Source organism: Asterias rubens, chromosome 3, assembly GCF_902459465.1.
Source record: "Asterias rubens chromosome 3, eAstRub1.3, whole genome shotgun sequence".
Taxonomy (NCBI): domain Eukaryota; kingdom Metazoa; phylum Echinodermata; class Asteroidea; order Forcipulatida; family Asteriidae; genus Asterias; species Asterias rubens.
Genome location: NC_047064.1, coordinates 20087953 through 20141543, shown reverse-complemented (window position 1 = coordinate 20141543; position 53591 = coordinate 20087953). Strand labels below are relative to the sequence as shown.

Genomic DNA, 53591 nt, shown 5'->3' with positions numbered 1-53591 from the left:
GTTAACAAAACAGTAAAAATGCATCTGCAGCATTTACTTATAGTTAATGCATAAGATAAAACAAGAAATGAAGGCCAGATTATACGATAGAATAACTCCGCCTTGAGAAGCGGCTAAATAGATGCTGAGATTAGTATTTGCCGATGGGTAATGCGATAGATTTCAAGGATGTGTTTTCCTTGAAATGTTAACTATAAGAAGCGGATTCGATGGTGGGAGGACAAGATCTGGAAAAGTCTAGTAGAAAGAATGACACACTTGTCTCTACACTGTGCAAAACGACGATTTGTTTCAAGTCATAAATAATGGAAGCTTTTCAAGTACTGTTGACAATCGTTTCGTTTGCTCTGACAACGTCTCGTAGTGCAGCAGCCACCGATGTGAATGTGGTTGTATTTCTGTTTCGACGTGAATCCATTTATGGTGACACTCGTTTACTACCAGCCCTTGAGATCGCCCGTGATACCATCTCACACCGCGTGGAGAGAGGCGAGTACGCCAACTTCACTTTACACTGGGAATACTCGGCAGAGGGTTGTGGACACGGTGTCCAGTATGCCGTTAAAGACGCTGCACAGCTGGTCTTCGAGAAAGACGTCGTGGCTTTCTTCGGACCTTCTTGCAGTTCCAGTATGGAGAGTGTTGCCGACTTTGCGGCTCCTATGAATATTCCAATTTTTTCGGGAAGTGCTGGGGCAGCAAGTCTTGGCAACAAAAAAAGATACCATACACTTACTCAGACTAACAACAATCCAGGAGCTATGGTGTCCCTCGTCCAAGACATTTTTCTGCACAATGGTTGGGATTCTTGCGTCTTATTGCGAAAGGGTCATCTCTTCTTACGCGCAGGATCCGCCTTGGAAGACGGTCTCCGTGAAGCTAATATAAGACCCTACTCAATTTACCCGGCAGAGTCGAGTGAAGAAGAATTTAAATCTGCCCTGAAGGAAGCATCTGTGAATAGCCGAAGTGAGTACCAAAAAAACGGTTAACCCACACTTGTTTGCAGTTTTATACCTGATATGTGATTGTTCATTATAATGTGTTTGAATTGTATTGTGTGATCGTCGGTTTGGAGTAAACACAATCATTTTTTGGGCATTTTGCAGTCAGAGCTTGTTGTTTGGTGTATTGCTCTCCTTCAAAAGATGTAGATTCAGCGTTGTAAATCTTCTTTGCCAGAAAGTGAGGGATGGATGGGTTTGAAATGTGTGAACTAACGGAAGCCTCTTAGAATGTGTTTTTCTAAGGCGGATTCAGGGTATGAAAAAAGGGTAGCGGATGCCCATGGGAGGGGGGGGGGCGAGATTGTGCAGCAATGCATGCAAAAAAACCTTTAAAGCGTTGGAACCGCTCCCTAAAACACAAAGATTATTACAAGTAATAACTTATATGCTCTCGATCCTGACGATGACAAGAACAAGCTGGAGTGCATTTTGGAGACCCCAACCAAAAACTGTTTCTGACGTCATAACCAAAACGGTTACCGAGCTCACAAATCGGTTATCGTTCAGTCTGAACAGCAGAACCAACGACCAACAACCGAACCAGTTTTTGGTTGGGGTCGCCAAAACGCACTCCGAGTCGAAATGTTGAGAGAACTCAATCCGCGGCATAGCAGTTAATATCGATTCTATAAGCTATAAGTAGTAGTATCGCCAATATTCTACACCTTCCACCCAGGTATAGTAGTTAAAAAGCAGGACTGTATACAGTTCTTTTTAGAACTTGGAGATCTCCCGAACAATCCGATATATCTACTCCGCGGTGGTAGACTATATAGCAAGACAGTTCTCTAAAGAACAAACTCTAATAATAATAATAATAATAAGACTTGTAATGCGCACATATCCACCCTGCTGGGTGTTCAAGGCGCAGTAAAAACCAAAAACAAAACAAAAACAAAACACAACACAAAGAAAAACAGACACAACAAAATTAGTCATTGAAAACCTGTGACATAAGATAAGTTTTGAGAAGAGACTTTAATTTTGCAGTACAAAGACAAGATCGAAGATTAAGTGGTAGAGAGTTCCAGATGCGTGGCGCGGCTGAAGAAAAAGACCTGTCACCCCATGAGTGTCGAGACTTGGGTTCAATGAGGAGAAGCATAGAACTTGATCGAAGATTCCTTGATGGAGTGTAAACTTGAAGCAGTTCAGAAATATAGTGGGGAGCCTTGCCATTAAGAGCGTTGTGGACAATGAGCATCAGCTTGAAGATGATTCGTTGAGAGATAGGGAGCCAGTGTAGTTGTTTCAGAATGGGGGTGATAGAACAGGATTTTCTAGACAGTGTCACAATGCGGGCAGCAGTATTTTGGAGCCGTTGAAGTCTGGAAATCTGGTTGTTAGGAAGACTGTAGAGAAGAGCATTGCCGTTGGCAAGTAGATACACACATGGTGTTACCGCAAACCAAATATATATTGATACCTCGCCATGCAATGCGAGTCAATTCCTATAAACTTACATTATATTGCAATAATAATAACAATTTATGTTGCGCTCTTTCTCCAGGACCAGCCTGTTCGAGGGCGCAAAACAGTAAAAAAAAAAAACATAAGAAAATTACACAGAAACAGTTTAATAAAAGTACATTGTAAAAATATAACCAAAACGGTTACCGAGCTCACAAATCGGTTATCGTTCAGTCTGAACAGCAGAACCAACGACCAACAACCGAACCAGTTTTTGGTTGGGGTCGCCAAAACGCACTCCGAGTCGAAATGTTGAGAGAACTCAATCCGCGGCATAGCAGTTAATATCGATTCTATAAGCTAAAGTAGTGGTATCGCCAATATTCTACACCTTCCACCCAGGTATAGTAGTTAAAAAGCAGGACTGTATACAGTTCTTTTTAGAACTTGGAGATCTCCCGAACAATCCGATATATCTACTCCGCGGTGGTAGACTATATAGCAAGACAGTTCTCTAAAGAACAAACTCTAATAATAATAATAATAATAATAATAAGACTTGTAATGCGCACATATCCACCCTGCTGGGTGTTCAAGGCGCAGTAAAAACCAAAAACAAAACAAAAACAAAACACAACACAAAGAAAAACAGACACAACAAAATTAGTCATTGAAAACCTGTGACATAAGATAAGTTTTGAGAAGAGACTTTAATTTTGCAGTACAAAGACAAGATCGAAGATTAAGTGGTAGAGAGTTCCAGATGCGTGGCGCGGCTGAAGAAAAAGACCTGTCACCCCATGAGTGTCGAGACTTGGGTTCAATGAGGAGAAGCATAGAACTTGATCGAAGATTCCTTGATGGAGTGTAAACTTGAAGCAGTTCAGAAATATAGTGGGGAGCCTTGCCATTAAGAGCGTTGTGGACAATGAGCATCAGCTTGAAGATGATTCGTTGAGAGATAGGGAGCCAGTGTAGTTGTTTCAGAATGGGGGTGATAGAACAGGATTTTCTAGACAGTGTCACAATGCGGGCAGCAGTATTTTGGAGCCGTTGAAGTCTGGAAATCTGGTTGTTAGAAAGACTGTAGAGAAGAGCATTGCCGTTGGCAAGTAGATACACACATGGTGTTACCGCAAACCAAATATATATTGATACCTCGCCATGCAATGCGAGTCAATTCCTATAAACTTACATTATATTGCAATAATAATAACAATTTATGTTGCGCTCTTTCTCCAGGACCAGCCTGTTCGAGGGCGCAAAACAGTAAAAAAAAAAAAACATAAGAAAATTACACAGAAACAGTTTAATAAAAGTACATTGTAAAAATATAAGCAAAATAGAATTCGAAGCCTTATAGTGTTGTCATACAGACCAGAAGTTGCATGAACACCATCAAACTGAAACTATTAAAACAATGCAACTTACTTACGATTAAGCCAGCCTTTCTGTGTTATCTTTTGAGCAACAGTAGTTTGAAAGTTTTGCAATTTTGATATTTGTCCTAGGATTTGGAACTTGCATTTCAAAAATCATCATTCAAGGGAAATAGGGGAAGCATGAGAATCAGTTTTCGAGAAAGAACTAATTTTCCACGAATTTGATTTCGAGACCTCAGAATTAGATTTTGAGGTCTCGAAATCAAGCATCTAAAAGCACACAACTTTAGTGTGACAAGGGTGTTTTTTCTTTCATAGTTATCTCGCAACTTCGTCGACCAATTGAGCTCAAATTTTCACAGGTTTGTTATTTTGTGCATATGTTGACATACACCAAGTGAGAAGACTGGTCTTTGACAATTACCAATAGTGTCCAGGGTCTTTAATCTAGCCTTCGAGAAAGATTCTGCTAGGCTCGAAACTTCAGGCCATCAACCATTTTGTGCATTTTATTCAGTCTTTTTTTGGTTGGTAAGTTGCCTGCAACAGCTAATTCTATTTTATAATAGTAACATAGAACGAAGTATGAGAATAGGGCATAAATATCGCGAGCGCAGAAAAAAAGGTCTTATTAAATATCGGCATTCGAGAAAATACAATCTGCACCTCTAAGGATTTTTATATGAAAACGCGTCCCTGGAGATACTTGAGAGCTTTTAACAGCCCAAACATAACTTTAACACAATGGCTTAGTTCACTTTCTAGGGAGAGGAGCGTATAGAACGCCCGATTGATTTAATTCTGCAAAGAAAACAATCTACTTGGGATGGTCGGAACTCAACGTCGGCTTAAGTCGAATTAATGCTGTTTTTGTTTCTTGGGGTATTATTTTGTTTGTTCGTTTCTTCGTTTCTTGGTTTCCTTGGTTTTTTTTGTTTCTTTGTCTCTTTGTTTTTTTTCCCCCTTTTCTTTCTTTCTTTTATTCTTTCGTTCTTTCTTTGTAAAGATGGAGTTAGGGTCTTTGTTTACTTCTTTAATGGATCCAATTGATTTGAGGATGAATAAAATGAAGCTGCAGTTTAAATCGAAGTCTTAAAAGATGCGAAGAACTTGGAAGTCACTGTGTCTCAAATTTATAATGGATGATATATAAAGACTGAAATCCACTTCGTCGAAACTTAATTCTCCCCACTTAACAACTTCGCTATAGGTAAACTAAATTGTTTTTTTTTTGTTTTTTCTTCATAGTTGTACGTTTAATTTGATTTCAATTTTCGTTAGCTGTCCAGCGAGTATTTTCAACTTTAACAATAAATAACAAGTTATTAAAAAAATCAATAACAAATAGGTCTTATATAAGTAAATATTTTGATACCGGTATTCAAATTTAGAAACTTCGTTTGTTATCAAACTCTTCCCTGGATTTGATGAAGTATTATTTTGATCCAAGATAAAACAGTTGTGTCATTGTTTATGAATCTATTGATACCTGTCAAGGAATGAGTCTATTCCTCGGAGAATAGTCAGTGCCGCGGGTTGGAAGCTGTTAATTGTCACAACAGGAAAGGACAGACACAAGGGAGATTTGAGTATCTAGCAAAACTCCTATAATCCACTGAAATAGGATGCTGTGTAATGCCACTCTGCCATAGTTGATGTGAACTCAAATAGACAAGTTGGATGCGTACGTCATCTTCTGTAAAGGCCATTTTCTGATTGTTTTTCTTCTCCAAAGAACATCTTCAATATCTAAATATATATTCAGTAAGAATTAGCCCTTTTTTAATTGGACTCTTCCTCTGATGTGCTGAACACAGATAATGTGTAGTATAACATGAAAGTGTAAGGCCGCCAGGGCTAAGTTAGAATGAACTATTAACAAAAACAAAAATAGTAAACTTACGGGTACAACTATGTTATACATTTCTTGGAGGGGGTGTTGGCTCTGAAAAAGTTGGTTCTCCCCTGAAGACGACATACAGAGTTGACCCTTCGAAACGTCGCGACAAATTCAGACCCAACACTCCCTTAAAATGGTTGCATTACATGATGCTATGTTGAATGAGTAGGGATAATAACTTCGAGCAAAATACTAAATGTTGAAACGCCTTGAGCGTCACTGAGTGACGGATATGAGCGCCATGGAAGAAGCCACCGTATTTAAAGTCAGTGGACACTATTGATGTATAATAATGAAAGAAAAAAACGGAGTTGTGTGCTTTCAGATGCTTGATTTCGTGACCTCAAATTCTAAATCTGAGGTCTCGAAATCAAATTCATGGCAAATTACTTCTATCTCGAGAACTACCCCACTTCAGAGGGAACCGTTTCTCACAATGTTTTATACTACCAACCTCTCCCCATTACTCGGTACCAAGTAAGGTTTTATGCTAATAACTATTTTGAGTAATTACCAATAGTGTCCACTGCCTTTTAATGATATTGACGACTAAATTTGTTTTAAAGTCAACTTGTCCGTTAATGTTTAGTGCGTTTAAACACCAATGACACGTGAATGTATGTCCTGTTCTATCTTTGTTTTGTGGGAGCAATGATCTCAAACATTGTCGATTCTGCTTTTGTCAAAATGATCGTATCTTGACGTTCTTGAAGGGGAGTAACAAACTTTCATTGACAGTTCCTTCGATCAAATCTAAGGTTTTTCTGTGTTCTAGGCTTAATCTTCACCTTGACAGATGCTTATCAAGCGTCGAGAAGTATCCTTCAAACGGATTCTTGAACTAATTCTCCCACACACAAAGCCTACAACCAATAGTAAACACAAGATCTGAAATGGTTTTATTGGAAATCCCTCCTGTTGATTTTGTTGCAGGTGAAGTCGCAGTAGCACTTGCAAAATAGACATCAGGCCTGTGTACTTCGTTTTGATAAAGGGCAAGGGGACCAGTGCATTTTCTCTTTGATAAAGGGCAACTAAGAGGAAATTGCAAATTACTACTGGAGCACTTCAAGGGCACCAAGGCAATGTCAAGGGGGCACGGAGGCAGGCATTACTTTGTCAGGAAAGGTTCGCCAATTGGCGTACCAAACACAACTCATTGACAAAAACAAACACTTTGGGGAGGAACTAATGTTTCTTATTGTTATTACGGACGGGGATAAAACCCGTATGAACTGATATATCCATTTTGAAATATTAAAACATTTTGGACCCAAATTAGAACTGTAATTAACGCAAAAAACGGAAATACAAGTTATTGGAACCATAATATTTGCCAACGTGAAAGAAAGGTATTGTTTGCTTCAAATGTCAGGTTTTTCAATGAAAGGTATATTTGCATGTTAAACATGCTTACTTACCCACCGAGTGGTGTCCTCGAAACACGATGGTTTCTCTATGCCTTTTTTGGTCCCCTTGGTCGACTTGAAATTATACCATTTTAGATCTTTTATTGCTTGTATAATAACAAGTACAAAGACTTTCAAACTTTTTTTCTCTTCCAGTTATTGTGATTAGTGCAGATGGTGATGATGTTCGTCAGATCATGTTAAGTGCTTACGAACTTGGTATGACAAATGGTGACTACGTCTTCATCAGCTACCATCCCTTCAACAACACCAAGACATTTGGAGATGACTCGTGGAACCAGGTAAGATGACGTCACAGAGGAATCAAGTACTGCGTTGTCCTAAAAGCTCTGGGTTTTTGCACAAAAGTTTCCCAATTCCTAAAGCAAAAAGTGAAGTGGCGATGTTGAGTGCATTATATTACACCTAGTCATTAAAGGGAAGAAATACTTTGGCCATCACTCTTAAAATTAAAATCAATACAAAACCATTACAGATGATTGAACCTGGTAAGATGACGTCACCGAGGACTCAAGTAAAATACCTTTACTGCGTTATCGTTCCCTAAAACTCTAGGTTGTTGCGCAAAAACGTTCACAATTCCCAAAGTAACATAAAAATGGGGAAAGTGGCCACGTTGAGTGCTTTATATATACACTTAAGTCATTAAAGGGAAGAAATACTTTTGGTTATCGCTCTTACAATATAAAGCAATACAAAACCATTGTAGATAACTCATGGAACCAGGTAAGATGACGTCACAGAGGAGTTAAGTAAAACACCTGCACTGAGTTATCCTTTCCTAAAGTTCTAGGTGTTTTTTAACAACATCAGTTTCCAAAATCAACATGTAAAGTGGCCATGTTGAGTGCGTTGTATAAAACCTTAAAGGCACTGGACACTATTGGTAATTGCTCACAATAATTGTAAGAATAAAAACCCACTTGGTAACGAGTAACGGAGAGCTGTTGAAAACACTGTGAGCAACGGCTTCCTCTGAAGTGAAATAGTTTTTGAGAAAGAAGTACTTTCTCAATAAATATTTGTATTGATTTCGATACCTCACGCGAGAGGTCTCAAAATCATGCATCTGAAAGCATACATCTTCATGTAACAACGGTGTTTTTTCTTCCATCATTGTCTTGTAACTTCGACGACCAATTGAGTTTTAATTTTCACCGGTTTGTTATTTTGTGCCTTATGTCGATTTACACCACGTCTTTGACAATTACCAATACTGTCCAGTGCACTGCAGTGTCTTTAAGGCAATATAGAAAAAAAGTAATGACAATTATCAATCACAGCGGCCTTACATTCATGTGTCTTAGACGTCCATTAACTTCCCGCATTGAAATCAATTGGCAATCAGTGGAAGAAATGCTCAATATATGAAAATATTGATTGACACGAAATGAATAAAAGTGTGGATATTTTATTAATTCATTTAACTCTAAAAATCTGGTGATTTTGTTCTTCATACAGGGTGACGAGAATGACGCCAAGCTTAAAATCGCTTACAAAGCGCTGATGACGATCCGACTCTTTGAGCCAACAACTGATGAATACATCAATTTCCAAAAGGAGATGAACCGTCGGATGTTGGAGTCGTATAACTTTACTCCTACAGCTGGGGATGAGGTTTGAAAAATTCTTGAAAATTCATTAAGATTTCACTAAAAATAGCACTTTTAGCTTAGACTGAATTTATATATTTGGTTTGCGGTAACACCATGTGTGTATCTATACTTGCCAGGTAGAGTTCGTTCTTTAGAGAACTGTCTTGCTTTATTGTACCACATGAAACCAGGTAAGATGATGTCACAGAGTAAGTAAAACAGATTGACTTTGTTTTACACTACAAAAATAGACAATTAGATATTACATCCAGAAGTTTTGTAAGCTAATCGCCAGAAGCGGGGGGGGGGGGGGGGGGTGAAATTAGAACAATTAATGAAATTCAGATGACTGTCTCTAGCTACCGGGCAACCTCGGTAGTCTAGTTGGTAAGACACTGCTCTAGAATTGCAAGGGTCGTGGGTTCGAATCCCACCCGAGTAACATGCCTGTTATATTTTTTTCACGGGACTGGGGAAAGTACTGAGTATACACTGCTAATTCGTATCGGTGTATGGGTAAAACAAAACAAGTTAATATTTGAAAATGTTGTGGTCAAATTGGATTTCACGAAGAAAACACTTAGCTTATAGAACGAGCTTTCTTACTTTTTAATTGATGCACTCATTAATATGAATAAATTTATTATCTTGAACATGCGTACACTTCTAGCAGAAAATCCTGTTTTACGAAAGTGATTAAAATGATGTGTTGACTTGAAGACATTGGACACTATTGGTAATTGCCGAAGACCAGTCTTCTCACTTGCTGTATCTCAACATATGCCTGTGAAAATTTGAGCTCAACTGGTCGTCGAAGTTGCGAGAGTAAGGTTTTATGATAATAATATTTTGAGTTATTGACAATAGTGTCCACTGCCTTTAACCTTCAGTTGTCCGAGTTAATCTTTTTTTCTCGGGTTTACCATGAACCATTTGAATTGACTTTTCACTTGTTGTCTTTTATATCTAGGCCAATTTCTTTGCTACATCTTTCCATGATGCTTTAATCTTATATTCTCTGGCCATTAATGAGACACTTCATGAGGGAGGAGACATCCGGGATGGTCTAGCTTTAAGAGACAAGATGTGGAATCGTACATTTCAAGGTAAACCACACGTATGGATGCACTACCTAGGATTTGGTTTTCTTGTTGGCAACTTACATTACGTTGCAATGTGTTGACTCGTACATCATGACAACAACAAGGATTTCGGGTTAAGTGCCTGACAGTGACTGTTTTCAGCGACTCAGTGACCTTGCCCGCGACCTTTTACGGATTCAAATCCATCTAAACTATTATTTCAACCTTTGGGATTACCTTTTAGGTATTGCCGGTGAAGTGTCTATCACAGAAAAGGGCGACCGAGTTGCAGTGTATTCTCTATGGGATATGACAGACACTGAGAACGGTGTGTTCGAGGTTGGTTAATGCTCAATGGTGTATTATGATAATTCAATAATTAATGACAAAGTCAAGTTACCCTCAGCTAGCAATATGATAAGAATGTGATTTTGTTATTTTCAATTTCATAAAGTTTGACTGACTTTGCCTTTCTATAAAGGTGGTTGCTGACTATTATGGAGTTTCCAATACAATCCAATGGTATAAAGAGATTGTATGGCATGGGAGACATGACGGCAGTGTACCGCCTGACACTCCACCCTGCGGATTCTACAACGAGAATCCAGAATGCCAAGACGAAGGTACATTTTAGTTAATTGATTGTCAAACATTTGGTTGTTAATTGTTCACGAACATAGAGCCCTCTTGTTTCGTCAAATGGTTCCAACTTCCATGTCTACACTTTCCATGACCAGACTATATTATTCACGTTGGCAACATACTGCATGACGTCACCGACCATTTCGCTGTTTGACGTCATCGCCCATTACGCTGTAACGCCTGTTTGTAGAATGTGCATTAATTCAATGTATGGATATTACTACTGGAACGTGCTACATCAAAAGAAAAGTTACCTTTCAAAATGGCGGACATACAATGCGTGCCATGATTGGACATCTGGAAACTCAAAACTCATTTCCTGTTAATTTTCAGGTTGATATAACTTATTGAGTTATGTTTAGTGACAAAATCAGGTTGCTTTATTTAATCAATATCGTCATCACCCCGCATAGAACGCCCTCTTTTGAAACCTCTTCTTCAATCTGTTTATAGCATTGTGGTTTCAAGAAGCAACAACAAGCCATTATTTGAGATATGGTTGGCATATAACACTATTGTTGTTTGGGTAAATTTGTCCATAAACACCAAAACCAAAAAGTGCACTCCTACAGTGACCAAAATAAACCAAAAGGGTTAATTGGCTCAACTCCGTGATCAGTTCACAATGGACCCTTCCCATGAAATATGCTAATAAGATTCACGCGTGCGTACAGACCCTGTTGGTTGGCAAACGCCATAGAGTTGTGCACTAAGCAGACGCGCAGTCGCGTCTGCGTCACGCACCCATTAGCCGTGTACAAAACAGCGCGATGTTCCCTCATTTTGCCAACCAAAACGTTAGTGCGCACGCGCTACGTGCAATTTACATATTTCATGGGAAGGGTTCATTGCCTCTTGATTTCAGCCAAAAACAAGCAGCTCAGGAGAGTTCTGTTTCTGTGTAAATTATAATCTAAAACGCAAAACAACTTCTTATGTTTTTTTGTTTGTTTTGCCATTATTTCTAACAGCTGATAACACCTTGGTGATGGTATCGTCTATCCTAGCTGCATGTGTAGTGATCGCCTCGGCATGTGCTATGCTTTTTGTCTACAGGTAAATCCTACTGTAAAAGAATCATGTAGAATTAGTGTACATGACGCGTGAGTCTCACTCATCCCTACTAATTAGACTAACGGCCAATATACATAAGTCTATGGAACTAAAATGCATAGCTTGTTACCTGGGAAAAAAAGCAATAAATTAATGAATAAAACACGGAAGATACAAACAATATTGTCATTACTCAAAATGTTAGGAAGTTTTTAAATGTCCATCCTCGGGCGATGTTCTCGGTGTAACATCGCGTTAAAGTAAGGTTTAAACTTACGCGTATGTCCATTGGGCAATAGGCAGTAAGGTTTAACTTACGCGTATGTTCATTGGGCAATAGGCAGTAAGGTTTAAACTTACGCGTATGTTCATTGGGCAATAGGCAGTAAGGTTTAACTTACGCGTATGTCCATTGGGCAATAGGCAGTAAGGTTTAACTTACGCGTATGTTCATTGGGCAATAGGCAGTAAGGTTTAAACTTACGCGTATGTTCATTGGGCAATAGGCAGTAAGGTTTAACTTACGCGTATGTTCATTGGGCAATAGGCAGTAAGGTTTAACTTACGCGTATGTCCATTGGGAAATAAACAGATGATATCTTGTCTTTTATAATTGCGTTGCTAATATGACATAGTTAGTTTGATATTATATATAACTGTTAGATATTGTACACTGTCCAATATTGAAAAAGCAACATTGATATTCGCTGTACAAACCTATGCGAATGTCCAATATCCAATATCAAACTATTTTTACTGCCATGTTGCTTGTGCTTCATTGCTTGGGCTTCTTCATTGACATTTTGGACTGTGGCAAATTGACTGTAAGTTATATCATGGCCACTGTCAATTACCATGGAAGAAAGACTTGCCAGCTGGACACTAAACATTCATTTTGCTTTCTCTGTAGGAAGATGAAATTGAATTCGGAGTTGATGAACATGTCTTGGAAAATCCGTTATGAGGATTTGATTTTCAATCATATTTCCAAATCGGTATCATCGTCGATTCGATCCCTGTCAATGGTATGTATTGGTTACCATGGAGTGATCGATAAATCCAAATATTCAGACTGAGTTGAGTATGGTTCTATAGGGTTTGATGAGAGACATTCTACAACAAAGTGTTGCCATAACGTCTCTCCGAGAAAGAAGACAAAATCTGTTGCACATCTTTGGGAAGAAAAATCTCAACTCAACCAATTTCTGTTATCAGTGCTCCCCCAACTAGGATCATTACAATAGCTCTTTTGCACAATCTTCCTTAATCGTTCCCTTTTGTAATACAGACCGATACAAACAACATTCAACAATACATTCTCTAATGAAACCCATGAATTTTAAAGTAGGGCCTGGTTGTGGTTGAAAACAGAAACCATATTGCTGGCTTCTCGTTTGTATTTTTCTAGTCTCAAGTTGAATTTACTTTCATTTTGCTGTAAATTGCTAAAGCCCACTTAACTTGTATACTTGTTGCATTTTTGTTATTTTAACTTTGAAGCGATCTTGGCCTTTGGTTTATCTGTTTCAACGTTATGTGTCGAATATACCAGAATACAAAACATGTCATGTTCTACCAAAGAAATATGAATTATTTAAATATTTAAGTTAAAATGGGTTTGCTTTGATTACGAAATCGTCTTTATTAATGTGTTTTTTTCAGACCGGCTCTATGTCAGATGTAAACAACCAACGACAGATATTTACCAAAGTCGCCCAGTATGAGGTAAGCGAAAACTAGACCTGCTCGACACTTTTGCGACAAGGGTGTTTTTTCTTTTGTAATTATCTCGCAACTTCGACGACCAATTGAGTTCGAATGTTAACAGGTTTGTTATAATGCATCTATGTTTAGATACACCAAGTGAGAAGACTGGTCTTTGACAATTACCAATAGGGTCCAGTTCTTTTACGATAGTCTGTTGGTTATGGTAGTGTTTGTTTGTTTATTGCGTCTGCTAATAATAACCATAATAGAAGAAAATTTATATAGCGCCTTATGCCAGGCCTCATGGGGCTTAACACGAAGAAAAAAACCCACAATAATTTAAATATAGAAACGGCAATTTAAAAACCACAAGAAAGAGAACAAGTTAAAAATCTACACATATTAATTTAAAAAAATTAGTTTCTTAAACTAAAACTAAATAAAAAGACAAAAAAATTAAATGTCTAGAAGTAATACTTTTGGTGTCGTGGATCCATGTTGTATTATGTTGTGTTGTTGAGTTTCTTGTCCCTTCCTCACAAAGGGTTTTGGACGCATTTTGGTCTTTTTGTTTCAGGTTTTGGTTCTCCTTCGTTGAGTTTTCACCTTGTCTATATTACATTATTTTTTACTCCCAATAGGGTCGAATGGTTGCTCTTAAACAGATGAACTCAACCAAGATAGATCTGAATAGAAAAGTACTTCTGGAGTTCCGTAATGTAAGTATTGTTGTATTGCTCGATATGCAGTAGCCTCTTGTCAAGGCGTGCATGGTCTTCCTGTTTCCAGTCGTTGATCGCGGCTCCCCAAGCCACAAATGGCTTGACAAAAGGCTAGGTATGCAGTTCCTATGAACATTAAATTATTCTTTGAGTATTATCTTTTAAATATACTGATAAGCATCGATCGATTCACTGGGAAGGAGAATCGGGAAAACTTTCTTTCAAGATTTCCTCTCAGACATATTGTGCTCATTCTTGTTGAGATTGCCATTTTAAGATACATTATTTCTACTCGATTTTCATCGACAGTTACGTCGTCTGGAGCATAGCAATCTCGTCCGATTCATTGGTGCATGTATTGATGGAACTGATGCAAACAAACAAGTGATCATCACAGAGTATTGCCCCAAAGGAAGTCTTCAGGTTAGAGAAATAAGATTCAAATATTAAATATTCATTTGCCTCTGAAGAAGGGTCCGGTTTGGATCAAAAGTTAAGGTAATCCACCCTACTCAAATATTAAATACAGTATACACCACCCTACTCATTAAATATTAATTACAGTATACATCAAGAACGACCCTCATCAGAAAGTCTACAGGTTAGAGAAATAAGTTTCAAATGGTATTTATTTATTTATAGAGTATACAAACACTAGACGAATGTTGCCTGGATGTAAGGTCAACAAACTGAAGAACTCATTATCGTGGGCCATTCAAGGGTTGCATTTCCCAATAACTATAAACCACCTTTCTTACAATGGGGCAGTATGAACATGTGTCTTGATAGCGTCAAATCAAATGCGTTAAAGCCATTGGACACTTTCTGAACAGAACAAAAATTAAAAGTTCACAGATTTACAAATTAACTTACAGGGTTTACAGAAGGTAATGGTGAAAGACTTCCCTTGAAGTATTATTCATTGAAATGCTTTACTTTTTGAGAAAACATGAAAACAATTATCACTTCTCGATATCGAGAATAACGGATTTATTTTAAACACATGTCATGACACGGCGAAATGTGCGGACACAAGGGTGGGTTTCCCGTTATTTTCTCCCTACTCCGGTGACCGAATGAGCCTAAATTTTCACAGAGTTATTTTATATATAAGTCGTGATACACGAAGTGTGGGCCTTTAGACAATACTGTTTACCGATGTAAGATTGCTTTAAACATTGTTGGATGAAAGGATAAACATTACCAACACATGATAAATTTATAAGTTTGGTACTTTGGAGACTTTCGTTGCCCAATCACTGCAAAAATCCTTCTATAATTTAGGGCAGTGTGTACATTCTTATTTTTAATAGATGACGTTTTAACTTTTCAGGATATTCTGGAAAATGACGCCTTGAAGTTGGATTGGGATTTCAAGAGCTCCCTCCTGATTGACGTCATCAAGGTAAAAACGATGGTTTAAATTGCCGAGTGTAATCTTAAGACGAGTTGGTAGTAATGGGGTTTGGAGTATGTAAGATAAAGTTGAGTTGGTCGAGTTGGTAGTAACGGGTTAGGGTGAGTTAATGTAAAGTCGAATCGGTCGAGTTTGTAGTCATGGTGTGTGTAATTCAATTGATAATTAATAAATGCCCAACTCGACACTCTGGTTATTTGAGTCATGTAGGGATTGAGTTTTCTTCATCACAGTGAGCTTGGTGTTATCATAAGTCGAGTTGGTCGAGTTGCTAGTAATGGGTTATTGTGTGTTTAATGTAAAGTTGAGTTGGTCGAGTTGGTAGTCATGGTGTGTGTAATATAAGGCCGAGTTTAACCGTAGCTCAATTAATAATAAATCATTGCCTAACTCGACTCTCTAATTGTTTGATTCATGCAGGGATTGAGTTTTCTTCATCACAGTGAGCTTGGTGTTCATGGTAGAATGCGCTCATCTAACTGTGTAGTGGACACCCGTTTTGTTGTCAAACTTACCGACTTTGGACTCCATGCTTTCAGAGACTCTTCATCTGAAGACAGTGACGGTCAGACCAAGATGAAAAGTAAGGAATCTATTTTTACAAGAAACTTTTGATAACGAAATCCCATATAAATCGATCAGAAACCCCCCACCCCCCGCCTCCCGGAGCTGGGGCTTGGTAAATTCTGACACATGAGTTGTACGTTTTACTTATTTTACAGAGATGCTGTGTAAAGCGCCAGAACAACTGAGGAACCCGAACAAACCATTGACCAAAGAGAGCGACATTTATGCTGTTGGCATCATCATGCAGGAGGTAGTGATGAGGGGGTCGCCCTTTGAAACTGAACGCAAGAACGACCTAGATGTCAAAGGTTAGCACCCTGCATAATATTATATAGCCTTGATGTTGGAGAACGGCAGTGTTGGAGTCAAGACCTCGAGACCGAGCCATCGGCCGAGACCTCCAACACTGGTGGTCGGGTGTACAAGTTGGACACCATTTTGAAAAAAGGCCCAACTGCTTGTTAATTCACGGTGTACTTTATGTTCCTCCCCTGTGCAGTTATTTTGGAAAAGCTTGCTGCTAAGTTACCTCAGCCTTTCCGTCCTCACGTCCCAACTGATGACTGTAGTCCAGAGATGCATGTCATTATGGGGCAGTGTTGGCATGAACTCCCAGAGGAACGGCCCTCTGTTGACGAGCTAATGTCCAGCTTGAAGAAAATCTGCAAGTAAGTAGTCAAGGTTTGTTGCATTTTAAACTTCACAAAATTACAGCTTTCTCGGAAGAATGTGTACATTGTAGTTATGATGGGTCATTATTTAGACATCAATATTTGTTCTTTGATATCGTGACCACGTTGATATTTCACATGACAGGAATGTATCTGGAGGTATAATGGACAACCTTTTGTCTCGTATGGAGTTCTACGCCAGTAACTTGGAAGGTCTTGTGGAGGAGAGAACCTCTGCCTTCTTGGAAGAGAAGAAGAGAGCTGAGACGCTCCTTTATGAAGTCTTACCAAAGTACGTTTTTTTTTGCACCCAAAAGTTTGTTTTATATAAAAAATAAATTTAAAAAACGCATGGAAATGTTCAGGGTTTTGTCTGAAACAGGTCATGCTATTTCTTTCCATCATCCATCTGTGTTTGAACTTACTTCCCAGGTCTGTTGCCGACCAACTGAAAGTAGGATCCGCAGTTCATCCAGAGACATACGACAACGTGACCATCTTTTTCAGTGACATTGTCGGTTTCACTGCACTGTCTTCTAGCAGCACGCCTATGCAGGTACAAAACTAACCATTACGTTTGCGTGCTATAGTCTGCATGAAGTACCCAATTGAGTGAATCGCTGTTTTGTCTTTACTTTACGTGCAATAAAACCTATCAGATGTAATTTACTTTTACAAATGTGTATCATTTTCAAAAAGGTGGTGGCTCTGTTGAATGACCTATACACCTGTTTTGATGGAATCATTGGACACTTTGACGTTTACAAGGTAAGGATAACTGACATCCATACGATTATAAAGTACGATGAATATACACAGAAATAAAGAAGGTATAACACTGGGTATTTTGTCATCCTAGGTTGAAACTATTGGAGATGCATACATGGTGGTGTCAGGGCTACCCATCCGCAATGGAAACAAACATGCTAAAGAAATAGCCAAGATGTCCCTAGCTTTACTGGAAGCTGTGGCGTCATTCAAGGTCAGGCATAGACCTGATCATAACTTACTCCTGCGGGCTGGTGTACATTCAGGTAGGTTTATTTGGAAAAAATAATAATAATGCATTTATAATGCGCCATCTATCTAGTGTACAATACCCTAATCCGAGGCGCAGAACAAAACAAAAACAATATATAAAACAAAAAAGAAATGTAGAACAAAATACAAAATTATACAATGAATAATCTACTGTCAAGACATGTAACGAGCCAAGTGTAAGAACTAAGTGTTAAGTGTTATCTTTGGAAACAAAGATAACATCCAACTGTCGTAGGATATATCAGGTTTTGGAACTGAGATAACATGCAACGGTCGTAGGATATATCAGGTTTTGGAACTGAGATAACATCCAACTGTCGTAGGATATCAGGTTTTCAAGTACTTAGATAACATCCAACAGTCGTAGGATATCAGGTTAAGGAACTAAGATAACATCCAACAGTCGTAGGATACCATTACACGGGTAACTGCAGAGTTTTAAGGTCATTGTATCTAAACTCGCAACCAATACAATGAAATGAATGTGTGATGGGTTAAGTCTTCTCTGGTTGGCGAACTATTTTCAGGACCTTGTGTGGCTGGAGTGGTTGGTCTGAAGATGCCTCGATACTGTCTGTTTGGTGATACCGTAAACACAGCGTCTAGAATGGAGTCTAATGGAGAAGGTAAGCATTAAAGGTGTCTGTTGGTGTTTAAGGAAAAGGCCAGTACCACCTCAAAAACGGCAAAGAGATTTTTTACAAATAGTTTTGGGTTTAAAAAAAGACCAATTGACTGGAGCGAGACTTTTTGTTTTTGAGTTCATAAGAGAAATTTTGAGAAACTAACAACAGTTTCCATCCTTTTTAATTATTGTTTGTGTAGCTCTCAAGATTCACATCAGCAGTTCAACCGATGAGATACTGAATGAATTCAACGAGTTTGAAATCCAATGTCGAGGAGAAATTGAAATGAAGGTGAGTTTGGCTGTTGTGTTGGAGCTCACTTGAAGAGTACAGCTATTACATGTATTGTATAAAGGCAGTGGACACTATTGGTAATTACTCAAAATAATTATCAGCATAAAACCTTTCTTGGTAACGAGGTATGGGGAGAGGTTCATAGTATAAAACATTGTGAGAAACGGCTCCCGTGGAAGTGGCGTAGATCTCGAAATCAAACATCTAAAAGCACACAACTTCGTGTGACAAGGGTATTTTTTCTTTCATAGTTATCTCGCAACTCCGATGACCGATTGAGCTCAAATTTTCACAGGTTTGTTATTTTATGCATATGTTGAGATACACCAAGTGAGAAGACTGGTCTTTGAGAATTACCAATAGTGTCCACTGGCTTTACTTTGCTTGAGACATATCTTATCATTACATACTTCTTCAATCATTTACAGGGAAAAGGAAAGCAGACAACTTACTGGTTGCAAGGGGAAAAGTGATAAATGTCTGATCCAGGAAGACCGATGGAGAGGAAATGTTGTCTACATGTTACTACTGACTTTGCACCTAATATAATTATTATAAGTTAATAACAAATATTGATTGCAGTTCTTTGCAGATTCGTCGCAGAGAGAAACTGAATGATAATTAGGAGTAACAAATTACACGGTAGGAATACTTTAAAATGTGTCAATTTGCCATAAAAGTGATTGACAACTACACTAACACCTTCTAGTCATTATGCCTTGTGTTATCACTTGTTCAAGTTCCATTAACAGGCACTTTAAAGTTGAAACACTAATTGTTAACTAAGTTTAAAGACAGTGGACACTATTGGTAATTGTCAAAGACCAGTCTTCTTCTCACTTGCTGTATCTCAACATATGCATAAAATAACAAGCCTGTGAAAATTTCAGCTCAATCGGTCATCGAAGTTGCGAGATAACTATGAAAGAAAAAACACCCTTGTGAGACAAAGTTGTGTGCTTTCAGAAGCTTGATTTCAAGACCACAAATTCTAAAATCTGAGGTCTCGAAATCAAACTCGTGAAAAATAACTTCTTTCTCGAAAACTACTCCACTTCAGAGGGAGCCCTTTCTCACAATGTTTTATACTATCAACCTCTCACTATTACTCGTTACCAAGTCAGTTTTTATGCTAAACATTATTTTGAGTAATTATCAATAGTGTCCACTGCCTTTAATACATTTAATAGGCCTTATAGTATTAACACACTAACGTCTTGGTGGCCGAATGGCGAGATTGTTTGCGTTATTACTCACATTATTAATAATATTGATCGAGTATTAATTAAAATGTACTAATATATAACTCCTTACTTTACTCCTTATAATTAATAACATGCGGCAATAATTAAATAGATTTTGAAAGATGTTAACCCGTAGATAAAAAACGAATTTGAGGGAGATGACAGGGTCAACTATTCGGGATGTTTAGATCTTTCCTTATTGCCGTTTTGATTATAATGCGATAGGAGTTATTGCTCATTAACTCGCAACTATAAGCGTTTTACGTACGCCGTGTATTTAAGCACTGCATTGTTAAGCACTGCCACTAATTAACAATTTTATAACTTTTAAAAAAGTGCAATTTTCAAAGAAAGATGACGCACAAAGAACAGAGTGTATTTACTCGGGTAGAGGGAAGCTGTGTTTTTATGTACACTCTAAAAACTAGTTGAATCCAACACTTGCAAGAGTTCGGTGAGTGACTACACTTTGAAAGTGTTGAATCCAGCATTTTAAATTATTCAGTCAACAATTTAAGTGACAGTTAGACGTTTAAAAAGGATATCCAACAATTCCAAGGAGTTCTTTTGAGAAATTCTTGATCTAACCATTTTTGCGTTGGATGAAAAAAAAAACCCGAGTTATTCCAAGTGTTAGATTCAACTCTTTTGTTTTAAGAGTGTACGATCTATTTTTGCATACAAGAATAATGTAATTTACATCGACTATGTTTCTCTAGTCAACGATCAGACAGCTGAGTTGAACGCATTTTGCAAAGCACAAACAGATACTTAAAGATTTCCTTGGTATGTTTCAATATCACAAAAACGTGTCTCAGGAAAATATCTGAGTGAAGTATCTCAGAAAGGGATCACGGAAAAGTATCTCAGAGTATCCCAGAAAATTATCACAACAAATATCTCTGAAAAGTATCATAAACAAAACCTAAAAGAAATTAAAACAAAAATCACAGAAAAATGTTTCATAGGAAAGTATCTCAGATAAAAGTAGCACAAACAAAGTATTTTCAAAATAGCACAAAAAGTGTCATAGAAAAGTATAATATAAAACAAGTATTGTATGTTATCAACCCATATATCTCACCAGTATCTATCAATAATATTCTAATATCACTAATTTTGATCTTGTTAATATTTATCTTCACTTCGCGTTCTCCCATTGCTGTCATCTTTACACTCCCCATCTTATATGATCCCCAACTTTGTAATCTTTATCACATCATTCACTTATATTAACCCCTTCCCAATCCTCACTACACCCCCATGCACCATCTTCGAATCTCATTCTGCATTCCCAACTTTATTCTGCATTCCCATATTCATACTTCATTCCAAGTCTCCAATCTTCACTCCAATCTTCATTCTTCATTCTTCACTCCCATCGTTATTCTTCATTCCTATAATTCCAATCTTCAATGTTCATTCCAGTCTACATTTTTATACAATCCAAACATGCCTAATTTCTTTATTCGTCTTCATTCCCATCATAATTTTTCACTCTTTATTCCAGTCTTCACTCTTCATTCCTATCTTCATATTCATTCCCTTCCTAGTTCTTATTCCACAGTCTGCATCCCTCATTCCCATCTCCATTTCGATCTCAATTTTTTTTTTTTCATTCCCATCTTCATTCACATCTTCATTCTTCATTCTCCATTCCCATCATCTATGTTCTTCATTCTTCATTCCCATCTCCATTCTTCATTCCTTTTTTCCATTCTTCATTCTTCATTTCCATCTTCATTCTTTATTCCATTTTTTATTTTCATTCCCATCTTCATTCCCATCTTCATTCTTCAGTCTCCTTTCCCATCATCTATGTTCTTCATTCTTCATTCCCATCTCCATTCTTCATTCCTTTTTTCCATTCTTCATTCTTCATTCCCATCTCCATTCTTCATTCCTTTTTTCCATTCTTCATTCTTCATTCCCATCTTCATTCTTTATTCCATTTTTTATTTTCATTCCCATCTTCATTCACATCTTCATTCTTCAGTCTCCTTTCCCATCATCTATGTTCTTCATTCTTCATTCCCATCTCCATTCTTCATTCCTTTTTTCCATTCTTCATTCTTCATTCCCATCTTCATTCTTTATTCCATTTTTTATTTTCATTCCCATCTTCATTCACATCTTCATTCTTCAGTCTCCTTTCCCATCATCTATGTTCTTCATTCTTCATTCCCATCTCCATTCTTCATTCCTTTTTTCCATTCTTCATTCTCCATTCCCATCTTCATTCTTTATTCCATTTTTTATTTTCATTCCCATCTTCATTCACATCTTCATTCTTCAGTCTCCTTTCCCATCATCTATGTTCTTCATTCTCCGTTCCCATCTCCATTCTTCATTCCTTTTTTCCATTCTTCATTCTTCATTCCCATCTTCATTCTTTATTCCATTTTTTATTTTCATTCCCATCTTCATTCACATCTTCATTCTTCAGTCTCCTTTCCCATCATCTATGTTCTTCATTCTTCATTCCCATCTCCATTCTTCATTCCTTTTTTCCATTCTTCATTCTTCATTCCCATCTTCATTCTTTATTCCATTTTTTATTTTCATTCCCATCTTCATTCACATCTTCATTCTTCAGTCTCCTTTCCCATCATCTATGTTCTTCATTCTTCATTCCCATCTTCATTCACTCTTCATCCTTCTTTCCCATCTTCATTCTTCATTCTTTTGTCCATTCTTCATTCTTCATTCCCATCTTATCTTCATTCTTCATTCCTTTCTCCATTCTTCATTCCCATCGTCTATATTCTCCATTATTTAGTACAGTTTTCATTCTTCATTCCCATCTTCACGATTCAGTTCCTTTATTACTGTCTTCATTCTTCAATACTGTGTTCATTCTTCATTTCGGTCCTCAGTCTACGTCTTAGTATCATTACAACACGCAGTAGCGTCATAATAATGTAATACTTGATTATAAACTAACCTTCATGCGGCACATACGTACTTGAATTATTATCTGTACCTTGTTTGACAAGGAGACGGTTGTGTTCCGGTCAATTGCATTGTTGTGTAATGTATACAGGGGTCAAGGGCTGCACCAAAAGTTGTCAGGTATCAAAATGAAACTTTGCAGTTAAAGTGGTGCCCGACAAACTGATTGATTCAGACTTCTACCACATTTCTCACAAAAAGAGAGACAATGTTTATTCCAGGGCATCTCTTGACAAGATACTACTAGTACCTTAATTACCATATAAAAATCAAATTGAACAAATAACAACTGAAGAATTGCTTATTTATTCATTTAACAATTACAATTTCCGCAAATTTAAACTTAATATTTTTTGTTTTAGGCACTTTGATGCTCTTGTAAACTTATGATAAAGCATCAACCATTATATATTGTACACCTATTGAAATAAACCACTCCTGTCACCTATTAATTAGTTTGACTGGTCATTCAACAAACTAAACGATGACGTCATTATGACGCAGTAAGGTGTATATTTAAGAGAGTAAATCAAAACAATGAGCACTAGGTGAGAAAGTCCGCGCAGTTTGTAAACCGGATACCTTACAACTAGGTTTTTGGAAGATTGAAATCATCTCTAGCTTGCTTATCCGTAAAAAGATTGCAACCATCTCTGGCATAATATTCCGTGATTGACATAATCAGATTGACATCGTCACTAGCCCTTAGTCCATAAGAAGATTCAATCAACTCTAGCTTACTAATCCTTAAGAAAATTGAAATTATCTCTAAAAAGTGTGTAAATCCATACGAAGATTGGAATCATCACTAGCTTGTTAATCCATACGACGATTTAATCATCTCCTGCTTACTATTCCCTACAAATATTGAAATCATGTGTGGTTTGTTAACCCCTTAGAAGATTGGCATCATTTCTGGTTTGTTAACCCCTAATCAGATTGAAATCATCTCTATTTTTATTCGTAATCCCTAATAACCTTCAAATCATCACTAGTTTGTTAACCCCTAATCAGATTAAAATCATCTCTGGCATACTAATTCATAAGAGTATTGAAATCATATCTGGCTTACTAATCCCTTAGAATATTAACAGCATCTCTAGTTTGTGAATCCCCGAAGAATATTGGAATCATCTCTAGTTGATTAATCCCTATCAAGATTAAAATCATTTCTAGCTTGATAATCCCTTAGGCGATTGGAACCATCTCGAGCCTTTTAATCCATATCAAGATTACAATCATGTGTAGCTCATTTAATCCCTACGTGGATTCGTAGATAAACAGTAACATGCTCGCTAGTCCCGAACCAGGCTCCAGGTCTGCGGTTTCAAGTCCCTTAATGAAACTGGCTGCCTCAATCTGTGCTTGGCCGTCACACTTGGACATTATGGCGTGACAAAACGACGACCAATTGGTAATGACTGGGTCCAATGTATACCTCGCATCAATGGTTGAGGCACCAGGAGCCGAAGATGGGTTGATCGCCCAGGTACATATGTCTCGTATGTTCAGTGCCCATTCCTAATACATAGAAAGAACTTAAGATTAAGATTGCGTAATGAAGACAGAATAATTCGCATCTGATCACAAATACATCGTTATTATCACCGTCGTAAAGCTGGTTTAGTTGTACTTTTCATTAAAAACAGGACATCGACAAATTCTCAACCAACGGCTCATAACATCACGCGTTACTTTCGAAGATGATGTATCTAAGATTATCTACACATTCAAGATGTAATCATCCAAAGATGGATCATCTGTGGAAGTCGACATTGTTCGTACAGGAAGTCGAAAATCCTAAATAGTTTTTTTTTTTTTTTCTGGGGTGTCGATTCCTTCCTTTTATGATGTCGACATCCTAATAAAAAATTAATCATGAAAACATCATCTTACTTCAGCATGTCGTCATCCCGAGAGAAATTACCTTAAGATTGCTCTCATCTTATGATGTAACCATCTGCAGTAAATTATCTCAGAATCTGAGATGGCACTTCCAGAGCTCCGTACTATATTCTACAAAATATCCAGTTATCTTTTGGAACTTTAAGCACAAAACCATTGAAATATTATCATTATTTTCAGATAAATTTATTGGAATTACACATTAACTCATTTACCTGGTCCATATACAGATGTGACACCGAAATGACTGGCAAGATTTGAATCCCAACAATACATCCATGACGCTGAGGAAACTGATTCGGTGAGCAATCCCAATTCAACGTGTAATAGAATATCCCATCCTCTTGCAGCTGACCTATGACCCCGTACTTCCTTATTAGTGGCGGAAAAAGATGTTGGTTGTCGTTGCGGACGTGAAAGTAAGTCCTTGTCGCACGAATCTCGGTTGCTAATGTAAGTTGTCCGATTGCGCGTAGTGTCGGGTGGTTGAGAGCTTCTCCCAATGCTGCCAGGGCGTGGTAACAGTTAATTGCCTGTTGTTCATTCAAACAAAAGAAAGTATTAAATTATATGTTAATCATAAAAACTGTAAACCAACGACTCAAAGGTCCAAAAACCGAAAATCGCGCTTGCTCTCAGACATGATATTCTTCCCACTTAAGTCTGATTTCCAATTTTTTTGCCCTTGGGAAAAAATCAGCATTTTTGTATCAATTAGTTTGAACGAAAGTCACTAAAGCCAGTGGACACTATTGATAATTGTCAAAGACTAGCTTTAACATGTATCTCAACATATGCATAAAATAACTAACCTGTGAAAATTTGAGCTCAATCGGTCATCGCAGTTGCGAGACAATAATGAAAGAAAAAAAATACCCTTGTCACACAAAGTTGTGTGTGTTTAGATGGTTGATTTCGAGACCTCAAGTTCTAAATCTGAGGTCTCGAAATCAAATTCGTGGAAAATTACTTCTCTCTCGAAAACTAAGGCACTTCAGATGTTTTATACCATCAATTTTTCCCCATTACTCGTCACAAAGAAAGGTTTTATGCTTAAAATTATGTTGAGTAATTACCAATAGTGTCCACTGCCTTTAAGACCTTACATGTTTACCATGTAGGTCAGCCCTCGTACTCGATAATATGTTCCTAGTTTTTTTCCAAGGACTAAATACCATGCATGCTTGCTATACAGTCAGATACCTACCTCACTGGATGACTCTTCTTGTCTGGAACCACCTCCTATTCCAGTTGCCCATGAGGAGCCTAGGTACCAGTCCTTCTGTCTTACAGTTGGAAAGAACTTGTCAGCTTTACTTGGGTTGCCGACGTCCCTGGCAAGAGCCATAATGCGATCGTAGTTATCTGTGTGGGAGGAAGAGTCTAAGAGTTGAAGCCAAAATGCGATTGTATGTCTAAAGGAGGGAATGTCTTGGTGTTCAAGCTAGAATGCGATTGTGGTTAGCTGTAGAGGAGAGTCTTACAGTTCGAGCGATTCTTCATACCGTAAACATAATGTCAATTACTAATACTAAGGTTTATCAGGTGTGGATCAATGGAGTTTGGACTGCGAAGACTGTCTCAAGGATCGACCATGTACTCCAAGAGCATGTCGGTGAGGCTTTTCAGGGCAACTCGGCCCTGATTCGGTAAAATGGCGTATCTAAAAATATCTAATAAATTCGAGAAAAAAATAAGTTTCAAGTTGACATAACTGCCTTTTTATTTTGGAATATTGGATTTTGAATGTTTTTTCTTTTTCTTTTCACTAATCTAATAATTGAAAATAGTTTTCCTTAATTTGTGTAAGTTTTTGAACATTGTTCAAGAAACTGTGACAATTTATAAGAAAGACACATCATTTGAGTCAAGTTAAAGTGTGCACTTTTTAGTTGAGGCCGTGATTGACCACTGACGAGCAACGTTACATACGCAGTGACGAACTCACTCGAACGGCTCGTTTGAAAGCCTAGGACACTATCTTTACGGTATTACACCACTATTTCCGAATTCCGCCTTTTCGCTGGTCACTGGTTCCCCTCTGCGCTTTACACATGTTAGCATGGAACAGACTATCGGGACCACGGAAGAAACCATGGTGCTAAGGCTGGTTCCAGATGGCCGACCACGACAGTAATCAACCAATGGTTGACCAGCCTAGGGTTTGAGTCTAAAAGTCAACATTTAGATGGTGCACACTCGAACTTGCTCTTTGTTGTTCAGATGGGACAACAAACTTCTGTCTTGAGGAATTGATAAACTGTGAAGTACGTACCGTATTTTACAACGTCAGAGTCGTTTGAGTAAACTTACCTGTCTGTTTTGCCCATTCTTGATGATACGTGGCATAGTATGCAATCGCATAGAGCCAGTAGCCAAGATGGAAGTGGTGGTCAGCGTAAGACACGAATCCAAAGTTTGTCCACGGAAACACCTCTTGATTTGGCTCTGCACTTCGGATAAACATTCCTCCCCAGACTGTGTCATACCTATGGGGTAAAAATACTCTCACTCTCAGAGACTTTGCTTGGAACACTTCTTAAATACTGAGTGTTTGTTAAACGAAACATGCTCGTTCAAACGAGTCAGGGGCGACCTTTTACAGGACGACTTTGTAAGGGTTGACTTTGATCGAAGGTTGATATGTCAGAGGGGCGAGTTTGTAAGGACGGCTAATTCGAAGCATGTCAGGGGGCTTGTCTGGGCGACTTTGTTCCGGGGACCACTTTGATTGGGGACGATTCGGTTATGGGTCAACTTTTTTAAGGGCCTAGCATAGAGCTATAATAGGTCTTTGGGGCCAAGTTGGTCGACTTAAATTGAATAAAATACCGGCAATTGTTGTTTTTTTTACCTAAAAGAGTTTGTCTCTGTCAGTCCGTCGACCACACCTAGCCATAAGTCCAAGCATGTCTTAATATCCTCGTCCAGTTTGATGTAATGGTCAGTACCCAAGGCTCTTGAGATGCTTGCCAGCCTGGTCACCATACCGATGGATTTACCCGCCCAGTAACTCTGAGGTTGGCTGTTGTCGCTACAGTCTTTCACCAATGTTTGGAAGGCGGAGTCTTTTTCCATGGCATCTCGTATTTCCTGTATTCAACGGTTTCAATAAAATACTGTTTTACATCTAACACCGTCTAAATGACGACCTGCATTGTTTGTTGATGTTGTTGTCGTCGTCGTAGTCGGCTGTTGTCACGTGTATGTGGTGTAGGCACAAGACACATTTTGTAGATGTCTTAGACCAGTTTTCTCACATGGTGTATCCAAACATGCATAAAATATCAAATCTGTGAAAATTTGGGCTAAACTGGTCATCGAAGTTGCAAGAGAAAAATGAAAGAAAAAAACACCCTTGTTGCATTACTTTGTGTGATTTCAGTCGAAACTCAAAGGCTTCAGCTGAAGAAGTCTTTTATTGTTTGAGTGAGAAATTACTTCTTTCTCAAAAATATACATTACTCCAGAGGGAGCCGTTTCTCACAAAGTTTTATACTATCAACAAATCTCCCCTGCTCCAAGTAAGTGTTCACAGTTATTACCAATGATTATTACAGTTATCACAGTTATTACCAAAGGTGTCCAGTGGCTTTAAGAGCCCAAGGGGCCTTGTTATAGTCTCTCTTGCTTGTTTTGTTTTATCTGACAATCTGATTGGTTGTATAAAAGTAAGGCTTTTGTCAATTTACGATCATGACAAATTTATTATTTTTCATAACAGATTTTGAGTTCTTGCAAGGGTAGTATTGATGCTATATGCAATCTAACAGATGATACATCAATATTTATATAACCTGTAGTTTATCTGGGTCTTCTTTGATTCTCTCGATTGCCTTCGGATCTGGTTCCATGGACGCTCTTGGAAGGTCTTCCTCCATCACTGTATAGTCTCCTGTATAACCTTTGAACCCAAACGGTGTATCCACGAGGCCCTCTTGCGGCAGGAGTGGTTCCTGTACAGTCGAGAAACATAAAGGCACCAAATCTATCAAATCGAATCCCGGACACGTGTGAGCTTTACTTTAATTGCTTCTCTCCACCCAGGGATATAAGTGGGTACCAGTGAGGATATAGCTTAATATTGTGTATCAAAATGCCTTCTAGGCGCATGGCAGCTTTGAGGGAAACTGAGAAGGGAATGTTCTTTTTGTTGGGCAGGCCCACTGACCAGGGTGGATTTCACAAAGGTAGTCCTAACTTTGGACATGTCCTAGGCAATGCTAAGAGATAGGACCAGTCCTAAGTTAAGATGAGTTACTGGTCCTAACTTAGGACCAGTCCTATATCTCTTAGCATTGCCTAGGACTAGTCCTAAGTTAGGACTACCTTTGCGAAATCCACCACAGGGCACTATAATGAAAGCGCAATACGGTTATGATAAAATGCGCTTTATAAGAACTAGTTATTATAATTATCAAAATCAGCTACTGCCAGCGGTTTGTATAATATTTGAATTATAGTGTTGAAGTAAATGTATAGTGACATTATTCCACTGTATTGAACGTTACCTGATGTGGCAGTACCACAGTCAGAATGGTCTCGTCTGGATTGTCACCGTAAAAGTCTTTGCCTTGTTTGTTCCAGTCGAAGCTGATGTATCCCTTGTCCGCCTCTACACAGAATCTAGTCTTTGGCTTCGAGGAATACACCCCTGCATATCTCTTTAGGTTATTGACCTGGGTGAAATCTCCCCTTGTACCAGAACCTGTAAAACAACTTGAAATTATTGCCAGTTTTAGTAACAGTTTCACACCTTCTCTAGAACTGGTTCACATGCATTTTTCTGCTGCTGCTCCAAATGTATGGAACTATTTACCATCACATCTTCGCCATGCAACTACACATGAAACTACTATCAACAAAGTTACTTCAGACTCATTTATACTGAAATATTTGACTGTTTTATTTGACTACCCATTGGAACATCTTGAGTTTGGACCTTTTTTTTTTGTCGCATCTTCTGCACGCGCTTTGTAGCTTTAGGAAAAGTTGCCTGAGATAAAGGCTGATATGTGTGATATTTGAATTGTGCATGGTGTACATACGAATTAACTATAAATAAATAAAGTAAACTTGCTATTGCAACTCTCTTTTGAGGGAGTGTTGGCTATGCAAAAAGCCGATTTGGTCTCGACGTTTCGAACAGTGTACTCTGCACGTCTTCAGTAAAAAAAAAACAGTTAGTTTCAACTTACAACAACAATAACAAGTTTAGTTTCAAGATCACTTTAAATTTCAGAACCAATTAGTTTAACCTGCATAAACGAGTTGCATCACGCCTGTAAACTTGTCTCTCCCTTCATCAACTGGAGAAAACATTCCTGCAGAACGGTCCTCAGGAATCACTAAGTTCATTTCCTCAGAAAAGAATGCTGCAAATTTCCTCGTAGAACTCGGATTAGGATTGGTATCGAGCGGCTCGGAAAGTTCAAAGACGAAATGTTTGGACTTGATTTCAACCTTGGACCCAATCATTTGCACAGGTTGGCCATCGCATCGAACCTGACATGAAAACAGAGAAAAATACACATAAAACGAAGTAAGTGGTGGGTATGCGTCTTACTGATAGTTGTAACCTTTAATGGGAGACTTTTGGGACGCTTGGTGGCAGCAGACTTACCAGGTAAATTCCATTGTTCTCGGGAATGTGCACATGCTTAGAACTACGTAAACAATGTACATTTCTCTTTGTAAGTCTGCTGCCACCTAGCATTCCAAAGTCTCCCATTGTTAAATACTATTAACCACAATGGAAACTGACTGAGTAAATTTTAATAATTTGGGATTGAACAAAGAACAAAATTACTAGAGTCGGACTCGGACCAACGACCTTAAGAAACGTGCCGGCGCCCTACCAACTGAGCTATCTAGCCCTATGTTGGTTTCCCTATTTTGTCAATATCTTTATTCTGGGTGCCAGTCAGAAGCCATGCAACCGTCAACTGCCGTGTAGCCAGGGATCACATCCAAGCTTTTAATTCAAAAAGCAGAGAACATTTGCAATGGTTTTTTTACGACGCTCCAATCGCACCAATCCCCACCTTTTTAGGTTGTCTCCTCCAATTAAATGGCACCGCTTCTGTGACGTATTGACCAATCACGTTGACGGAATAGCTGACGTCATCATACGTCACCTCAGTAGATATTTTTACTGATAGTCCGTCTGTAGACAATGAGCATGTATGTGGTGTACATGACGTCCAGGGTAGTTTGCTATGCCATTGACTCGATTGACTAACGATATACTGGATCTGGAAAGACAAGAAAACAAGGAGGATGCTAGCTGTTATTAACAATCAACTATTTTGTGACGGGTGGCCAGGTTGGTGTAGTGGTGTGTCTTGCCTCGCCTTTCACCTCTGGGACCCCGGTTCGAATCCTACCGTGGATCTATGTGGATTAGGTTTACAGTACCTACTTGACTGAAATAATACACACGGGTTTACCTCCCACATCTGAAACTGAACTTGTTCATTGTCTTCTCTCTTTTTGTTTGGCTGTAATAGGAGCGTTGAGAACATATACATGCAGGATCCAGGGTGTTTAATTGTTTGTTTAGTGATTGAACAACACTTGTTTTATCGATCAATCTAAAATTTTGGATTTGTGTTAATTATTTCCACTGTTCTTAAAGTTTGTCTTCAATGGATTAGCTAAAAACAAATCTGAATGTTATTCATGATTATTTTGTTCCCTATTTATAAGAATTCCTACCTCTTCCAGTCCTCGTATCGATTGGCTGACCTCAGCAGTGATTTCCACCCATCTGGACTCGTTGCACACTGCGTTGACATCGGCACTGCCGTAAAACCAAGGCGGCTGACGAGTGCCATACTCCTCCGTCATTTCCGTCGAATTAACGGCACACTGAACCCTTCCTGGCGCGGTGACCCAGTACTTTACGTAGTCGTGTTGCGGAAGCGAGAATAAGCCGATTATATTGACGGCATAAAGCATCATTCCACGAGCCTTCTGTGCCGTTATGTTGACGGTGTAGCCATTATTAGAGAGATTGCACGTTGTACTATTGCATGTTGTCATTTCACGATCTGTTTGCCAACTAAAAAAAAAAAGAGAATTATAGAAATTGTATGAAGTTTTTGGTTTCAGGAAGAACTTTGGAATACTAAGTAGTTAGACAGTGTTTCCTAGAAATAGAAGGAAATGAATATGGTAAGATGAATTTATAAAATGGTGAAATTTAAAAAAGGATTTTCATTTTCTAAATCTGATTTTGACAAGGTTGAATTTTTGCGTTTGTTGTTCGTTAGCCTACTCTCTGAAAGTTTTAGATTACAGTTCGTCTAATTGATTGAAACTAGTGACAAGTGCATATGACAAGTGCATATGTCCCTAGTTTCAAAAGATAAGAGGGAATTTCTTGTTTTAATTGTGAGTTATTGAAAGGGAATTTCTTTCTAAAACTTTGAGAGGATTACCTGTGTTCCTCAGTAGCTGCCCATTGTACATCATTGACATCAGAGATGGGTTTTGTTAGATGAATGATGAGGTTTAACTCCTCAGTGATGTTGTTACATGAGGCATGGATGTATGCAGATCCTCTATCAGCAGCTTATAGGGAAAATAGCACAATAATTGAGTGATTATAATGTAGGATCCTTCCTCTTACGTTAACTAACCACCTAAACTGTTGGCGTGTGCTAATGGTGGTATACCTGATGCCATACAACCAATACCATCTATGGTAACTCAATACCTAAACCGTTGGACTCTTATTTTTGGTGGTATGCCAGATCCCTTGCACAACAAAATAAGCATATAGTCCTCGGTCCAACACCGTACAGTAACTGGACACCCAAACTGTTGGACTCTGATTAAGGTGATAAACCTGATCCCATGTAAAGCATACCTAAAAACACAACACCCAAATAGGACTGAGATTACAGTGGTATTAATTAGTATACCTGATCCAATTTAAAGCATATTTCGAGTTAAGTGTAGTCCCCTATCGGACCAAGGATGTATACAAGAAGGTTGGGGATGGACTTGACGTATGTGCGGCACCTAAATGTAGCCCGAGACCTAAATGTAGCCTGACCTAAATGTAGCCCCAAACATGTACCTAAATGTTAGGGCTCGGGCTACATTTAGGTGCCTCACAGACGTATGATATTTTCAAAGTAATAAATTAGCATGGTTTACAAATGGGTACCAGTCTAGTTTCCCTTCTAGCCTTGGTTTGGTTCCAATAATAGGTACGAAGAAAAAAACATCGATTTGAATATTTTCATACTTGATCGCTCTTCTGGGCATTCATAGTCAGCATCTTCTCCATTGACAGCTACCAGACAGTACGGGTACACCACCGGGTTGGCACCAGTGAAGATATGAGTCAACATTGCAGCACCTCTGACTATGGGTAACTCCATAGTACCACTATGGGTATCCATGTACATGAAGTCTGCATACATCTCACCAAAGTCTGTAAGGGTCGGTTCTCCGGAGTCGGCTATCCCGACACGTATACCAGACAAACCTGTGAAATCATTTGAATAGTTTGTTAAAGGAACTGGACACTACTGGTCATTAGTGAGAGTAACTGTTAGCATGACAACTTAGTTGGTAACGAGCAATGGAGAGCTGTACATAGTACAACAAAAGTGTGAGAAACGACTTCCTCTGAAGTAACGTAGTTTTTTTTCTCACTCAAATCATAAAAGACGCCATTTGATTTGCATCCGGAAGCACACAAAGTAATGCAACTAGGGTGGTTTTTCGTGCGATATTATTTTATTAATTTTTATTTTATTTGAAATCTTTAGACATACACAATAGTTACAAGTTGTACAGGGGCTTCAACTGAGCCACAATTTTGCACAGGTTTACCAGGTACACCAAGTGAGAAAACTGTGAGAGTAGCATTAACACCACATGTACTGAAATCCAGAATCTTATTTTACCGGTGAATTCGGCAAAGGGTGCTCCATCCGGTCCCGAGACCATCTGCTTCATCCCTACACCAACGGACTCCATTTTCTCCCAAGGTGCATCGGTCATCCCCGGTGTCAGCTGATAAAATGGGTCTTGTCTACTAGTCTGGTTCCATCCATAGAGAGTGTACGCATCATACGTGATTCCCTTATCGGACATTATTGCCGAGTGAGGGAACTGCCTGATTGGTGTGAGAGGTCCGTGGTTGATCTGATTACAGGCAAAGTGACCGGTGGGTAACGCACCAGCGTCCCGTAAGGTCCCGGTGCGCTGTGGTGGTGCGACTTGATTCAGTAAGGTGGACTCGTTGAAGTAAAGTCTAGGGTCCACTGTATCTAGTGGGGTGTCTTGAAGTTGCAGGCAGGTTGCTGAAAGTCCTCCTCTTTCTTAGGGTAGACCAAACAAAATTATTACAATGTTTATTTCATTCGTACCTATCTCGAATGGATTATGGCGGAGTTGTTCATGTCATTTTTTTCTCAAGTCAAGTCAAGCTGCAAGTCAGTGAAATTTGCCTGGAAAAGCCTATAAGTAAATGTTCCAAATGAAGACGTTTAGGCATTGCACATGGAAGGAATACGCATGAAACGCCTAGAACTAAATGCTCCAAAGGAAGACGTAAAGGCATTGCACATGGAAGGAATACATTTCAAACACTTTGAGAACCAACCTGCAGCTTATAAACGGTCAATCACATTAAAGGCACTGGACACTATTGGTAAATACTCAAAATAATTATTGCCATAAAACCTTACTTGGTAAAGAGTAATGGGGAGAGGTTGGTAGTATAAAACAAGGTGAGAAACGGCTCCCTCTGAAGTGACGTAGTTTTGGAAAAAGAAGTAATTTTCCACGAATTTGATTTCGAGACCTCAAGTTCTAAACTTAAGGTCTCGAAATCAAGCATCTGAAAGCACACAACTTCGTGTGACAAGGGTGTTTTTTTCTTTCATAGTTATCTCGCATCTCCGACGACCGATCGCGCTAAAAAAAAATTCACAGGTTTGTTACTTCATGCATATGTTGAGATACACCAAGTGAGAAGACGGGTGTTTGACAATTACCAATAGTGTCCACTGTCTTTAAAACCCAAAATAGCTAATGATAACTTTGAACAATGCTAGATTATCTCAAATACAAACATATTTAGTTGCTAAGAAACTGCAGACACTTTTGGAACCCTTTTTGTCTTTTTGTACAAAAAGACAAAACCTTTTTGTCTTTTGGGGATGTGGGTATACATTGTATACATATCAGCCTTCTGATATTATTTCTGCTGTGTGTTTCTTTGTTTTGCGTGTCCTCTTATGACAACGTTCCTGATCGGCTCAAATTAGTAATTCCAAATAATTCATTCCATTTATTTCCCTTAATGGATGCAAAAATGTGAAAATACTGTGTTCATTTTAAAGACAAGCAGTGTATGTTTTAAAGGGAAGGTACACGTTTGATAATTACTCAAAATAAATATTAACTTAAAAACTGACTTGGTAACCAGCATTGGATAGCTGTTGGTAGTATAACACTTTGTGAGAAACGGCTCCCTCTGAAGTAGCATAGATTTTGAGAAAGAGGTAATTTCTCACTATATAATAACATACTTCTAGCCAGAAGTCTTTTATTCCTATCTATAAGCACACAAATTCGTTGAACGAGGGGTGCTCTTTCTCTCATTTTCTCGCAACTTCGATGACCAATTTAGCTCAAATTTTCACAGGCTTGTTATGTTATGCTTATGTTGGGATACATCAAGTGAGAACACTGGTCTTTGACAATTACCAACGTGTACCTTCCCTTTAAAACATCATTTCAAAGAAAGTGTATTTTAAAGTAGACCGGGCTATAGAGAATAATTACACCCTGCGTGATTTGTTGTTTTTAGATTGGTGAAATAAATATACTCCTTCTATTGCCCCCTTTTTTTTTTAACTAAAATCAAAAAATTACTTACCTCCATATGGTGGTTTGGTCGTCACCTCGGTCTGTGGACCTTCATTGGTGATTCCTAAATACATAATAACCGAGACTGTCGCTAGAACGAGTGCCGTAGCCCCCGCGCATAAAACCCACTTGCAACGTATCTCTCGCTTTGATGCCTGATGTGGCTCGGCTTTAACTCTGACCACCACGCCCTCTCCATCTTCCTGTCTTGGAGCTTCCGTAGTTGGTTGATGATCGCATCCCATCTCCACCTCTTTAGAAGTAGTCATGGTGTGGGATTTGGTATTCTCAAGTCACCCTGAAACAAAAACACAAAACATGGTAATTGTTTTGAAGTGATGCCCGCCTTTTAGTTGTGGCTTTGTTGAAGTCGAGTAGCCTAATGGTCAAATCCTTGTTGTTGAACAAAATTAGTGATTAAAAGAAAATCTTTTTTAGTGTCCATATTTTTTTTTTTCGTTCAGACGTCTTGAACTGAGCCAATTGAAACAGGCACTGTCACTGAGTCTATTATATGTCTTTTTCCCATTCAATTGTTTTTCAACAAATTTCCATTAAAATGTTCAACATTAGATAGCATATTTTTAAACAGACAATGTTTTTATATTGAGTTGTACTTTAGTCAGAGAGAGCCAGCGTTATGTTTGCATCGTGGTCAGAGTGACATGACAGAATGCAAACTGGAGTCCCTATGTCAGGATAACGTTTCATGAACAAGTTTATAATCCAATGTAAATACAAATGCGGCCATTAAGTCCGTTATCCAATAGCAATGGATGTCTGTGTCATAAAACCTTGTGTTGAAATGAGGCAAACTTAACAGATAACACTTTATATGATATTGATAACGAGGACAAGCCATCTCTAATCTACACCGTAACCCCCCCCCCCCCATATATAGATCTTGTCCTGATGTAAAGTCTATAATCATTTCGTGGACGAACCGTCGTCCGTAACAAACAGGGCCCAATTTCATAAGACTGCTTAAAATATAGCACAAAATATAGCTAAGCGCAACAAAATTTTGCTTACAAGAATAAAGTAACCGGCCAAACACCATGTCAAATGTGTCACTAGTATCCTGCTCATTTCTGCTTAGCAGGAAATTGCCAAGCATCATTTTCTGCTAAAGCAGCTCTACCGCTCAAAATGAACTTAATCGCTTTGTTTTTAGAAAACAAAAGGTAAACATGGGTTGGCAGTTGTCTCCCTACCAAGAGGTCATAACATTTGACATAATTTTATCTGAAAGTACACTGTGTTGGCTGTTGTGTGTGCCCCCTGGTTCCCCCTTGGGTACGATGTTGATCTGCTTACTTTAGCACCTTTCACACGAGAGCAATTTAGCAAGGGTCCCTTGCTAAATTGTAGCAGGGTTGTAACATTTTTACAAAATGTACCACGTGCGAAAGGACATTAATTTTGTATACTGTCCATGTTCTCTTGAAAAAAAAACTTGTCAAACATTGCTACATTTTACAACTACAATTAAGCAAGGGACCCCAGTTAAATTGCTGCAGTGTGAATAGCACGCGATGGAATCAGTGACAGATGACCTGTGTCTGAGTTCAATGTTAGTGACCCACATTGATCCAAAACAATTCAGTGTGTTACGTTGAACATGTAAAACAGAAGGAAAAAAACATGGATGACTGAACGCATAAACAGCAAAAAATGCTGACAGAACGATGGTGGAAAAAGTAACTACTTATTTGATTGTCTACGAACGTGCTTGAATCACTTTATTGCCGATAGTGAGTGTGTGTACGAGGTCCATAACACAGTAAGAGTATTAATGCAACCTGCTGAGGGCAAAATGTGACCTGACGTCAGAACTACTCACCTCATGCTGATTTGGCAGTTTTCTTTCAATGGCAATTTATAGATTGAAAATGCATAGCCGTGGGTTCAGTAAAGGCTGATTGCTGTTGAAGACAGCGCAAGCGACTTGGAGTGGAGTGTCCTGACTTTCTCGCGTACAAGGAATGATGCCTCAGTCACTGCGTCAATAGCAGGTTCTTACTCCGTTAATGTTGGTGTCATGGTCTCTTGTAGTAGTTCCAAGCCGTCAGTGTCTGCTAGAATAACAGTAAAGTTGACTTGAAGATCGTACAAAGCGCAGCATAAACTTCACATACTAGCCCTATGTCTTGTTGGCCCCTACGTACATTCGTTCAGCAGTGTCGACGGAAACCGTCCCTTCCCTAACTCATTTTTAGACTGTAGAATCCTGTGATTTATTTTGACAGTTGTTGTCTCGACTCCATGCAGTGCAATCGATGGCTCCATGGAAAGTACATGTACTTAAAGTTCAACATAACAAGTGGTTCAACTGAATATACCCGTAAATTTGTTTCGTCCAAAGACAAATATTGTCACTTGTAATAAAAAATAAATAAATAAAACGTGTTCATTTTCACCCGTCTTGTCAAACATGATTCGATGTTTCAAACCAATGAATGTAATTAGTAAATAATTTATGTATTATTTAAAGCTCCATAGTGGAAATGGGGAACTAACTAGGGGAACGCTAGGTGGCGTCAGACTTACCAGGGCTCAATTTCATAGAGCTGCTAAGCACAAAAATTTGCTTAGCAGGATATTTTTGCTTTGCTAAAAACAGGATTACCAACCAAATTTCCACGTGATTTTCAGGATATAGAATACAACAACTGAATACCTGTAACAAGCAGCATGCAACAACTGGAAATTTGGTTGTTAATCTTGTGTTTATGAAGGAAGAAATTTCCTGCTAAGCAATTTGTTGTGCTAAGTAGCTCTATGAAATTGGGCTCATGTATACTTTCCATTGTTGACGTAGTTCTGAGCACGCGCACATTACCGAGAACAATGGATTTTACCTATTAAGTCTGCTGCCACCAAGCGTCCCAAAAGTCTCCCATTGTTAATGTGCAATGGGGTCTAATGATGGAACTTTGATATAGCCTGGTATGAGATGAGTTCAATGACCTCAAAGGAATGTTTGTCATTGATGACAACATGACAAACTACTATAGTAGCCACGGTCATTGCTGTTATAAAGTCTGCTTCAACAGAACGTGGCTTTCAGTTAAAACAATGGTTAAATTTTAAGTTCTTAGTGAGGCCTAAGTATCCAGCCTTTCCTAAAATGGCAACAATTAAAAAAAAAAAAACGTTTGTTTTGGACGAACCAAGGGAGATGGTTGATTGAGATTGTGACCATTACATATTTTCATTATCATTGCCACAAGAGGGCGTATGTATAATGTACAGTAAAAATAGACGCATGATTTAAACAGGCTGCTACACGATCACGTTTACAGCAAACTCTTCGGTCATCCAGAAAAAAAGGTCACGACACTAAGCTATCGTTTCGTTTCAGTAAGAATGTGTTATGTAGAATGGTCCAATGTCTTCTTTAACCTTCACTGGCGAAGGATCAATACGGATGTAAGATTTCCTTCTCAAGGCAGCGCGACACGACTACCGGCCGAGAAGGACAAGAACATCAAGAAGTTTCAAAACTGTTTGCAAGCTTTGACATTAAAAAGAACTTGATTAGAGTAACATCTTGCTGTTTTTGATTGCTCAAACACTGTATCGAGTGCTCTCTTTCACCCGTTCGTCAGCCCCCCCCCCCCCCCCCCCACCAACCCCATTGTAACTAGACATTATTATAACATTGTCCCATGCGATTTCCTTATACCCTTGCCGACACGCGCTTGCGTACAGTGGGGTCGGTGGTTTTTATACTTTCATTGACGGTAGGTGGGCCAACGGGAAAAGAACACAACAAAATCATTTTTCGGCGAAAATCAAAATTGTACAAAATTTAATAAAAGAAATTGACAGTATTCGTTATGAGCGAGAAGCGAGCATAGCTTGATATCTGGCCCAGATGTCATACACATATAGTTTCCGTGTGTATAGTGGTTCGCAGCTTCGCGCTTTGTTCAAGATTAGCCAATCAGTATCGACGATGCAGTCAGCAAGTGGTATGCCTACGAGACAAGAAGCAGTTGGTGTTGGTTCATAAAGTAGTGAACTAATTGATGGGACTTGCTAAGGAGATTCAACACTGCGTCGTCATCTCGTTGAATCACCCCCATCATTATCATAATGACTGGTAAGTCTTGTGTCTGCAACATTATATATAAATCAACATGAAATTCTGACAATTATTGTCGAAATAGCAATCAGTTGTAACTATTTGGTTTTCTTTCATAGATGTTAAATTTGCATCGGGGATAAAGAATATTAGTTTTGTTTTTACTTTTGGACCGATGTGTGTGAGCACTTCAAATTCAGGTGTTTCCAAAGTTCTGTGAAAACAATCCCAGGCAAATATTTATTTATCTGTAGATGAAATTAATTGTTTTGTGATTTAGTAACTTTAACAATGGTTTGTTGCCGTAGTTCTTAAGTTTCTATTTTGTTGTACTATAGTTTCATGCTGTGCTATAAAAAAAAAAACTCTGGAAAAAGGAGCAGCTCTGTTAAAGACAGTGGACACTATTGGTAATTGTCAAAGACCAGTCTTCTCACTTGGTGTGTTTCAACATATGCATAAAATAATAAACCTGTGAAAATTTGAGCTCGGAGATGGTCGCCGGAGATGCGAGATAACTATGAAAGAAAAAAACCACCCTTGTCACACGAAGTTGTGTGCTTTTAGAAGCTTGATTTCGAGACCTCAAATTCTAAACTTCAGGTCTCAAAATCAAATTCGTGGAAAATTACTTCTTTCTCGAAAACTATGTCACTTCAGAGGGAGCTGTTTCTCACAATGTTTTATGCTATCAACATCTCCCTATATTATTGGTAATCAAGAAAGGTTTTATGCTGATAATTATTGTGAGTAATTACCAATAGTGTCCACTGCCTTTAAGAAAATGACAATGAATAAAGTAATTATTTTGTATTATACTAAGTTTCTATTAAAGGCAGTGAACACTATCCATCGTATTTCTGTATTTTCAACAACTTTCATCTAATCAAATCAATTGGTAATTACTCAAAATAAATATTATCATATAACTTTTCTTGATTACGAGTAATGGGTAGAGGTTGATAGTATAAAGCATTGTGAGAAACGGCTCCCTCTGAAGTAATGTAGTTTTCGAGAAAGGAGTAATTTTCCGCGAATTTGATTTCGAGACCTCAGATTTAGAATTTGAGGTCTCGAAATCAAGCATCTGAAAGCGCACAACTTCGTGTGACACGGGTGTTTTTTTCTTTCATTATTATCTTGCAACTTTGATGGCCGATTGAGCTCGAATGTTCACAGGTTTGTTATTTTATGCATACGTTGAGATACACCAAGTGAGAAGACGGGTCTTTGACAATTACCAATAGTGTCCATTGTCTTTTAAACCATTTTCTACTTGAAATAGTACATTGGTATAAAAGCAAGCACACTTGTCTACACGATCGGAACACCTTTGCAACCACACGTCCTAATAATGTGCACACGTCGCTCGTGTTGTATTTCGTTTATTGTCGTTATGTCTGACAATCAATTTTCCCCCAAGCCTCCTAGGAATTACACACAGAGTGAAATCCTGGCCGAATGTTTTAAGACTAGACTAAAAGAAATTTGAGCCGGAAACAGACTGTGATATAGATAAATGTCTCTCGAGAGAGGGGCGTTTCTACCGTGAGGAGGACAAGGGGGAGGATTCCAATATTCTGTTAATATTCCCTCAGTGAAACATTTCAAATGAGATGTCTCTTCGTACTGACTTATTTAGCCAAAGCCAGAAATTTGTATTTTACCATGTGTTTCACGCTGATGAGTAGAGTAAGATTTAAACATCTCATGTTTAGTGAGGATGGTTGTTGCACCATGTGTAAATCTCCATTAAAGACACTGGACACTATTGGTAATTGTCAAAGACCAGTCTTCTCACTTGGTGTATCTCAACGTATGCATAAAATAACAAACCTGTGAAAATTTGAGCTCAATTGGTCGACGAAGTTGCGAGATAATAATGAAAGAAAGAACACCATTGTCACACGAAGTTGCGTGCTTACAGATGCCTGATTTCGAGACCTCAAATTCTGAGATCAAATTCGTGGAAAATAACTTCTTTCTCGAAAACTATAACGTAACTTTAGAGGGAGCCGTTTCTCACACCGTTTTATACTATCAACCTCTCCTCGTTACTCGTTACCAAGTAAGGTTTTATGCTGATAATTATTTTTGAGTAATTACCAATAGTGTCCACTGCCTTTAAGTTGGTTCTGAGAAGATCTGGTGGCTGACAACTCGATGTTTCGATCAGTATGCTCTGATCGTATTCAGGAGGAAGATGCATTGAGTGGATTACTATAGTGCAATGCTGCATTAAAGTTTGCTGTCTCTACCACAATTGCATTGTTTTGAAGAAAACAAACTACATGCCAGTAATATAAGGTTTCATTGAACCTTTCATACCTTGACAAGAAATTGCCATAAATCGTTCAACTTTCTACCCTGATTTAAACCCATTTCCTTTTGGTACTTTTGTAACTGCGTGAACCGTTTTTGTTTTTCGACGCTAAAGGACATTATCCTTTCAACCTTATTGCTCTCTTCAAACTTTCTTCTTTCATATTATGTTCTTATTGTTTAGTTTGTGAGGGGCTTTGAACGACCTTTGACCTTTGCTCATGATTCTCTAAACATCTTCTTGGCAGCTTTCACCCTTTACCAAGAAGTCTCTTATTTGACGTCTTAATATTTGAACTGCCTACTGTGGATCGCAAACCATCATTAATCTTCATCCATTCGCATTTTTTTTGCATTCACGTTTTTATGCGTCATTAACGAGTTATTGTTTAGTCTTACATCTGGGTTTTTATTTTGCTGTGTTTTGACAACGAAGCAATTCGTGATGGTTTGTACTTAAAGGCACTGTACACTATTGCCTATTACCCCAAATAAATGTTCGCATAAATAGTTGTTGAAAAAGAGGTAATTTGTTTACTCAATTTAATATTACAAGATTTCGGACCTGAAGCATTTTATTAGGCATCTGAAAGCAAACGAATTACTGCAACAATGTTGTTGTTTTTTCTTTCATTACTCTTTTGCAACATTTTTACCAATCAATTTAGTCAAAAGTTGTACAGATTTGTTATTTTATGCATACGTTGGGTAACACCAAGTTGGAATACTGGTCTTTGGCAATAACCAAGGGTGTCCAGTGCGTTTACATGAAAGAGCTCGTCTTGTATGTTGGGAGACATAAAAGTTTCTTTAATATTCATGCAAAAAATAGTTAATGGCCTGACGTTTCGACCCTAGCAGAGTCTTTCTCGAAGGCTAAATGACAACACAACAAACATGAACAGGTAACTAAGTGAAACATAAGCAGTGAAATGGAAATACATGAATGGGGTAAGAAAGCATGCAGAAAAAAACAAGGGGTAATAGATAGATGTGCAAATCAGAACCTTTTGGAAGAAAATGCCAAAAGGTATTTTGCGTAACGCTGGTTTTCCTTCAAAACATATTAATAATAGTATTGATTGTCGTAATGCACGCGTCATATTTGTGGAGTTCTTCACCGAACAGATTGAACTTCTTGATTGACAAATTTGCTTTTCCAGCAGGTGTTTTTGATTGTAAATCCAAACTGACGTTTAGCTTTACTAAGCAGACAGATGTCTGAATCGGTGGGGGTCCAACATAAACTGCCAATGACTTTTCAGCAACTGCAGTTTATTTTCTTCAAAATAAACACTGTTTAAAATAAAATGTGTGTAAACTGTTACTGAGTTAATCCTTAAAGGCAGTGGACACTATTGGTAAACTCAAAATAATTATTAGCACAAAACCCTACTTGGTAACGAGTAATGGGGAGAGGTTGATAGTATAAAACATTGTGAGAAACGGCTCCCTCTGAAGTGACGTAGTTTTCGAGAAAGAAGTAATTTTCCAAGAATATGGTTTCGAGACCTCAGATTTAGAATTTGATTTGAGGTCTCGAAATCAAGCATCTGAAAGCACACAACTTTGTATGACAAGGGTATTTTTTTCTTTCATTATTGTCTCTCAACTTCGATGACCGATTGAGCTCAAATTATCACAGGTTTGTTATTTTATGCATATGTTGAGAAACAGCAAGTTAGAGCACTGGTCTTTGACATTTACCAATAGTGTCCAGTGTCTTAAATGCGGCTATATGTTTTTTATTTTATGAACAGGAACCCAGAGCTACTTAAAAGTGTTTACCAGTTCTATTCTCTCGTTTTACAAAACCATGATGCTTTGAATAGGTTTCCTCCTATATTATATAAAGAGATATACATGTAATGGATACGTGATTTGTGGGGGATAAAAAAAAAGCCGCTGATCTAAATTTGTTGTTTTGGCTGAAGTGTTTTGGAGAAGTTAAATGGGGTAAAGAGTCAGGCTTCGTTTGTCACTGTTATATTTTCCTGGACTTTGTACAGTTTCCAGTTAGTAATGCTTTAAAAGGGGTTTTTAAATTGATCATTTCATACTCAGCAAATCCTCATGTCTGGAAATCTCAACATTTCTAGCAGAGAGTAATTTCTCACAAACTCTTTGTGAGGTTTCTCCCATCAAGTCATCATGGAGATGATTTTTCAAGAGCTACCTCGTTAAAACCATTTGATTTTAAATACTAAGTGATAACCCAGCATTAAAGTAACTCTGAACTTGTCTTGAACTCCGCGTCTGCTTTAGGGCTCTAGCACAGGTTCAAGGTACTAAATATCCCCAACCTTAGTAAAGGTTGTAATTTATTTTTCTTTCTTTTTTGTGAATGTAAAGTCTCACTTTCCTCCATCTGATAAGTTTTAAGTTTTCTTTTTTTCTGCGTGTTAGGATTATGTTTCACCCTTTGGGATAAACACAAGGCGTGACTCGAGGAAATCAGACTGTACAATAACATAACGACTAGGCCAATGCGTGGACCTTTGGGTATACCGAGTCCGTGACCAGACATGGGATAATCTCTGAGCGTGCCTAAGGGTTGGACCGCACTGAGTCCTTGTATTTAAAGGAACCAATCTATTATTAATGACCCAAAGGTTTGAACGAACTCTATAGTGTATGGATCAGACATGCGATCGCAGATCAATTTTACAAATCATTTCCATGTGGTGTGAGTTACTTCAAAGTAATAAACCTGTTACTTAAATACGATGAACTTGTACCCAAGGTAATGTTTCAAAGATAAAACAGCTTTGTAGGGGGAAAACAATAACTAAGGCCGTATTTGAAACGGCGTCTTCGGCTACAGTTACGGCTGTTACTAAAGGTGTTGCTCAAGTTATTGCTTAAAGGCAGTGGACACCATTGCTAATCACTCGAAATAGTTATTAGCTTAAAACCTTTCTTTGTAACGAGTAATTGAGAGGTGTTGATAATAAAATAAATTAAAACATTCAGAAAGAAGAAGTAATTTTCCACGAATTTGATTTCGAAACCTCAGATTTTGAATTTGAGGTCTCGAAATCAAGCATCTGAAAGCCTACAACTTCGTGTGACAATTGTGTTTTTTCTTTCATTATTATCTCGCAACTTCGAAGACCAACTGAGCTCAAATTTTCACAGGTTTGTTATTTTATGCATATTTTTAGATACACTTGAGAAGACTGGTCTTTGGCAATTTGTACCAACAGTGTCCAGTGTCTTTAAGGACTTCGTATTCTTCAACCCATAAAGACGCGGAAATCTAGCCGTAACCGAAGCTGTAAGCCGCTAATTAGGAAACGGCCTAAGCCACAATACATAATCACATTGTCATTTGTTTTCTTAAAGAATTTGAAGCTCAGAGATTTTGCCAAAAATTATTTGAATAACTTACAGTGACGGGACACTTTCTTTGAACGTAACGAATGGTTGATTTAGTTGTCTCATTCGCACTTGACTATTACATACGTCATTATGACGTTGTAACCAGTCAAACATAATAACTTATTGTTACCACTTAAAATATTTATGAACGCAATATTTTCAAAGATAAATTTCCCGTAATTGGTATAACTAGATGCACCTGTTGTGTAACTACACATTGCCGTTATAGCTTCACTGTAGTCCACGAACGGGTGATTTGGTTTGCACCGTAGAGACTAGAATTGTCATCGGGGTTGAATGACCAGACACAGTGTTTCACGTTTCCATGGCATATGTTTCAATTTCTCCAATGGCGATGGACAGATATACCTCCCCTGACGTTAGTTCTGTTAGAATGTCGTTATTGCCTTCAGATTTCTTTTCCAAGGCCAAAACAAAATGAAGGAGAATAAAGAAGTGGGGCACGTCGTTCATGGGAGTTCACTGGGGTCAATGACCTACTGTGTTTTTTGTCTTTTTGTTAAGAACAGTAATGTTGCAAAATGTGCAGATATAAATTATAAAGCATTGTCGATTTGTTGACGTGGCTATAACTGTTGCCAGCACAACTTTTTAAAGGCAGTGGACACATTTGGTAATTGTCTAGGACCATCTCAACAGATGCACACAATAACAGATCTATGTGTGAAAATTTTGACTCATTTGGTCATCAAAGTTGCAAGAGAATAATGAAAGATAAAAAACCTTGGTGCACAAGTTTGTGTGCTTTCAGATGTCTAATATTGGTTTCAGGCCGGAAGTCTTTTTATTATTTCAGGGAGAATTTACCTCTTTTTAAAAAAACTACGTTCAGGCCTAATACTTCAGACTAAGTCGTTTCTTGCAATGTGTTATACTATCTACCTCTCCCCATTACTCGTTACCAAGTAAGTTTTTATGCTAACAATTATTTTGAGTAATAACCAATAGTGTCCAGTGCCTTTAAAACAGGCGGGAAACCAACGATGGATGTGATTGTGTCATTATGTTTGTGTCATGTGGTCATGGCATGTATGTGGTCCAACACTATGGGGTTTTGACATGCTGATAAAAATATAAAGTTTTGCACGCTATTTTAAAAGGTTGTCTACCTCCAAGAAGTGTCATTTTAGTAGATGTTCTCAACATGGTTTATGGGTTTTTGGCGTTCTAAAGTTCGCGTCATCAATGAAAGCTTTGCGATTTTTTTTACCAAACTTCAGAAGCATTAGTTGCCCTTACAATGCATTTCAGTAAAACATTCAGATGGGAATGTTTTCCTGGGTCACTTTGACCGATCTTCGTTATACAGAAGTCATTATTATTGTTTACCCGCAGGTAAAATCCTCATAAAGGGTCAAGTTGTGACAAATTTACTTTTTAAATTATCCCCCAGGTTATTTCATTTGCTGAATAATTGAGCTGAACAAATTGTGTGCCTCGTGTTTTGCAGGTTTTTTGGGAAAATACGCTGCTTTAAGTTAAATGCAGTGGACACTATTGGTAATTACTCAAAATAATTATTAGCACATATCCTTACTTGGTAACGAGTAATGGGGAGAGGTTGATAGAATAAAACATTGTGAGAAACGGCTCCCTCTGAACTGACGTAGTTTTCGAGAAAGAAGTTATTTCCATCGAATTTGATTTCGAGACTTCAGATTTAGAATTTGAGGTATTGAAATCAAGCATCTGAAGGGTGTTTTTTCTTTCATTTTTATCCCCCAACTTTGATGACCGATTGAGCTCAAATTTGCACAGGTTTGTTATTTTATGCATACGTTGAGCTACACCAAGTGAGAAGACTGGTCATTGACAATTAAGTGTCCAGTGTCTTTAATGAAACTGATAAACCACTGTAAGTACTTCGTATAGTTTTTAAGATTCTCATTACTGTCGGAAAAAACAATTGATTCTGTAGTTTGGTTTAGAAATCAATTGTGTGGTTTACCGTTTAATAGAAACCAATTATATGGTTTACCGTTTAAAGCCATTATACACTTTCAGTAAACAGTGTTGTCCAAGGCCCACACTTCGTGTATCACAACTTATATATAAAATAACAAACCTGTGAAATCGGTTCAATCGGTCATCGGAGTCGGGAGAAAATAACGGGAAAACCCATTCTTTTTCTGCGCGTTTCGCCGTGTCATTTATATTGTTTTAATGTTTTCTCAAAAAGTAAGAATTTCACGGAACAATATTTCAAGAGAAGTCTTTCACCATTACCTTCTGTATTTCTATAATTAAACCCTGTTAATTATTTGTAAATCTGTGAACTTTTTTTCGTCTATACCGAAAGTGTATAATGGCTTTAACCCCAAAACGTTAAAGAAAGATGTTGATTATTCTTAGTATTTAGGTTACCAACTATTCACAGTGTGCTTTGCCTCTAAACGTTTTGCATAATGGTCTGGAGAAAGACTAAAACAAACTGGGGGGGGGGACATGACTACTTTTTTAAAGAGTCACTGCTACAAAAGTTTGAAATTTTAACCTTGTCATTTCGTATGCATGGGGGATTTGTACTCAATTGGAATTTGAAGCTATAATTCAATCAGTAACAAATCAGTTTGGTGCGCATTTTTAAATGCGCATAAATGAGTTAAAACTCATTTCGTATGAAAATAATGTTCACCATCTTCAATCTCTGTGAAAAAATTCAATCCTGTTCAAACTAACCCTCCCATGTAGTGTAATTAATGTACATAAATGTTAAAACACGCATCTGATATTAGTTAATAACTACTAGTAAGTGTATTGATGAAAAATAGTTGTTAAAGTTTGGTAAGCCCGTTTCGGTTTCTTTTTCTCAATGACTCCAACAGAAAACGCACGAACAGCCAACCACTTATTAAGCATGTAACCCCAGGTTCACAAGCACTCAAAATAGCTCCCTTGACTTAATTGACTTCAAGTATGGACTAAAGATTCCAAAGTTCTTTCAACTGTTCAGTTCACATTGACCAAATTGCTAGGAATTCGAACGCCAGATTAACTCTCTGGGGGTAAGGTAACTTGATTAGCGGGCCATATAACGGTGACACTTGTTTGACATTATGATCGTAAATTAAGACTGCCTGAGTACAATTGATCCCTTTAAGAAATCTATCCCACAACGTATAACGAGTAGATAGGCTTCTTCTAAGCTTACTCTGTGTCATGTTTTAGGAGGTATAATTTCTTTATTTATGCCCAACTTGGGAATGGCTATGCTAGCATTTGTGGGTCACTTGCAGACCGCCGGATGTTCGAAACATTCATGTTATCAGAGCCCGACTTCATAGTGCTGCTTAACGGGGAGCAATCTTTCATGCTTACAGTAGCAAAAATTGTTGCTTAAGCATAAGCGTATTTGACAGGCTAGCAAGAACATTAAAGGAACATTACAGAATTGGTTTTTGCTAACAACAAAGTTGCTGGCAGTGTAAGCACTTTATGTAATCAACCATATACATAAACTGACAAACCTGTCGAAGTTTGAGATACATCGACCATCTGGGTCACGAGAGAATAGTGAAAAACCGATTACAAATTTTGCTCTGCATCACTGCCAAAACAAAAATGAATAAAACGCTCAGTGAGCGATAAACTCCAAACGCGAAATTAGATTACTTATTTCTCACCGAATATGAAATTTCTGACAGAAATAATTAAAGGGATGTTTTCTACTATCATCATCATTAGACCGTGTAAGTTTCATGTAAATCTGTGATCTTCACGGTTTCTGTTTTTTGGTTCTTACCAATTCTGTAACATTCCCTGTAAGCGGCCATTTGCGCGCTCACTTTGGTTTGTATTGTTACGTCATTCATTTTCACATAGTAGGCAACGGAAGGTTAGCATGCCTTTTGTGTGCTTATACGGTTACAGTGCTGTGAAATAAAAATGGCCCCAGATTACAATAGGTTTTGCCCTCCGCTCTGTACATGGTCAATATAACCCCCTAGTTTGGGCAAGATCCGAGATGGGTTCACGTCTAAAAATGAATTTATTATTGTAAAAAAAAAAAACTGTAGAAAGTTTCATGCTTTACCACAAAGTGCACAATGTTTCCCACATGGGCCTTAGCAGCTGGACTATTAAAAACAAACTTTATAATCCAACAAAACAACTGCTGATGACAGCAAAATACAATGTTTATTATTCTAGCATACATATTATCCTGCTCGTGGCATTTAGGAGGTATGTTCAGTGAGTGTAGCCATTATAACATGAAGTAGAAACATGAACTTTTGTGGATGTATTAACGACATAATCTTATTCCTCGTAAATTACCTGCTTGTGTTGACATGATTTATAGCCATGCACACAGGTGTACGTTTTATGTTTTATGAATATGACTTATTTTGGGCAACGTCGAATCATTGGTCAGGAAAGTCAAGTCAAGGACACTCCAAAGTGAAGCAACTAAAAGTATCTGATTTTTTTTTTCTTCTTTTTTTACAAAACTGGCATCAGGGAAAATATTTATATATAGACGCCTTCTCAAGATGAAACCAATACTAATTGAATACATACAAGGACTTCCTCTAAGGACGATTTTGTTGTCTTTTTTGTTTGTGTGTTTTACGTTGTTCGGTACAAATATGTTAGTGTGAAGTTCAACCAATTTGTACTGGTCAGTTGGCGATTCAAATTATACTTTATTTCTAGCTACATTTTGAAAAATTACAACAGACCATTTTTTTTCTCGAAATCTTTTCCAAAGTGAGACTACCAGATATGAATCAATTTTCAAGGAAACAGAGTAAGGTTTTGTCACATTGATGCAATGTGAATCATTGTGTTTAGCTCAGAGGTGTTGAGCAAAATTGAACATTAACAGCCGTTGATATTTAGATCGAATAATCTCTGGATTTCAACGGGTGAGTTCCCGCCTAAAAACCACACACACAAACGTGCCCTGTACACATGGTGGAGTAATCTATAGTCGAATTCGTGTCCATGCTCCATCCACAAGATGTTTCAGCAATCATTTCCTCAAATGTGAACTTATCTCATACACTTTGCTGTTGATATAAAGTGCAAGCTGGAGACCTGATACGAGTGGATAACAGATTATCTGTTTATCAACTTGACTTTCAAACCGAAATTTCAAAAGTAGTTGTTAATTGACATGACACGTATGACCGATGAGTGAATGGTGAAGATTCTAATCTCATTTTTCTGATGAATATTTGTATGATTTCTGTACGAATTACAGAGGTAAAAACCTTACCAACTGTTGGTCTAAAAGAGTTCCTAAAACTACATTCCTAGAAACCAAATAACTTAGTTTAAGTTCCTTCTGGTGACCCATATTTCTGTTTGACTGTAGCTTCAACGGAAGTAACAACACACTTGGCAACTGATGGCGGCAACTGGTGGTTGCAAATGGTTGTGACCAGCCAGGTTTGGGTTCAGCTGCGCTTCTTAAAGGCACTGGACACCTTTGGTAATTGTCAAAGACCTGTATTCTCGCTTGGAATATCCTAACATAATTAAATATGCATAAAATAACACCTCTGAGAACATTTTGACTCAATTTTATAGTCGTTAAAGTTGCAAGAGAAAAATGAAAGGAAAACATTTTTATTGCACAAACTGAGTGTGTGCTTTCAGATGCTTCCAAAGGCTTTAGACCTTCAGGCAGTGGACGCTATTGGTAACATCTCAAAATAGTTATTAGCAAAAAAAACTTACTTGGTAACGAGTAATGGGGAGCTGTTTATAGTATAAAACAATGTGAAAAACAGCTCCCTCTAAAGTAACTTAGTTTTCGAGGAAGAAGTAATTTTCCAAGAATTTGATTTTGAGACCTCATAGTTAGAATTTGAGGTCTCGAAATCAAGCATCTGAAAGCACACAACTTTGTGTGACAAGGGTGTTTTTTTTTTTCTCTCTCTTCTTTTTTTAAACTATTTTCTCGCAACTTCGACGACCAATTGAGCTCAAATTTTCACAGGTTTGTTATTTTATGCATATGTTGAGAAAGAGAAAACTGGTCTAAACCAAAGGTGTCCAGTGTCTTTAAGTCCCTTAATATTTGAGTGAGAAATTACCTCTTTCTACTTCAGAGAAAGAGCTCTACATTGCTCGTTACCAGCTCTGTTATGCTGACAATTTTTTTGTTTGAATAATTACTAATAAAGTCCAGTGCCTTTAAAATGGTCTTCTTTGTTTGATTCAAATTGGTTTCCTTAACAAAAAACGCACCAAGCCTCATAATAATTTATGCTTCATTCAAAGTGACTTAAGGCATCGTGCAGATTCAAAGAAAATTGTCGCACTACATTTATTTATGAAAAATAAACAAACTAGAACAAAAATCAACAAAGCAAACAGCTCCTTTAAGAATTTAGGCAACATTTTGACACACACAGTTTTCATTAATCAGCGAAAAGGGGAAAACATTTGTAGAGAATGATATATATAGAGGTTTTGCAATCAATCATACTTCACAACACTCTTAACCAATCCATCATTCCATGTCTTCAAGGGGAGAGCATTGTTTACTTTGAAGACCCACTTGTAACAGCCTCTTGCTATTAAAGGCACTCTACACTATTGGTAATTACTCAAAATAAACGTTAGAATAACAACTAAGCATTAGGCATTGTGAGAAACGGCTCCCTCTGAGGTAATATAGTTTTTGAGAAAGAGCACAAATAATAAAAATCTCCAGGGCCTGAAGCCAGTTATTATGCATCTGAAAGCACCAGCCGTCGATTTCACAAAACTCTTCCTAACTTAAGACTAATCTTCGGACTTAGGACGAGTCCCAACCCTGCACTGTAGCATACAGACCTTAAGATTAATCCTAAGTTAGGACGAGTTACTCGTCCTAACTCGAGATAAGACGAGTCCTAACTCTTTGTGAAATCGACGGCTGGATGTTTATTTCTTACATTATTTTCTTGCAACTTCGTTGATCAATTGTTTTTTACAGATTTGTTATTTTATGCATGTGTTGGGTTACACCAAGTAAGATTTCTGGTCTAGCAAGTTTAGATGCAACCTGGGAAGTGGTAGCCAGGATCGTCTTAAAGGGGATGCGACTTTTTATTTCAGATATCAAATAATAAATTGGGAGTGATTCCTGGCTTTATTTAACCCAGAATAATTATTAACAATGTTCGCTGTCAATTTCCCTAATGGTTTATTACTCAACAAACTATGTATAACAGCCACTCACAATAGACCTTATGCATTGACATCATCCAGCGGCCAACTTAGTGGGAAAACGGTGACGAAACAATCGAAACGCACAAATTTGTACGCGCGGCGCACAGGATTGGCCAATGAACAACCTCCTTTTGACCTCTAGGTGAGGGCGCCCTACTGAAATGACGTCATATGCACAAGGTCTATTAAAATATTCAAGATTTATAATAGAAAGTTTCATTTTTATCAACTTTATAAACATGATAAACTGTTACACATAGTTGGCAAATAGTCAAAAGCTGATACTGACTATGACTGAACAAAAATGTTAAAATTTAATTTGATATTACTGTTTAAAACACTTTGAATTCATTTGTTTCTATCTACACTTTGTCTCTAGATAAGACTTGCCAGAAGCTGGACGAATTTCCAACTGGAATAGCAACTCTACCATCGGGTGATGATCGACAAGGGTACCCCTCGAGTGTCTACCAGAAAACGGTGTCACTCAGCATGGCGAGACTTTTACTTTCCCGTCACCTATATCCTATCTATTTACTGGTGCTCTTAGCTTCAATAACATCACCTTCTATGTGTTACGTCATATCAAATGACGCCACCTCCGAGATACCAGCCGAATTAGACATATCATCTCCTGTAACAAGTAGTGAATACGTCCCAAGCCTTCAAACTACAACCGTGAAAAATTTGTCAAAGCCAATAACCAAAGTGCCAGACTTAAACCCTGGAACTTCAGCAACTGGATCACCTTTCTTAAAATCCTCGACTCAACTGCCAAGTTTGGGTGAGAATCGAGATGATTTGTACTTACCAGGAGATAGTGTTTCAACTTGGACATCTAAGATGCTTGGTAAAGAGTCAAACTTGGCTTTGAGCTCTGATGAACCTGCATTGAGTGAGCGTGATCACAATGTAGCAGCTCAACAAAAACCTCCTTATGAATACCTCGCAGATACTTTACCAGATGTCCAATCTCACAGGTCTAAGACGTCGAGAATCTCATCTCCAGATACCGTAGCTGTTGATGAGGATGGGTCAGGACACGAATGGATAGTTACTTCAAAGTCCAA

At 38.0% G+C, this 53591-nt stretch overlaps 2 protein-coding genes across 2 annotated transcripts; one reads left to right on the top strand and one right to left on the bottom strand.

Annotated features, from left to right (window-relative positions):
- The first annotated feature begins 305 nt into the window (after nucleotides 1–305).
- On the top strand, nucleotides 306–19376 carry LOC117288476 (atrial natriuretic peptide receptor 1-like). The gene is made up of 22 exons (XM_033769353.1): nucleotides 306–969; nucleotides 7265–7410; nucleotides 8591–8746; nucleotides 9695–9830; nucleotides 10051–10145; nucleotides 10288–10429; nucleotides 11420–11504; nucleotides 12412–12526; nucleotides 13164–13226; nucleotides 13850–13927; nucleotides 14240–14353; nucleotides 15264–15335; nucleotides 15768–15930; nucleotides 16070–16222; nucleotides 16414–16582; nucleotides 16731–16877; nucleotides 17018–17141; nucleotides 17285–17353; nucleotides 17445–17619; nucleotides 18154–18252; nucleotides 18452–18543; nucleotides 18975–19376. The coding sequence occupies exons 1-22, from the start codon at nucleotides 306–308 to the stop codon at nucleotides 19017–19019; spliced, it is 3102 nt and encodes a 1033-aa protein (XP_033625244.1). The 3' UTR covers nucleotides 19020–19376.
- A 3115-nt stretch (nucleotides 19377–22491) lies between these two features.
- Nucleotides 22492–37762, bottom strand: LOC117288118. Its single transcript, XM_033768818.1, has 15 exons — nucleotides 37387–37762; nucleotides 35554–35841; nucleotides 33572–33988; nucleotides 32905–33147; nucleotides 32090–32222; nucleotides 31365–31710; nucleotides 30692–30901; nucleotides 29906–30152; nucleotides 29159–29355; nucleotides 28445–28603; nucleotides 27502–27740; nucleotides 26961–27136; nucleotides 25855–26012; nucleotides 24863–25180; nucleotides 22492–24263 (listed from the first exon to the last, which is right to left on the bottom strand). Exons 2-15 carry the CDS (start codon nucleotides 35810–35812, stop codon nucleotides 24003–24005), a joined length of 3363 nt encoding a protein of 1120 aa, XP_033624709.1. The 5' UTR covers nucleotides 35813–35841; nucleotides 37387–37762; the 3' UTR covers nucleotides 22492–24002.
- Between the last annotated feature and the right edge of the window lie 15829 nt (nucleotides 37763–53591).

Coding starts and splice junctions, on each gene's coding strand:
- LOC117288476 (XM_033769353.1), top strand. CDS start 306: ATGGAAGCTTTTCAAGTACTGTTGACAATCGTTTCGTTTGCTCTGACA. Junction 17,620..18,153: donor GCGGGCTGGTGTACATTCAG/GTAGGTTTATTT, acceptor AACTATTTTCAG/GACCTTGTGTGGCTGGAGTG. Junction 18,544..18,974: donor GAGGAGAAATTGAAATGAAG/GTGAGTTTGGCT, acceptor AATCATTTACAG/GGAAAAGGAAAGCAGACAAC.
- LOC117288118 (XM_033768818.1), bottom strand. CDS start 35,812: ATGACTACTTCTAAAGAGGTGGAGATGGGATGCGATCATCAACCAACT. Junction 30,902..31,364: donor CGATACGAGGACTGGAAGAG/GTAGGAATTCTT, acceptor TTGTCTTTCCAG/ATCCAGTATATCGTTAGTCA. Junction 25,181..25,854: donor AAGAAGAGTCATCCAGTGAG/GTAGGTATCTGA, acceptor AATGAACAACAG/GCAATTAACTGTTACCACGC.